This window comes from Oncorhynchus mykiss, chromosome 15 (assembly GCF_013265735.2).
Source record: "Oncorhynchus mykiss isolate Arlee chromosome 15, USDA_OmykA_1.1, whole genome shotgun sequence".
Classification (NCBI taxonomy): domain Eukaryota; kingdom Metazoa; phylum Chordata; class Actinopteri; order Salmoniformes; family Salmonidae; genus Oncorhynchus; species Oncorhynchus mykiss.
Genome location: NC_048579.1, coordinates 60,724,747 through 60,796,835, shown reverse-complemented (window position 1 = coordinate 60,796,835; position 72,089 = coordinate 60,724,747).

The window sequence follows — 72,089 nt, the reverse complement described above, 5'->3', positions numbered from 1 at the left end:
ACAGCCCATGTTAGTTCCAAGTCTACATGTTGTATAAGCCTCTGGCATGGCTTTGTTGAGTGTGGATACTATGGAGGGTCAGTCCCAGTTTCCCTCATACTTTGTTTACCAAGTTGGCTGGCTATCACTCTCATACATTGCAAGTAAATGTGCAGTTTGTTCATGGGAATAACAGAATGCATTGCAAAATGATAGTCTTTCCAGTCATAATTTTTGCATAGGTTTCCACCAGGTATCTATGATGTAGTAATTCACCACAGCTATGATGGATTTGTGTTATGTGCCATCCATGTGTGTGTGTGTGCGTGTGTGTGTGTGCGCGTGTGTGTGTGTGTGTGGAGCCTGGGCAGAGATGAATAAATAGCATTGCCATAATGACTCAGAGCATGTGTTCAGACAGCTGTGGACCTTCTTGATGGGAAGTTAATGATATAGAATGTGTATGGTGTTGTAATAAAGTATGCAGGTGTTTTCATTGTCATTCAGGGAAAAGGAAGACCTTGATCTCGTGACTTGATCATGTGTGAAACAGGAAACAAAACATATATAAACCCTTTAAAATCCTATGTTTAGTAGAATTATATAATACACAACTACTTTATTGTGCATCATTAAAGCTTGATTATTAACATAGCTTCATGAACATTCATTTGACATAAGGCATCAACAGACATGTTGTAAATTGCCTATATGCTTGCATATACTGTATCTTACTGGATGTTGCTCATCATAAAATGCTTTAGCACTTCAAGGTCAACCCGCATTCACACAAGCCAAGTGGTTACACATGTTTATTATGCATTTATTATTATTACTTTGTCATGGTTATGGTTTCAGGTGTGCTGCGGATATACTGCACAGTAAAGTTAAACGGTCAACCTGTGGCGGGGGTCTGACTGAACATAAAAAATAATGTTACTCATTATTGTTGAAGTGTTTCTCCAAGAGATGCAAATACTGTATATCTCCACCCTAGGCAGCTAACAGTATATCAGAGCCTGCTGAGGAGAGGGGAGAGGAACTCATTAAATTGTTATGTGTGAGTTGTTTGTCAACTGAATTATTCATAATGATTTTGATTGCTATGGATGAAGGAATTAGAGATACATGGAGGGAGGAAGCTCTTGTTTGTTTGGCTGCCGAATTTCAGAGCTGCTCAATCTCACGAAGTCTGACATTTTAGAGGACAAATGTTTTGTTTATCTGCTCTGGACTATGAATTATCAACCGGCAAATATTGTTTGCACTTTTGTGGTGTTTCCACGTGTTTAACTAACTCCCTATCTGTTGTTTAGTTTCCCTCTCTTTGTTCCTTATACTCTCTCTCAATCTCTCTCTCTCGCTCTCTCTATATATCTCTCTCGCTCCCTCTCTCTCTGGTCACACTACTGTATGAAACACATCCCTCAAAACAGCAAAAGGTGCATTATCTCTGAAACCCTTTAATCAATCCATTATTTTAAATGAAGCATTTTCTGTCCTGAAGAGCATATTCACCACAAGCTTGAATGTTATAAGCCATTAAGTCCTTAGCGTCTTGTCCCTCGTGCTCTATGATTTGTCACTGAAGTAGAATAAATGAATCAGTACAATTTCTTCACCAACAGCCTTATACAAGGGCATCAGTGAACTCAGCTCAACTCAGCTCTCTTCTCCTCCGCCTCTCCAGCAGGTCTGAGAAAAGGATAGGTCCATTTCACCTGTCAGGGGGTCATCAGATGGCTGCAATTAAGCTAGAGGAGTGGAAGGCTGGCAGCACATTATCTGGTGTGTGTTCTCAGCCTGGCTCCATACAAGGGTCTGTTGGCCGGGCAGAGAGACACCGTCTCTTGGACTCATCTGTAGAAGGACACTTATAAAAGAAACAACAGGAAGTGGTCTACTGTGTGTTATATGTGTGGCTATTTATCTTCATATCCACATGAAAGCAGGGAGGCTGAGATGGCAAGACGATAATGTCACATGCACATCTATTCACAGAGGGGTGCCTATGCGTCTGTCTGTCTGTCTGTCTGTCGGTCTGTCTTTTAACCTAAATCCAATGACATGGTGACATTTTTTGTTAATTTCATATTTAATTCACTCACTAAAATGTATTTATAAAGCTTATACAGAAACCCAGCCAAAAACCCCATGGAGCAAGCAATGCAGATTGAGAAGCACAGTGGCTAGGAAAAACTCCCTAGTAAGACAGGAACCTAGGAAGAAACCTAGAGAGGAACCAGACTCTGAGAATCAACCAAGCTCTGAGAATCAACATTAAGTCCAGATCATTCTTCAAGATGTTCAAACATTCATAGATGACCAGTGGGGTCAAATAATAATATCAGTTTTTATAGCGGGTGCAACAGGTCAGCGTCTCAGGAACAAATGCCAGTTGGCTTTTCCCGTTAGTTGACATATCAACCAAATGTAAATCAAAACAAGACGAACTCCTGACTGCTATCCACCATAACCAGGGGCAAGAGCTCATTCCACTTCTCTGATAACTGCATTGCAACCTCTAACTTGCTCAACTTCTCTGCTATTTCAACTTCTAGCATTTCTGCCTCCTGACATAACTGATCCCTCAATTGCTTGAGAAAACCCCAACTATCCTTTTCCTCTGCTCAAAACACTGCTGGCTCAAACAGCCGCGTAGTCAAAATCAGTACACCAAACCGAACCAATAAATCGACTGATGAAAGTCAGTTAGTCACTAGCTCACCGCTAACTAATCAAAACTGCACATGCACACACTCAAAGCCCCAGAGACAACCACTCCTACCAGGCGAAAACCAAACCAGCATGCCATGCACGAAAGCAACACACCATAGCCACAGTTAGCCACTAGCCTAGCACTAACACTACCTGATATACCAAAGCTACAAACCATAGCAAACGTTAGCCACTCGCCTAGCCCTAACACAAACACATGTGCCACATAGTCCTTGAGACTCCAAACTGGGAAATCTAATCCTGCACACAGCACTAACAAAAGCTACCAAAATCATAGTCAAAACAGTCAAAACAAAATCTTCTGGCCCATGAGAAAAATACCTCATCAGCTCTACGGTAGCTAACAACTACCAGCTGCAAACAATTGACTACCTTTGCAGGCGTGGCCACACCAAACATCAGCTATCTTAGCCAACAACCTGAAACTGACTTTAGCCCTACTGATTACCTCACCTAGGATGCTAGCTTGACACAAATACCTACTTTAAACTTTCTCAACAAATGCTCAACCACACTACCAAACCACACCGGTTCATAACCACCCGGTCTACAACCACAAATGTTAAAGTGTTAATATTTATGCCGGACGAGCTCCCTTATGTAGCTAAATCAATGATTAGTCTACTGATTCTTCTGCACTTGTTAAGTCTAGGGTTCTTAGGCCTAGTTACGTAGTCTGTAACCTGAATAAATGTGTGCCATTTATGTGAGAAACCTGCATTTGAGGACTGTGTCGGATGCACATGTGCCCAGGAGACAGCAACATAAAGAGACCTCTTAGTCGGCCAGTCCAAGTGGATTAATTTAGTGTGCTATCTAAACTGCCTAACCTATTCCATAACAATAGAACATGAGTTATATTGAATCTAACAGGTCACACGTCCAGATACCAAAGAATATGTTCATATACTCTTTAAACCTTAGTGCTTAGAATAGGCAATTGTAATTCCACTAACCATTTCAGTTGTTTTACTTATTTTTGAAATCCTCTGGGTAGAATTGCGGGTTAAACAAATGCATTTTGGGATATTTAGTATTTTCCCCATACTGAACTAAATAGAAATATAATAACATAGAATATTCACGTGCAGGTTTTGTTTGCAAATCAACTCAAATCCAAATAAAATAAAATGTTATTGGTCACATACGCATTTTATTTTTTATTTTTATTGAATAGCCGAAACAGACAATATACTTGCAGTGAAGCCGCTCAACATGCCAGTCATACAACAGACTGTCACGATCTTGGAAATGAGCGGACCAAGGCGCAGCATGAGTATAGTTCCACATATTTATTTAAGTGAAACTAACAAAACCAATATAACAAAACGTACAAAGGCCGTGAGGACGTAGTGCCCAAACACACTAACAAACAATCCAGAGATAGCCTGCAAAGTTCTGTCATACTATCCAGGTCTATACCCAAACAGTTTGAACTTCTAATTTTAGAAATTAACCTCTCCAGAAGTAAGCCTCTCACTGTTTCCACCTGCTATCGACCCCCCTCCGCTCCCAGCTGTAACCTGGATACCATTTGTGAATTGATCACCCCCCATCTAGCTTCAGAGTTGGTTCTGTTAGGTGACCTAAACTGGGATATGCTTAACACCCCTGCAGTCCTACAATCTAAGCTAGATGTCCTCAATCTCACACAAATCATCAAGGAACCCACCAGGAACAACCCTAAATCTGTAAACATGGGCACCCTCCTGACCAACTTGCCCTCCAAATATACCTCCGCTGTTTTCAATCAGGATCTCAGCGATCACTGCCTCATTACCTGTATCCGTTATGGGTCGGCGGTCAAATGACCACACCTCATCTCTGTCAAACGCTCCCTAAAACACTGCTGAAGGCAGGCTTTTCTAATCGACCTGGCCCGGGTATCCTGGAAGGATATTGACCTCATCCCGTGAGTCGAGGATGCCTGGTCATTCTTTAACAGTTATTTCCTCACCATTTTAGATAAGCATGCCCCGTTCAAAAAATGCAGAACTAAGAACAGATATAACCCTGGGTTCACTCCAGACCTGACTGCCCTTGACCAGCACAAAAACATCCTGTGGCGGACTGCAATAGCATCGAATAGTCCCCACGATATGCAACTGTTCAGGGAAGTCAGGAACCAACACACTCAGTCAGTCAGGAAAGCAAAGGCTAGCTTTTTCAAGCAGAAATTTGCATCTTGTAGCTATAATTCCAAAATGTTTTGGGACACTGTAAAGTCCATGGAGAACAAGAGCACCTCCTCCCAGCTGCCCACTGCACTGAGGCTAGGTAACACGGTCACCACTGATAAATCAATGATAATTGAACATTTCAATAAGGATTTCTCAACGGCTGGCCATGCCTTCCTCCTGGCTACTCCAACCGCGGCCAACAGCCCTGCCTCCCCCGCAGCTACTCGCCCAAGCCTCCCCAGCTTCTCCTTCACCCAAATCCAGACAGCAGATGTTCTGAAAGAGCTGCAAAACCTGGACCCGTAAAAATCAGCTGGGCAAGACAATCTGGACCCTCTCTTTCTAAAACTATCCGCCCCATTGTTGCAACCCCTATTACCAGCCTGTTCAACCTCTCTTTCGAATCGTCCGAGATCCCTAAAGATTGGAAAGCTGCCACGGTCAACCCCCTCTTCAAAGGGGGTGACACACTAGACCCAAACTGTTACAGACCTAAATCCATCCTGCCCTGCCTATCTAAAGTCTTCGAAAGCCAAGTTAATAAACAGATCACTGACCATTTCGAATCCCACCGTACCTTCTCCGCTCTGCAATCCGGCTTCTTAGCCAGGCACGGGTGCACCTCAGCCACGCTCAAGGTACTAAACGATATCATATCCGCCATCGATAAAAGACAGTACTGTGCAGCCATCTTAATCGACCTGGCCAAGGCATTCGACTCTGTTAATCACCGTATTCTTATCGGCAGACTCAATAGGCTTGGTTTTTCTAATGACTGCCTCGCCTGGTTCACCAACTACTTTGCAGACAGAGATCAGTGTGTCAAATCGGAGGGCATGTTGTCCGGACCTCTAACAGTCTCTATGGGGGTACCACAGGGTTCAATTCTCAGGCCGACTCTTTTCTCTGTATATATCAATGATGTCGCTCTTGCTGATGGCGATTCCCTGATCCACCTCTGTTCAGACGACTCCATTCTGTATACTTCTGGCCCTTCTTTGGACACTGTGTTAACTAACCTCCAAACAAGCTTCAATACCATACAACACTCCTTCCGTGGCCTCCAACTGCTCTTAAACGCTAGTAAAACCAAATGCTTGCTTTTCAACCGTTCACTGCCCACACCCACCCCCCCGTCTAGCATCACCACCTGGACGGTTCCGACCTAGAATATGTGGACAACTAAAAATACCTAGGTGTCTGGCTAGACTGTAAACTCTCCTTCCAGACTCATATTAAACATATCCAATCCAAAATCAAATCTAGAATCGGCTTTCTATTTCGCAACAAAGACTCCTTCAGTCACGCCGCCAAACTTAGTAAAACTGACCATCCTACTGATCCTCGACTTCGGCGATGTCATCTATAAAATAGCTTCCAACACTCTACTCAGCAAACTGGATGCAGTCTATCACAGTGCCATCCGTTTTGTTACCAAATCACCTTATACCACCCACCACTGCGACCTGTATGCTCTAGTGAGCTGGCCCTCGCTACATATTTGTCGCCAGACCCACTGGCTCCAGGTCATTTATAAGTCTATGCTAGGTAAAGCTCCGCCTTATCTCAGTTCAATGGACACGATAACACCCACCCGTAGCACACGTTCCAGCAGATATATCTCACTGATCATCCCTAAAGCCAACACCTCATTTGGCCGCCTTTCCTTCCAGTTCTCTGCTGCCAGTGACTGGAACGAATTGCAAAAATCGCTGAAGTTGGAGACTTTTATTTCCCTCACCAACTTTAAACATCAACTATCTGAGCAGCTAACCGATCGCTGCAGCTGTACATAGTCCATCTGTAAATAGCCCACCCAATCTATCTACCTCACCCCATACTGTTTATGTTTTATTAACTTTTCTGCTGTTTTGCACACCAGTATATCTACTTGCACATCATCATCTGCTCATTTGTCACTCCAGTGTTAATTTGCTAAATTGTAATTATTCGCTCCTATGGCCTATTTATTGCCTACCTCCTCATGCCTTTTGCACACACTGTGTATAGACTTTCTTTTTTTCTACTGTGTCATTCACTTGTGTATTGTGTTATTGGCTTGTGTATTGTTTACTCCATGTGTAACTCTGTGTTGTTGTCTGTTTCACACTGCTTTGCTTTATCTTGGCCAGGTCGCAGTTGCAAATGAGAACTTGTTCTCAACTAGCCTACCTGGTTCAATAAAGGTGAAAAAAAAATATCCAACAAAAACAGTTGGGGGAAAAGCCTACCTAAATATGATCCCCAATTAGAGGCAACGATTACCAGCTGCCTCTAATTGGGAACCACACAAACCACCAACATAGAAATCTAAATACTAGATAACCCCCCAGTCATGCTCTGACCTAAACTCCCGCCAAGGAAGGGTCTGGTGTCCTCTCATGTCCTCCCAAGTCCAAAACTTCCTTACCTCATTTTCACTCTGCTTGGTCCTTTGTTGGTGGGATATTCTGTCACGATCTTGGAAATGAGCAGACCAAGGCGCAGCGTGAGTATAGTTCCATATATTTATTTAAGTGAAACTAACAAAACCACAATAACAAAACTTACAAAGACCACGAGGACGTAGTGCCCAAACACCCTAACAAACAATCAATATCCCACAAAAACAGGTGGGGGAAAAGCCTACCTAAATATGATCCCCAATTAGAGGCAATGATTACCAGCTGCCTCTAATTGGGAACCACAACAAACCACCAATCTAGAAATCTAAACACTAGATAAACCCCCCAGTCACGCTCTGACCTAAACACCATAGAGAACCGAGGGCTTTTTATGGTCAGAGCGTGAAACAGACTCCCATTCAGAGCGACACAGAAGCATCCAGGGTCAATGCCCTGCTCAAGGGCACTTTGATAGATCTCCCTCCAGGCCATAAAACGTGAACCATTCGAGACCCCTCCCACAGTCCCCCCCAAGAATAAATACATTTTAAAAATACAATTAATTAATGAATACATTAATTCCATTCCCCACCCCCAAGAACCCCCCAATGCACCAACAACCAAGAGAATTAACTAAAGAGAAAAAAGAAAAAGACAGGAGAAAACAGCACACAACAAAGCAAAACATTTATAAATATATACATATTTTTTAAATGTATAAAAACTAAGGACATCAAGGACAACTAAAATCATAACAGCGATGCCAACTGTATATGTTCGTGTGCATTTCTGGCACTATTACATGTATGTGTGTGTTCTTGTATGCGTTTATTTGAATGAGAGTGTGTGTATATGCATGTGTACAAACACCTGCACGGCATCAGCCTCAGGCAAACCGGCGATAGCTGTAAAAAAAAATTTGCCTACAATTTCAATCTATCTAATCGAATAGAATCCACAGATTGCGAGTTGAAGATAAATATTTTGCTAAGAGTGTTAGTGTATTAGTAATTGACTGACCCAGTCTCTCCAGATCTCCTAACTGTACTATTCCTAGGGTCAATTTTTTTGAACCTGAGACCAGAAAGAGGCTACCTGAGGGCAATACCAAAATAAATGGTCTATTGATTCTGTATCCTCACAACAAAATCTGCAGAGAATCAGTGATTTTACGCCCCAAATATTCAACATTTTGTTGGTGGCAATAATTCTATATAATAATTTTAGCTGAAAAGCACGAAGTCTTGAATCTTGCGTTGTTTTATATATCAACTCATACTCATACTCGTACATCAAAAATCTCTTCCCAACTCTTTTGCAATCTGTATGGCACAGCAGTCAACATCTTGGTCCTCAAATGAAACTGGTATACTTTCCTATTTATGCTAAGAGTTTTATTCCTCCGCCAGTTTTGATCATTTATATTGGGCAGATAGACCAGTTCCCTACCTCCTCCCACTGCCACCTGCCTCTTCCATTTTTGGGGTAATGCTGTAATCAATTGGTTGTACGCTTGGACTGAGCAGACCTTCCCATACAATTCTGATAACTCCATGAAGGACATAACTCTACCATTCCAATTTACAATATAATTTAAGAACGAGATACCCTTTTCAAACATCTTTCCCAAAAATACAGGTATTTTATCAACCAGCACATTTGAGTTCAGTCATAATATTTGTTGTAATATTTGTTTTATCTTTTCATGGGGATGAAATTGAAATTGTAACCAGCTCTGCAATGCTTGTTTGAAAAAGAGAGATACTTTGAAAAAAAGTATCATTGCCCCCTAGACTGTTTCAATATTATGGTACCTCATTTTGTTTACCTGTCGGCCCCAGCCAAGAAACACATGGTCCTGTATTTACCTAACTGACCCGCTCTGCCCATTCATCACCATTTACCCGTTGTTGTCTTAGCTCTCCTGATCAACACCTGTGATTGCATTTCACCTCTCTCTAATGTCAATATGCCTTGTCTACTGCTGGCTTGGCTAGTTTTTATTGTTTTATTTCACTGTAGAGCCCTCAGTCCCGCTAAACATGCCTTAGATAGCTCTTTTGTCCCACCCCACACACATGCGGAGACCTCACCTGGCTTAACTGGTGCCTCCAGAGACAAAACCTCTCTCATCGTCACTCAACGCCTAGGTTTACCTCCACTGTACTCACATCCTATCAAACCATTGTCTGTACATTATACCCAGAATCTATTCTACCATTCCCAGAAATCTGCTCCTTTTATTCTCTGTCCCAAAAGCACTAGACGACCAGTCCTTATAACATTTAGACGTACCCTTATCCTACTCCTCCTCTGTTCCTCTCGTGATATCGAGGTTAACCCAGGCCCTGTAGCCCCCAGTTCCACTCCTATTCCACAGGCACTATCATTTGTTGACTTCTGTAACCGTAAAAGCCTTGGTTTCATGCATGTTAACATCAGAAGCCTCCTCCCTAAGTTTGTTTTATTCACTGCTGTAGCACACTCCGCCAACCCTGATGTCCTAGCTGTGTCTGAATCCTGGTTTAGGAAGACCAGCAAAAATTCTGAAATTTCCACCCCCAATTTTTATTTTTTATTTTACCTTTATTTAACTAGGCAAGTCAGTTAAGAACAAATTCCTATTTTCAACTGTTCCCAGGTATCCTGGAAGGATAATGACACCATTCCGTCAGTAATGTCTGGTTATTCTTTAAAAGTGCTTTCCTCACTATCTTAAATAAGCATGCCCCATTCAAAAAAATTAGAACTAGGAACAGATGTGGCCCTTGATTCACTCCAGACCTGACTGCCCTTGACCAGCACAAAAACATCCTGTGGCGTACTGCATTGGCTTCGAATAGCCCCCGCGAAATGCAACTTTTCAGGGACATTAGAAACCAATATACACAGGCAGTTAGGAAAGCAAAGGCTAGCTTTAAAAACAGACATTTTCATCCTGTAGCACAAACTCCAAAAAGTTCTGGGACACTGTAAAGTCCATGGAGAATAAGAGTACCTCCTCCCAGCTGTCCACTGCACTGAGGCTAGGAAACACTGTCACCACCGATGAATCTACGATAATCAAGAATTTCAATAAGAATTTTTCTAAGGCTGGCCATGCTTTCCACCTGGCTACCCCTACCCCGGTCAACACCTCTGTACCCCCCACAGCAACTTGCCCGAAGCCTCCCCCATTTCTCCTTCACCCAAATCCAGATAGCTGATGTTCTGAAAGAGCTGCAAAATCTGGACCCCTACAAATGAGCTGGGCTAGACACTCTGGACCCTCTCTTTCTGCCCGTCTAGCATCACTACTAAACACGGTTCTACAAATACCTAGGTGTCTGGTTAGACTGTAAACTCTCTTTCCAGACTCATATTAAGCATCTCCAATCCAAAATGAAATCTAGAATCGGCTTCCTGTTTCACAACAAAGCATCCTTCCACTCATGCTGCCAAACATACCCTTGTAAAAATGACTATCCTACTGAATCTTGACTTCGGCAATGTCATTTACAAAATAGCTTCCAACACTCTACTCAACAAATTGGACGTAGTCTATCACAGTGCCATCCGTTTTGTCACCAAAGCCCCATATACTACCCACCACTGCGACCTGTATGCTCTCGTTGGTTGGCCCTCGCTTCATAATTGTCGCCAAACCCACTTGCTCCAGGTAATCTATAAGTCTTTGCTAGGTATAGCCCCACCTTATCTCAGCTCACTGGTCAACACAGCAGCACCCACCCGTAGCACGCGCTCCAGCAGGTATATTTCACTGGTCATCCCCAAAGCCAACTCCTCTTTGGCCGCCTTTCCTTCCAGTTCTCTGCTGCCAATGACTGGAACGAATTGCAAAAATTACTGAGTCTTATATCTCACTCACTAACTTTAAGCATCAGCTGTCAGAGCAGCTTACCGGTCATTGCACCTGTACACAGCCCATCTGTAAATAGCCCACCGAACTACCTCATCCCCATATTGTTAAAAAATGTTTTGCTCCTTTGCACCTGGTATCTATACTTGCACATTCATCTTCTTCACATCTATCACTCCAGTGTTAACTGCTAAATTGTAATTCTTTCACCACTATGGCCTAGTTATTGCCTTACCTCCCTAATCTTACTACATTTGCACACACTGTATATAGATTTTTCTACTTTATTATTTACCGTACGTTTGTTTATCCCATGTGTAACTCTGTGTTGTTGTTTGTGTCGCACTGCTTTGCTTTATCTTCGCAAGGTCACAGTTGTAAATGAGAACTTGTTCTCAACTGGCCTACCTGGTTAATTAAAGGTTAAATTTAAAAAATACATAAAAATGAACGAATCAAAAATGAGACATGGCAATCTGCACAAAGGCAAAAAGGCCATTTTAAAACAATGGATGATCTTATCTACTTGAGAACCATTTAGGGTTTAAGTAAAACTTTTGAGTAAGTGAAGATTTTAGAGAGAGGTTTAGTGCTTTTATGTTTAATAATCTCATCCTACCCAATTCATTTTTATTATTTACAGTTGAAGTCAGAAGTTTACATACACTTAGGTTGGAATCATTAAAACTTGTTTTTCAACCACTCCACAAATTTATTGTTAACAAAATATAGTTTGGCAAGTCAGTTAGGAAATCTACTTTGTGCATGACACAAGTCATTTTTCCAACAATTGTTTACGGACAGATTATTTAACTTATAATTCACTGTATCACAATCCCAGTGGATCAGAAGTTCACTAAATTGACTGTGCCTTTAAATAGCTTGGAAAATTCCAGAAAATGATGTCATGGCTTTACAAGCTTCTGATAGGCTAATTGACATCATTTGAGTAGATTTGAGGTGTACCTGTGGATGTATTTAAAGGTATACCTTCAAACTCAGTGCCTCTTTGCTTGACATCATGGGAAAATCTAAAGAAATCAGCCAAGACCTCAGAAAATAAAATCGGAGACCTCCACAAGTCTGGGTCACCCTTGGGAGCAATTTACAAACACCTGAAGGTACCACGTTCATCTGTACAAACAATAGTACGCAAGTATAAACACTATGGGACCACGCAGCTGTCATAACGCACAGTAAAACAAGTCCTATATCGACATAACCTGAAAGGCCACTCAGCAAGGAAGAAGCCACTGCTCCAAAACCGCCATAAAAAAGCCTAAAAAGACAGCGGTTTGCAACTGCACATGGGGACAAATATCATACTTTTTTGAATAAATGTCCTCTGGTCTGATGAAACAAAAATAGAACTCCTGTTAAGGAAAGGTTGATTTCAAAGTTTTACTGCTAACCTACAAAGTATTACATGGGCTTGCTCCTACCTATCTTTCTGATTTGGTCCTGCCGTACATACCTACACGTACGCTACGGTCACAAGACGCAGGCCTCCTAATTGTCCCTAGAATTTCTAAGCAAACAGCTGGAGGCAGGGCTTTCTCCTATAGAGCTCCATTTTTATGGAATGGTCTGCCTACCCATGTGAGAGACGCAGACTCGGTCTCAACCTTTAAGTCTTTACTGAAGACTCATCTCTTCAGTGGGTCATATGATTGAGTGTAGTCTGTCCCAGGAGTGTGAAGGTGAATGGAAAGGCTCTGGAGCAACGAACCGCCCTCGCTGTCTCTGCCTGGCCGGTTACCCTCTCTCCACTGGGATTCTCTGCCTCTAACCCTATTACAGGGGCTGAGTAACTGGCTTACTGGTGCTCTATCATGCCATCCCTCGGAGGGGTGCGTCACTTGAGTGGGTTGAGTCACTGACGTGCTCTTCCTGTCTGGGTTGGCGCCCCCCCTTGGGTTGTGCCGACGCGGAGATATTTGTGGGCTATACTTGGTCTTGTCTCAGGATGGTGAGTTGGTGGTTGAAGATATCCCTCTAGTGGTGTGGGGGCTGTGCTTTTGCAAAGTGAGTGGAGTTATATCCTTCCTGTTTGGCCCTGTCCGGGGTATCATAGGATGGGGCCACAGTGTCTCTTGACCCCTCCTTTCTCAGCCTCCAGTATTTATGCTGCAGTAGTTTACGTGTCGGGGGGCTAAGGTCAGTTTGTTATATCTGGAGTACTTCTCCTGTCTTATCCGGTGTCCTGTATGAATTTAAGTATGCTCTCTCTAATTCTCCCTTTCTCTCGGAGGACCTGAGCCCTAGGACCATGCCTCAGGACTACCTGGCATGATGACACCTTGCTGTCCCCAGTCCACCTGGCCGTGCTGCTGCTCCAGTTTCAACTGTTCTGCCTGCGACTATGGAATCCTGACCTGTTCACCGGACGTGCTACCTGTCCCAGACCTGCTGTTTTCAACTCTCTAGAGACAGCAGGAGTGGTAGAGATACTCTTAATGATCGGCTATGAAAAGCCGACTGACATTTACTCCTGAGGTGCTGACTTGCTGCACCCTCAACAACTACTGTGATTATTATTATTTGACCATGCTGGTCATTTATGAACATTTGAACATCTTGGCCATGTTCTGTTATAATCTCCATCCGGCACAGCCAGAAGAGGACTGGTCACCCCTCATAGCCTGGTTCCTCTCTCGGTTTCTTCCTAGGTTTTGGCCTTTCCAGGGAGTTTTTCCTAGCCACCGTGCTTCAACACCTGCATTGCTTGCTGTTTGGGGTTTTAGGCTGAGTTTCTGTACAGCACTTTGAGAAATCAGCTGATGTACGAAGGGCTTTATAAATAAATTTGATTTGATTTAAACTGTTTGGCCATAATGACCATCATTATGTTTGGAGGAAAAAGGGGGAGGCTTGCAAGCCGAAGAACATCATCCCAACCGTGAAGCACATGGGTGGCAGGATCATGTTGTGGGGGTGCATTGCTGCAGGAGGGACTGGTGCACTTCACAAAATAGATGCCATCATGAGGGAGGAAAATGATGTGTATATATTAAAGCAACATCTCAAGAATTCAGTCAGGAAGTTAAAGCTTGGTTGCAAATGGGTCATCCAAATGGACAATGACCCCAAGCATACTTCCAAAGTTGTGGCAAAATGGCTTAAGTACAACAAAGTCAAGGTATTGGAGTGGCCATCACAATGCCCTGACCTCAATCCCATAGAACATTTGTGGGCAGAACTGAAAAAGCGTGTGCGAGCAAGGAGGCCTTCAGTCCTGACTCAGTCACACCAGCTCTGTCAGGAGGAATGGGCCATTATTAACCCAACTTAATGTGCGAAGCTGGTGGAAGGCTATCCAAAATGTTAGACCCAAGTTAAACAATTTAAAGGCAATGCTACTTTATTAATTGAGTCTATGTAAACTTCTGACCCACTGGGAATGTGATGAAATAAAAACTGAGATAAATCATTCTCTTTTTATTCTGACATTTCACATTCTTAAAATATAGTGGTGATCCTAACTGACCTAAGACAGGGAATTCTTACTCTGATTAAATGTCAGGAATTGTCAAAAACTGAGTTTAAATGTTTTTTATGGTATATGTAAACTTCCGACTTCAACTGTAGATAGGGACGCTTTATTTTGTCTGTTTTAGCATCCCGGATAAAGCAAAATATTTCATGATTTGAAAAACGAATCATCAGGAGTAGGCAGTGCCATAGGTAATTTAGTATACTGAGATATGACTAAGGAGCTAATCAGGGCAATTTTTCCATATATAGACAGGTATTGATCTCCCCATGGTTGCAGGATCTTGTCTATTTTTACAAGTTTTCTATTGAAATTCATTGCGGAGAGCTTATTTATATATTTTGTGATATGAATACCAAGTATGTCTACATCACCATCAGCCCATTTTATAGGTAAACTGCAGAGTAATGTAAAAGTTGTATATATCTTTTTAAATCCAATGCGTGATATTGTACACTTGACATTTCTCTGGTTTTAGTCCAGAGAGTACAGAATAGTTATCTAGATCTTCAATGAGACATTGCAGGGATCTACAGTGCCTTGCGAAAGTATTCGGCCCCCTTGAACTTTGCGACCTTTTGCCACATTTCAGGCTTCAAACATAAAGATATAAAACTGTATTTTTTTGTGAAGAATCAACAACAAGTGGGACACAATCATGAGGTGGAACGACATTTATTGGATATTTCAAACTTTTTTAACAAATCAAAAACTGAAAAATTGGGCGTGCAAAATTATTCAGCCCCCTTAAGTTAATACTTTGTAGCGCCACCTTTTGCTGCGATTACAGCTGTAAGTCGCTTGGGGTATGTCTCTATCAGTTTTGCACATCGAGAGACTGAAATCTTTTCCCATTCCTCCTTGCAAAACAGCTCGAGCTCAGTGAGGTTGGATGGAGAGCATTTGTGAACAGCAGTCTTCAGTTCTTTCCACAGATTCTCGATTGGATTCAGGTCTGGACTTTGACTTGGACATTCTAACACCTGGATATGTTTATTTTTGAACCATTCCATTGTAGATTTTGCTTTATGTTTTGGATCATTGTCTTGTTGGAAGACAAATCTCCGTCCCAGTCTCAGGTCTTTTGCAGACTCCATCAGGTTTTCTTCCAGAATGGTCCTGTATTTGGCTCCATCCAAATCCAAACCAATTTTAACCATCTTCCCTGTCCCTGCTGAAGAAAAGCAGGCCCAAACCATGATGCTGCCACCACCATGTTTGACAGTGGGGATGGTGTGTTCAGCTGTGTTGCTTTTACGCCAAACATAACGTTTTGCATTGTTGCCAAAAAGTTCAATTTTGGTTTCATCTGACCAGAGCACCTTCTTCCACATGTTTGGTGTGTCTCCCAGGTGGCTTGTGGCAAACTTTAAACTACACTTTTTATGGATATCTTTAAGAAATGGCTTTCTTCTTGCCACTCTTCCATAAAGGCCAGATTTGTGCAATATACGACTGATTGTTGTCCTATGGGCAGAGTCTCCCACCTCAGCTGTAGATCTCTGCAGTTCATCCAGAGTGATCATGGGCCTCTTGGCTGCATCTCTGATCAGTCTTCTCCTTGTATGAGCTGAAAGTTTAGAGGGACGGCCAGGTCTTGGTAGATTTGCAGTGGTCTGATACTCCTTCCATTTCAATATTATCGCTTGCACAGTGCTCCTTGGGATGTTTAAAGCTTGGGAAATCTTTTTGTATCCAAATCCGGCTTTAAACTTCTTCACAACAGTATCTCGGACCTGCCTGGTGTGTTCCTTGTTCTTCATGATGCTCTCTGCGCTTTTAACGGACCTCTGAGACTATCACAGTGCAGGTGCATTTATACGGAGACTTGATTACACACAGGTGGATTGTATTTATCATCATTAGTCATTTAGGTCAACATTGGATCATTCAGAGATCCTCACTGAACTTCTGGAGAGAGTTTGCTGCACTGAAAGTAAAGGGGCTGAATAATTTTGCACGCCCAATTTTTCAGTTTTTGATTTGTTAAAAAAGTTTGAAATATCCAATAAATGTCGTTCCACTTTATGATTGTGTCCCACTTGTTGTTGATTCTTCACAAAAAAATACAGTTTTATATCTTTATGTTTGAAGCCTGAAATGTGGCAAAAGGTTGCAAAGTTCAAGGGGGCCGAATACTTTCGCAAGGCACTGTACCTTGCGGACGTAATATAAATCTTGAGTCATCGGACATACATGGACACCTTTGTTTTTAAGCCTTGGATTTCTAATCCTCTAATGTTGTTATTGGATCTGATTTTAATTGCTAGCATTTTGATAGCCATAATGAATAGATGTGATGACAGCGGACACCCTTCTTTAACTCCTCTTGACAATTCAAAACTCTCTGAGAAGTAGCCATTATTTACTATTTTACACGGGTTTGCTATAAATTATTTTTTACCCAAATGTTATCACTAAAATTGTCACGCCCTGACCTTAGAGATCCTTTTTATGTGTCTATTTGGATTGGTCAGGGTGTGATTTGGGGTGGGTATTATTATTTGTATTTCAATGTTTTGGCCGGGTAGGGTTCTCAATCAGGGACTATCATTATCAATCAGGGTCTATTGTTGTCTCTGATTGAGAACCATACTTAGGTAGCTCGTTTTCCCACCTGTCGTTGTGGGCAGTTGACTTTGTTTAGGGCATATAGCCTTTAGCTTCACAGTTTGTTTTTGTAGTGTTTATTGTTTTGTTTTGTTCAGGAGGACTGGACATGGGAGGACATCCTAAATGGCAAAGGATCCTGGACATGGGAGGAGATCCTGGCGGGAAAGGATCGCCTGCCGTGGGAGCAGTTGGAAGCAGAGAGGAAGGTGGAGGCAGCGAGAAAGAGGGCCCAGGTTTACACAGGGTCATGGCTGACAGTAAAAACCGGGAGGCCATTCCAAAAACCTTTTGGGGGTTGCACACGGGGAGTGTGGCAGAGTCAGGATTCAGACCTGTGCCAACTCCCCGTGCTTACCGTGGCGAGTATGTGACTGGTCAGGACCATGCTATGGGGTGATGCGCACGGTGTCTCGGTTGAGCACCGAGACCGCCAGTTCACCACCACGGCCCAGTGTATCCGGTGCCTCTGCCAAGGACAAAGCCTGCGCCTAGAACTAAGCCTCCTGTATGTCTCCCCAGCCTGGTGAGTCCTGTGCCTGCTCCCAGAGCCCGGTCTCTTGTGTGTCTCTCCACTCCAGTGATGATCCATGGCAAGAAGCCTCCAGTGATGATCCATGGCAAGAAGCCTCCAGTGATGGTCCGTGGCACAACACCTCCAGTGATGATCCATGGCAAGAAGCCTCCAGTGATGATCCATGGCATGAAGCCTCCAGTGATGATCCATGGCACGAAGCCTCCAGTGATGATCTATGGCACGAAGCCTCCAGTGATGATCCATGGCACAAAGCCTCCAGTGATGGTCCTTGGCACGAAGCTTCCAATGATGATCTATGACAAGAAGCCTCCAGTGATGATCCATGGCACAAAGCCACCAGTGAGGAGTCTCCAGCGACGGTCCCCAGTCCCCAGCGACGAGAACCATACTTAGGTATCCCTTTTTCCCACCTGTCTTTGTGGGAAGTTGACTTTGTTTAGGGCACATAGCCTTTAGCTTCACGGATTGTTTTTGTAGTGTTTATTATTTTGTTCGGCGTCATTTTCCAAATAAAGAGAAAATGTACATTCACCACACTGCACCTTGGTCCTTTTCTTTTAACGGCCATGACAGAACTTCCCACCACAAACGGACCAAGCCGCGTGATAAGGGGGACCAGCGTGTTCAGGAGGACTGGACATGTGAGGACATCCTAAATGGCAAAGGATCCTGAACATGGGAGGAGATCCTGGCGGGGAAGGATCGCCTGCCGTGGGTGCAGCTGGAAGCCGAGAGGAAGGTGGAGGCAGCAAGAAAGAGGGCCCAGGTTTACACAGGGTCACGGCTGGCACTAAAGACCGGGAGGCCACTCCAAAAAAGTCAGTGAAGCCTCCAGTGAGGAGTCATGGCACGAAGCCTACAACGACGGTCTCCAGTCCGGAGCCCCTAGCGACGGTCTCCAGTCCGGAGCCCCTAGCGACGGTCTCCAGTCCGGAGTCCCCAGCAACAGTCTCCAGACCGGAGCCCCCAGCGACGTTCTCCAGTCCGGAGAAAATGTATGCTCACCACGCTGCACCTTGGTCCTCTTCTTTAAACGGCCGTGACAAAATTCCAGTCTTACTTTACCAAATGCCTTTTCAAAATCTGCTATAAATACCAGGGCCTGGCTTCTTAGATGTTTCATGATGTTCTATTATTTCTAGTAGTTGTCGTTTATTATCTCCAATGTATCGTCCATGTAAAAAACCTACGGATCAGGATGAACAATATCTGGTAAAACCTTTTTTAATTCTATGCATTTCGCTAGTATTTTTGCATCACAACGTTGATGTGTAAGGGGCCTCCATTTTTTTTAGATAGACTGGGTCTTTATATTTGCCATCTGGGTCTTCTTTTAATAATTGAGAAATCAGACCTTCCTGCTGAGTAACTGACCGACGACCATTTCTATAGGAGTAGTTAAAACAATCTAACAATGGAGCTTTTAGTATATCAAAAAATACTTAATATACCTCTACTGGTATGCCGTCAAGCCCTGGGGTTTTTCCAGACTGAAAGGATTTAATAGCTTCTTCCTCTGTAATTTGGCCTTCGCACTGATCTTTCTGTACATTTGTTAATTTTCCATGTTTTATGTTGTTCTGGAAAGAATCCCTTACTGTAATCTTCATTCAGTGGGAGAGGATGGGACCGAAAGGAGAACATAACTAGCTTCCTCTTTTAAAATATAATTCGGAGACTCATAGATGACTCCGTCTTAAAGTAACGAGTTTCTGCAAATTATTTTTGTTTTGTTCGGAAAATCTATAAGAGTTATGTGAAGGCCAATTAGATGATGATCCGATCTCATTCTGTCTCCTATTAAAACGTTTTTAACCTTTGATGCAAGAGAGAAAGAGACAAGAAAGTAGTCAAGACGACTAGCTTGATTAAGTCTCCTCCATGTACATCTCACTAGGTCGGGTTTTTTTTGTCTCCAAATATCCACTGTTTCTAATGTGTCCTTAATATATGTGATTTCCTTAAGTGGTGATAGTTTGTAGAGTGATTACCTTTACGGTCCATTGAGGTACTTAACACTGTGTTATAGTCTCCATAATGGTGGCATACACATAGTTAGCAGATGCTATTACGATCGTAGCGAAATGCTTGTGCGTTTAGTTCCGCAGGGCAGCAATATCTAACAAGTAATATCTAACAATTCCACAACAAATAACTAATACACACAAATCTAAGTAAGGAATGGAATAGGAAAATATAAATATAAATATATGGATGAGCAATGTCAGAACAGCATAGGCTAAGATGCAATAGATAGTATAGAATACAGTACATACACATGAGATGAGTAAGGCAAGATATGTAAACATTAAAGTGGCATTATTAAAATGACTAATGTTCTTTTTTATTAAAGTGGCCAATGCTTTCAAGTCTGTGCTAGTGATGGCTGTTTAACAGTCTGATGGCCTTGAGATTGAAGCTGTTTTTCAGTCTCTCGGTCCCAGCTTTCTTGGATGCATCTGTACTGACCTCGCCTTCTGGATGATAGCGGGGTGAACAGGCAGTGGCTTGGGTGGTTGTTGTCCTTGAGGATCTTTTTGGCCTTCCTGTGACATTGGGTGCTGTAGGTGTCCTGGAGGACAGGTAGTTTGCCCCCAGTGATGCGTTGGGCAGACCCCACCACTCTCTGGAGAGCTCTGCGGTTGTGGGAGGTGCAGTTGCCGTACCAGGCGATGATACAGCCCGGCAGGACGCTCTCAATTGTGCATCTGTAAAAGTTTGTGAGGGTTTTAAGTGACACATTTCTTCAGTCCCCTGAGGTTGAAGAGACACCGTTGCTCCTTGTTTTCCTTGATCATTCTTAGTTTGTCCTGAAAATAAATAGTTTCAACAATATTTGATATTCATGTATATGTTTTATAAACAAGATTTCTATTTGTATAGACTACACCTAATGTAGATTTTCACTGAATTAAATTGTATTTACGTTAATTAAAATTTGAATTGCAATTATGTATCCTGTTTACTACTTCAATTCAAGAATTTAATAAAAGCAACGTTACCTTTGAAACCTTTTAAAGGTAGACTCAGGAAAATGACTGAGATATTGAAGATATGACCGGTCCCCAGTCCGGAGTCTGACCGGGGATATTGAAATACGTGAGATGCAACACATCGCTCACACACAGTATCTTTGCATGTGCATGGGTTCACTTCACACTGTGTACAGAGTGGTAGCCATAGGACCAAACAGCGGAGAAGTTAAGCCTTGCGCTTCAACGCTCTAGGCTTTTGACTTTCTGCATCTACATTATATTGCTGAGTCTACCTTTAATCAAGTCCATTCTTTTAAATTAAGCATTTTCTGCCCCAAAGAGCCTATTCACCACACATATGAATGTGTTGAATGTAAAGTCCTTCGTGTCTTGTCCCTCGGGCCCTATGATTTGTCACTGAAGTAGAAGAAAATAATCAGTACAATGTCTGCACCAACAGAGAAAATATCCATTTGTCTTCGTCTAGGTCTTTGCAATTGCTTTAATACAACTGCACTCAGTTCTCTTCTCTTCCGCCTCTCCACCAGGTCTGTGAAAAGGATAAGTCCAGGGGGTCATCAGATGGATGCACTTAAGCGAGAGGCGAGAGGAGTGGAAGGCTGGCAGACTATTATCTTTATTTCACCACATCTGGTGTGTGTTCTCAGCCTGGCTCCATTAAAGAGGCTGTTGGCCTGGCAGAGAGACACCGTCTCCTAGACTCATCCATTAGTCTGTCAACAGGGAACCCATTATAAAATAAACAACAGGAAGTGACCAACTGTTTTATATGTGTGGCTCTTCATATCTTCATATCTTCATATTCACAGGAAGGCAGGGAGGCTGAGATGGCGGGACGATAATACCACATGCTCATCTATTCATAGTGTGATGCCTATCCATATAGTCCACACACACACACGCACGCACGCACGCGAGCAGGCAGGTGCAAGCACACACACACACACACACACACACACACACACACACACACACACACACACACACACACACACACACACACACACACACACAGATGTCTCAATTTGTATGTATATTGTGTTGAGAGAGGAGAAAATGGACTCAGAACAGAGGTATTTCCATCTTTGAAAAGCAAATTCATCTAAGATTCTAAATGTACACAGTTTGTTTACATTTCCGTGCTGTCTGTAAATTGATCTGGCAAATCTTCTGTGTAGGTAATTTATGTTGAGATCTTAGGTGTATGGTAAACTCCCCATCAATGCTTCAGTTCTATATGCCTGCTGTTAATAGAGGAAGGCCCGTTAGGATCTACATGTCCTCCAGACCGCTCTGAGCTACTTCAAGATACCTTCCATCTTATTCTGCAGCAGAAATGGAAAGATGCCGTCTTTATCTCCCCTAAGGCTCTTCCACTTTTCAAATTTAGTTTGTTTTGTGAGCCATCAGATAATGGAATGACATGGTATTTAAAAATGGAGAGGACGCAACCATAGAAACCAAACCCCTGTGACACAGCTCCTATTTGGGAACACAGTTTAGTGTAGGATTATTTCTCAGATTCCCTGGTGTGCTCCATTAAAAACAGAACAAAAACACATGCGAGCATAAACCTCCACGATGTATTCCTCAAATCTGAACATTCTTTCCCGCTCCCTCTGTTTCCACCCCTCCCCATTGCTCTCCGATTCTCATATCAGCTCAGCTCTCCAGGAGCTGTATTAGGTTCTGTGAAGCACTTTTACCTCACTCCCTGCACTCGGTGGGAGCTCCAAACAGGAACACAAGAGGACCACAGGGTGTTTTATTCCCACTCCCGGTTGGGAGCTGAGGTGAGTGACAGGCACAGAGGCAGAGACACAGGGAGACAGAAGGGGGGGAAGGATCCTGAATAAGTACAGTGCTGTATCTATTTAAGTGCGTTGGTCAAAAGGGTCCCACCTTTACGCCCCCCCCTCCCACTCCCCCCCGGAGTGGGAGATATGCGCTGTTTGATCGACAGCCGTGCCTCTGGTGCCTAGGAACATATTCTCCCTGTGCAGCACCAGAGTGGACCTACAGAGATGGAAGAAGAAATTAATATGTGGAGAAGAGGGCAGGATTCACTGACAGTGTAGCAGGGGCCTTGTAGAGCCCTATAGAGCCCTAGTTCTCCTCAATGTGTCTTTTATAGGGCCCTAGACTAGTTCTCCTCAATGTGTCTTTTATAGGGCCCTAGACTAGTTCTCCTCAATGTGTCTTTTATAGGGCCCTAGACTAGTTCTCCTCAATGTGTCTTTTATAGGGCCCTAGACTAGTTCTCCTCAATGCGTATTTTATAGGGTCCTAGACTAGTTCTCCTCTAGCTCCACAATGAAATAGGGTGCAGGCCAGGCAGCAGGCTGTTAGCCAGCCTGCCAGCTTAGTGGAGTCTGCCACTAGCACAGTCAGTGTAGACAGCTCAGCTATCCCCATTGAGACCGTTTCTGTGCCTCGACCTAGGTTGGGCAAAACTAAACATGGCCGTGTTCGCCTTAGCAATCTCACTAGGATAAAGATCTCCTCCATTCCTGTCATTATTGAAAGAGATCGTGATACCTCACATCTCAAAATAGGGCTACTTAATGTTAGATCCCTTACTTCAAAGGCAATTATAGTCAATTAACTAATCACTGATCATAATCTTGATGTGATTGGCCTGACTGAAACATGGCTTAAGCCTGATGAATTTACTGTGTTAAATGAGGCCCCACCTCCTGGTTACACTCCTGGTTACACCATATCCCCTGTGCATCTCGCAAAGGCGGAGGTGTTGCTAACATTTACGATAGCAAATTTCAATTTACAAAACAAAAATAACGTTTTCGTCTTTTGAGCTTCTAGTCATGAAATCTATGCAGCCTACTCAATCACTTTTTATAGCTACTGTTTACAAGCCTCCTGGGCCATATACAGCGTTCCTCATTGAGTTCCCTGAATTCCTTGTAGTCATAGCAGATAATATTATAATTTTTGGTGACTTTAATATTCACAATGAAAAGTCCACAGAACCACTCCAAAAGGCTTTCGGAGCCATCATCGACTCAGTGGGTTTTGTCCAACATGTTTCTGGACCTACTCACTGTCACAGTCATACTCTGGACCTAGTTTTGTCCCATGGAATAAATGTTGTGGATCTTAATGTTTTTCCTCATAATCCTGGACTATCAGACCACCATTTTATTACGTTTGCAATTGCAACAAATAATCTGCTCAGACCCCAACCAAGGAACATCAAAAGTCGTGCTATAAATTCACAGACAACACAAAGATTCCTTGATGTCCTTCCAGACTCCCTCTGTCTACCCAAGGACGTCAGAGGACAAAAATCAGTTAACCACCTAACTGAGGAACTCAATTTAACCTTGCACAATACCCTAGATGCAGTTGCACCCCTAAAAACTAAAAACATTTCTCATAAGAAACTAGCTCCCTGGTATACAGAAAATACCTGAGCTCTGAAGCAAGCTTCCAGAAAATTCCAACTTAATTGAGGAAAATAAGAACAATCCGAAATTTCTTTTTTGATACTGTCGCAAAGCTAACTAAAAAGCAGCATTCCTCAAGAGAGGATGGCTTTCACTTCAGCAGTAATACATTCATGAACTTCTTTGAGGAAAAGATCATGATAATTAAAAAGCAAATGACGGACTCCTCTTTAAATCTGCGTATTCCTTCAAAGCTCAGTTGTCCTGAGTCTGCACAACTCTGCCAGGACCTAGGATCAAGAGAGACACTCAAGTGTTTTAGTACTATATCTCTTGACACAATGATGAAAATAATCATGGCCTCTAAACCTTCAAGCTGCATACTGGACCCTATTCCAACTAAACTACTGAAAGAGATGCTTCCTGTGCTTGGCCCTCCTATGTTGAACATAATAAATGGCTCTCTATCCACCGGATGTGTACCAAACTCACTAAAAGTGGCAGTAATAAAGCCTCTCTTGAAAAAGCCAAACCTTGACCCAGAAAATATAAAAAACTATCGGCCTATATCAAATCTTCCATTCCTCTCAATTTTTTGGAAAAGGCTGTTGCACAGCAACTGCCTTCCTGAAGACAAACAATGTATACGAAATGCTTCAGTCTGGTTTAAGACCCCATCATAGCACTGAGACTGCACTTGTGAAGGTGGTAATTTACCTTTTAAAACCTCTTAGAGCAAGGCGAGACGCTAGCGTCTCACCTGGCCAACAGGAAATGGAAATGCGTAACGCCAAATGCTAATAGTACTCGATAAAACTCAAACTTTCATGAATGTATTAACATGCAGGGTACTGAATTAAAGCTACACTCGTTGTGAATCTAGCCAACATGTCAGATTTTTAAAATGCTTTTCGGCGAAAGCATGAGAAGCTATTATCTGATAGCATGCAACCCCCCGAAATACCTGAAGGGGACGTAAACAAAAGAATTAGCGTAGCCGGCGCTACACAAAACGCAGAAATAAAATATAAAACATTCATTACCTTTGACGAGCTTCTTTGTTGGCACTCCTATATGTCCCATAAACATCACAATTGGGGTTTTTTTTCGATTAAATCCGTCCATGTTTACCCAAAATGTCCATTTATATAGCCCGTCTGATCCAGGAAAAAACAGCTTTCCAAAAAGCAACGTCATTTTTTAAAATTAAAAAAGTTGCCTATAAACTTTGACAAAACACTTCAAACTACTTTTGTAACCCAACTTTAGGTATTAGTAAACGTTAATAATCGATCAAATTGATCACGGGGCGATCTGTATTCAATAGCAGCTACTCTTGAAATCATGGTCCACATTCTCTCTTCCATAAACTTCCTGTTGTGTACTCGACGAGAGGAAGTGCCTATTTCTCATACAACCAAGGATTAACTTCAATCTAATTGCCAGTACTGGCGACATCGTGTGGAAGCTGTAGGAACTGTAAACTGACCGCTATCTATTTTCCCTTGCCATAGACAATTCAGAGACTGGCGGATGGATACTTTTTAATTTTTTTTGTGAACAGGTTTTTCTTGGGATTTCGCTTGCTATTCACGTTCTGTTATAGTCACAGACATGATTAAACTTCAGAGTGTTTTCTATCCACACATACTAATCATATGCATATACTATATTCCTGGCATGAGTAGCAGGAGGTTGAAATTTTGCGCGATTTTTAACAAAATGTTGAAAAAATTCAAGAGAGCCTTAAGAGCAGACCGAGGCTTTGCATCTGTCCTCGTGCTCCTAGACCTTAGTGCTGCTTTTGATACCATCGATCACCACATTCTTTTGGAGAGATTGGAAACCCAAAATGGTCTACACGGACAAGTTGTAGCCTGGTTTAGATCTTATCTGTCAGAAAGATATCAGTTTGTCTCTGTGAATGGTTTGTCCTCTGACAAATCAACTGTAAATTTCGGCGTTCCTCAAGGTTCCGTTTTAGGACCACTATTATTTTCACTATATATTTTACCTCTTGGGGATGTCATTCGAAAAAATAATGTTAACTTTCACTGCTATGCGGATGACACACAGCTGTACATTTCAATGAAACATGGTGAAGCCCCAAAATTGCCCTCGCTAGAAGCCTGTGTTTCAGACATAAGGAAGTGGATGGCTGCAAACGTTCTACTTTTAAACTCGGACAAAACAGAGATGCTTGTTCTAGGTCCCAAGAAACAAAAGAGATCTTCTGTTGAATCTGACAATTGACCTTAATGGTTGTACAGTCGTCTCAAATAAAACTCTGAAGGACCTTGGCGTTACTCTGGACCCTGATCTCTCTTTTGACGAACATATCAAGACTGTTTCAAGGACAGTTCTTTTCCATCTACATAACATTGCAAAAATCAGAAACGTTCTGCCCAAAAATTATGCAGAAAAATGAATCCATTATTTTGTTACTTCTAGGTTAGACTACTGCAATGCTCTACTTTCCGACTACCCGGATAAAGCACTAAATAAACTCCAGTTAGTGCTAAATACGGCTGCTAGAATCCTGACTAGAACCAAAATATTTGATCATATTACTCCAGTGCTAGCCTCCCTACACTGGCTTCCTGTCAAGGCAAGGGCTGATTTCAAGGTTTTACTGCTAACCTATAAAGCATTACATGGGCTTGCTCCTACCTATCTCTCTGATTTGGTCATACCTACACTTACGCTATCGTCACAAGACGCAGGCCTCCGAATTGTCCCTAGAATTTCTAAGCAAACAGCTGGAGGCAGGGCTTTCTCCTATAGTGCTCCATTTTTATGGAATGGTCTGCCTATCCATGTGAGAGACGCAAACTCCGTCTCAAACTTTAAGTCTTTACTGAAGACTCATCTCTTCAGTGGGTCATATGATTGAGTGTAGTCTGTCCCAGGAGTGTGAAGGTGAACGGAAAGGCTCTGGAGCAATGAACCATCCTTGCTGTCTCTGCCTGGCCGGTTCCCCTCTTTCCACTGGGATTCTCTGCCTCTAACCCTATTACAGGGGCTGAGTAACTGGCTTACTGGTGCTCGTCCCTAGGAGGGGTGCGTCACTTGAGTGGGTTGAGTCACTGATGTGATCTTCCTGTCTGGGTTGGCGCCCCCCCCCCCTTGGGTTGTGCCGTGGCGGAGATCTTTGTGGGCTACACTCGGCCTTGTCTCAGGATGGTAAGTTGGTGGTTGAAGATATCCCTCTAGTGGTGTGGGGGCTGTGCTTTGGCAAAGTTGGTGGGGTTATATCCTTCCTGTTTGGCCTTGTCCGGGGGTATCATTGGATGGGGCCACAATGTCTCCTGACCCCTCCTTTCTCAGCCTCCAGTATTTATGCTGCAGTAGTTTACGTGTCGGGGGGCTAGGGTCAGTTTGTTATATCTGGAGAACTTCTCCTGTCTTATCCGGTGTCCTGTGTGAATTTAAGTATGCTCTCTTTAATTCTCTCTCTCTCTTTCTTTCTCTCTCTCAGAGGACCTGAGCCCTAGGACCATGCCTCAGGACTACCTGGCATGATGACTCCTTACTGTCCCTAGTCCACCTGGCCGTGCTGCTTCTCCAGTTTCAACTGTTCTGCCTGTGATTATTATTATTTGACCATGCTGGTCATTTATGAACATTTGAACATCTTGGCCATGTTCTGTTATAATCTCCACCCGGCACAGCCAGAAGAGGACTGGCCACCCCTCATAGCCTGGTTCCTCTCTAGGTTTCTTCCTAGGTGTTGGCCTTTCTAGGGAGTTTTACCTAGCCACCTTGCTTCTACACCTGCATAGTCCTCCTCAATGTGTATTTTATAGGGCCCTAGACTAGTCCTCCTCAATGTGTATTTTATTGGGCCATAGACTAGTCCTCAGCAGGACTGTACTTATTTCTCTATGTGGGTGAGACTGTACTCTTATTTCACACAGACAACTCTCCAACCAGGACCCGAATGGTATATATCGACCCAACCCAAACAGCCGGCAGAAGAGCGTATCCATGGCTCAGACCGACTCAGACTGCCTGCTGTGGGGAAGCCAAGTGGTGGTGAAGCTTCCAGGAAGCTGGTGCTGAGTTTCCTTGTCATGGTCTTTGACTTCTCATGGGGGGCTGAGAGACGGGCTCTCTTCTGTATGCCTTCAGACTGCAGACTCCAGTCATAGCACTGAGGTCCAGGTTAACACAGGAGAACAGCAGGATTAATTGCAATATCTGGCTGTTGGAGATTATATTATCTGTAGAAAGCATGGGGCTAGCACAGCATAGCACACAACTGGATAAGAAAATGAACATGATGTGTTCAGGCCTCCATTTCATATAGCTTGTATTAACACTGCAGATTAAAAGTGAATATAGATTGTTGATTATTTTTTAAGCAGACAGTCAAACTGTACTTAAACCACATGTGAATAAGTCAAAACTGTGCATTGAATAATGATGCAGTTTCCTCTGTTACAGTTGTTTATCCAATATACATTTTGTTAAGGAATGTATCAAGTTCTTCTCTCGCATAGTTAAAATGGAAAGGTGCACAGAGGGTTTAAATATAGAGAAGTTCAACTGAATACGTGCCCTTCCTGTCCCAGGGGCTCTATGTTAGAAGCAATAACCAGAAACATAAGTGAGCTGTTGAATCATTGATAGCAGGAGGCTACCTCGTCTACCTCTAGTCGTCTACCTCTGGGTTCAGGGACCTGGGGTAGAGAGGAAAGAGAGGGAAGAGAGGGAAGCTTGAAAGTGAGACGTCCGTTCTGATGATATCCTCAGCGAGAAGGTAGAAAGTAGTGAAACCCTGTTTGTTGGCCACCCACTGTGTTTTCATCCTTTTGGCACCACATAAGCTCATCTCAACCCTCCTCTCCACTCTTCTAGTCATTTTATTTCTCTCTCTCTCTCTCTCTCTGTCACTCGTTCTTTCTCTCGCTCTCTCTCTGTCTCTCGTTCTTTCTCTCGCTCTCTCTCTGTCTCTCGTTCATTCTCTCGCTCTCTCTCTCGCACTCTTTCTGTCTCTCGTTCTTTCTCTCGCTCTCTCTCTGTCTCTCGTTCTTTCTCTCGCTCTCTCTCTCTCTCGCTCTCTCTCTGTCTCTCGTTCTTTCTCTCGCTCTCTCTCTGTCTCTCGTTCTTTCTCTCGCTCTCTTTCTGTCTCTCGTTCTTTCTCTCGCTCTCTCTCTGTCTCTCGTTCTTTCTCTCGCTCTCTCTCTGTCTCTCGTTCTTTCTCTCGCTCTCTCTCTGTCTCTCGTTCATTCTCTCGCTCTCTCTTTCGCTCTCTTTCTGTCTCTCGTTCTTTCTCTCGCTCTCTCTCTCGCTCTCTCTCTGTCTCTCGTTCATTCTCTCGCTCTCTCTCTCGCACTCTTTCTGTCTCTCGTTCTTTCTCTCGCTCTCTCTCTGTCTCTCGTTCTTTCTCTCTCTCTCTCTCTCTCTCTCTCCGCTCTCTCTCTGTCTCTCGTTCTTTCTCTCGCTCTCTCTCTGTCTCTCGTTCTTTCTCTCGCTCTCTTTCTGTCTCTCGTTCTTTCTCTCGCTCTCTCTCTGTCTCTCGTTCTTTCTCTCGCTCTCTCTCTCTCTCGCTCTCTCTCTGTCTCTCGTTCTTTCTCTCCCTCTCTCTCTCGCTCTGTCTCTCGTTCTTTCTCTCACTCATCTTTCTAGCTCTCGGTGGGGGGGGGGGGGGGGGGGGGGGGGGGGTAAAACTTAATGATTTAAAGTTCCTTTTTTTTCTCTTTACAAAGATACAAAGATAATTTCTTATTGGAAAATAAAGAAGTGTAAAATAAGATACTTAGACTTCTAGTAGAGCCTATATTAATCAAATTTTCCGACAGTTCCACTTCACCAGTGACCAACTTTTTGAATTACGAAAAAGTTATTTAGCGTCTCCATAAAGCAAGGAGAGCTGCCATTGTGGAGCTGGAGGAGAAGTATAAATTGGGTAACGAGTTTGTGGGGTGGAGCTTAGAGGCTGATGTTCTCATGAACTTACATGTGTAAAGGAACGTGGACAGCCATACTAATAAAGTAGGATCAACTCGCACACACACACTCGCACGCACACACACACACACTGCTGTCATGTGAGAGAATATGAGATATCAGTCTTGCGGCACACAAACATATTCCTCTCCCAGCCAGTCTCTTTCCCTCCAGCATCATCAGTCTCTAGTCTCCAGCTCTCCTACAGGCTGCTGATTTTCCTCAAAGTATTCGCAGCAGGGAAAGCCTGGGGCTCATCTCAAAAACACTCCCCCGCCCATAATAATGGCTGCTCACCCCACAACAGTCTCGCCATTTCTCAGCCCTCCTCTCCTCTCCTAGTTATTTGATTTCTCTCTCTCTCTCTCTCTCTCTCTCTCTCTCTCTCTCATTGGTACCTCTCTCTTCATCTCACTTCCTCTCTCCCTCTCACAAACTATTTTGCTTCCTTTCACTCTCTCCCCCCATCCTCATCTTTCCCTCTGTCTCTTTCTCTCTCCCTTCTTTTCTCTCTCTATCTGCAAAATGCTAATAATGAGTGAGAAACTTGGTTTAAGCTCAAAGGTTTACCAGACACTCTACTTCCACCCTCTGTCCCCTGTGGCAATCATCTTGCCATCAATACATTTCCACCATTAATAATCTTAGCGGTCTTCCACGATTGCTGTGTCAATATGCAGTTACATAGGCCTACAGCACATTAGGTACTGAATCATATGCATGTTGCTGCCGGCAGGCGGCCAATGAATTCAGGCTGGTGGATGAATAATGATTATGGATGGTGTTGTTAACACAGCATGAGCACTGACATTTTCTTAGCTGCGTGTCTTTTCCCTGTCAGAGCCATGTGAAAATAAATCAACTCAACTTAGTTTACAAGATTAGGCTTCTAAGAGGAAGGCTGCAGACTGGACTGCTGGATGTGTCATTAACAGACTAACAACAGACAACACGTGGATGTGACATGCATGGCGTAGTTTAACTGACCCGGGAGGCATGCTTTACGGGGAGTTCTCTTTGAATTGGACCTGACTCACCCTGCCACTGGCCAGCAGCACGCCGGCCGAGCCACACACAGCCACTGTCGGACGTAGGCGACAGTGTTCCTGGGAGCAGAAGATGCTGCTGGGCTGAACTTTGACCTTGCTTGGTATCAATGGGCCAGTTGGTGGGCAGCCAGAGGGCCAGAGGATTAATGACAACAGAGCAGACACTCAGGCCCAGGAACAACACAGTTATAATTAGATGCATGGGAGAGGAAAGAGGCAAAGTGTCCTTGTCTGACTGGGTATAGACAGTGTACTGTATACAGGCAGGGAGTGGACAGCCTAGCGTGGTTGGCTGGGGCCTTGCTGGTTTGTGTATGTAGAGAGTGTGTGTACGCACAGGCATGCTTGTGTTCTTCTTGGTGTGTATGTGTTTGTGTGTGTGCTCAGCTTGTCTGATTACCTCACCATGATGTCGTCCAAGTCTTATAATGAAGTAGGGGAGAGGGGTGGGCAGCAATCAGGTTCAATTTTCCTTGTTACCAAAAATAAGAACGATTGTTTTCCTGTGCCAAAGTGTGAAATTGCCTTTGATATCGGTGTGTGCCGAGCAAGAGGGCAAGCTGCCGACCTCATTGTGTTTCTGCACTGTGGGCAGGGAGCCATGGAGAGTCTATAGAGGTCGCCACGCTCCTTCAGGGGGTTGACTTTATACATAGGATTCCAGCATGCGTGTTCCCTTCCATCTACCTCACAAGTAATGCACTGTGACATTCCACCTCTTTCATGTTCAAATAAGTCTTTTTTACGCTTCCTGCTATTGGAGGAAGCATGCCCACCATTTTAATCTTTATTTCCATCTCTTCTTGTTCTAATTTCTTCTCTCCAATATACAGGTAACTGTCAAAATAAAGGAAACATCAACATAAAGTTTCTTAATTAAAGGGCGCTGGGCCACCACGTGCTACATGCCAAGTGTCTGGAATGCTATTGGAGGGATGCGACACCATTCTTCCACAAAAATAATTTGTTGTTTTATTGATAGTGGTGGATAACGGTGTCTCAGCCACTACTCCAGAATCTCCCATAAGAGTTCAATTGGTTGAAATCTGGTGACTGAGACGGCCATGGCATATATTTTACATATTTTTCATGCTCATCAAACCATTCAGTGACCATTAGTGCGCTGTGGATGGGGGCATTGTCATCGTATGGGGGCATAGCCATGGTAGCCAAAATAATGGTCAAAAATGTGTTCTTTCCATCCTTTTTATACATGACCCTAAACATGATGGGATGTTAATTGCTTAATTAATTAAACCACACCTGTGTGGAATAACCTGCTTTCTATATATTTTGTATCCCTCATTTACTAAAGTGTTTCCATTATTTTGTCAGTTACCTGTATGTCAGGACAGATGAGGCGCTGATAAAATAATATAATATGAGTATTCATCTCCTCTCCTTGTCATGCTCTGATCTGGTTCACCTGTCGTTGTGCTTGACTCCACCCCCCAGGTGTCGCTTATTATCCCCGGTGTATTTATCCCTGTGTTTCCTGTCTCTATGTGCCAATTCGTCTTGTTTTCCAAGTCAACCAGCAGTTTTCCTAGCTCCTTTTCCCAGTCTCTGTTTTCCCCTAGCCCTCCTGGTTTTGACCCTTGCCTGTCCTGACGCCAGAACCGCTTGCCTGACCACTCTGCCTGTTCTGACCTCGAGCCTGCCTATCGCCTGGTACTGTTTGGACTCTGACCTGGTTTATGAACTCTCGCCTGTCCCCGACCTGCCTTTTGCCTATCCCTTTTATTCTAATAAATATCAGAGCTCAACCATCTGCCTCCTGTGTTTGCATTTGGGTCTCACCTTGTGCCCTTATACTCCTCTCCTCTCCTCCCCTCTCCAGTGTAGTGAGAGTGCTGGTCACTGGGCTGTGGCTTGCTGTTAGTTTAAGACTACAGTCTCCACTCTGTCCAGCTGTCTCTCCTGACTCCCCTGTGTGTGACCGTCACAGGCCACTGACCAACAGCACCTCACACCAGGCCAGATATTTCTCAGTGGAGGAAAACCTTGCAGCATGCACTTATCCTCTCCTCTGTCTCCACCCTAATACTCTCTCTCTCTCTCTCTGATTCTCTGTCTCTCTCGCTCGCCCTCCCCTGCAGCATACAGTGTCTGAAATCCTCTCCCGGGCTGTCATTATGTTGACACACCGTTGTCACCATCATGCTGTCTGGAGTCAAACAGCATGGAAAGTCTACATTATATTCACACAGATGTAAAAATTTTGACATGTGGTCCATGGCATACTGTGTTTTGTATTTTGAATGTCCAATACACAATACTTTCAGCAAACACACACACACAAAGAACAGAATAATGCACATGTGTAACAGCTGTACATCACGTCTACTAGTGAACAGTGTTAAATCCCTCATTGAGACTGACTAATTTTATAGCACGTGAAGGTGTCCGAGGCATTTGTGGGACAGTAAAAAGAAAGGGGAGTCCCTTTACAGACCCACGCTGCATTTAATGGATCACTTGCCTTAGAGAGTGGGGATCATGATATTCATTCTGCAGTGCTGCTTACAGCACTACTGTAAAGCGCTGGAGGTTTTCAGCCAGGTGTGAACAAAGTAATTTAATGACAAATGCATATTCATACTGTATGGGACACATGTTGAGAATGCGAAAACCTGTAGTTGCCTATTGCATGTATTTGTTGCTGAATTTATTCCAAAAGCTGTCATTTATTCAACCTCCATACAAGGGCGGTGATAATCCATGCAGGTGTCATTTAAGTATAGTATTCAGAAGCTATGTTTGAACTTATGGAATAGACATCGGCTGGAATGTAGTTTTAACCTATCAGCATTCAGAATTAGACCCACCCATGGAACAATTTGGAGTACACGCCACTCTGAGTTTGTGAAATAGTACACATCGGTGTAAAGTACTTAAGTAAAAATACTACTTAAGTCATTTTTGAGGGTATCTGTACTTTACTATTAATATTTTGCATAAACACCATGGGACCACGCATCCGTCATACCGCTCAGGAAGGAGACGCCTATAGATGAACGTACTTTGGTGCAAAAAGTGCAAATCAATCCCAGAACAACAGCAAAGGACCTTGTGAAAATGCTGGAGGAAGCAGATACAAAATTATGTATATCCACAGTAAAATTAGTCCTATATCGACATAACCTGAAAGGCTGCTCAGCAGGGAAGAAGCCACTGCTCCAAAACCGCCATAAAAAAGCCAGACTACGGTTTGCAACTGCACATGGGGACAAAGATCGTACTTTTTGGAGAAATGTCCTCTGGTCTGATGAAACAAAAATAAAACTGTTTGGCCATATTGCCCATCGTTATGTTTGTAAGAAAAAGGGGGAGGCCTGCAAGCCGAAGAACACCATCCCAACCGTGAGGCATGGATGGCAGCATCATGTTGTGGGGGTGCATTGCTGCAGGAGGGACTGGTGCACTTCACAAAATAGATGATATCATGAGGTAGGAAAATGATGTGGATATATTGAAGCAACATCTCAAGACATCAGTCAGGAAGTTAAAGCTTGATCGCAAATGGGTCTTCCAAATGGACAATGACCCCAAGCATACTTCCAAAGTTGTGGCAAAATGGCTTAAGGACAACAAAGTCAAGGTATTGGAGTGGCCATCACAAAGCCCTGACCTCAATCCTATAGAAAATGTGTGGGCAGAACTGAAAAAGTGTGTGCGAGCAAGGAGGCCCACAAACCTGACTCAGTTACACCAGGTCTGTCAGGAGGAATGGGCCAAAATTCACCCAACTTATTGTGGAACGCTTGTGGAAGGCTACCCAAAACATTTGACCCAAGTTAAACTATTTAAAGGCAATGCTACCAAATACTAATTGAGTGTATGTAAACTTCTGACCCACTGGGAATGTGATGAAAGAAATAAAAGCTGAAATAAATCATTCTCTCTACTATTATTCTGACTTTTCACATTCTTAAAATAAAGTGGTGATCCTAACTGACCTAAGACAGGGAATTTTTACTCTGATTAAATGTCAGGAATTGTGAAAAACTGAGTTTGAATGTATTCTGCTAAGGTGTATGTAAACTTCCAACTTCAACTGTAGATTTAAAACCAAACACGTTTAGACTTTTACCAAAGTAGTATTTTACTGGGTGATTTTCACTTTTAGTTTCTTTCTAGTAATCTAAACTCTTACTAAAGTATGACAATAGGGTACTTTTTCCACCTCTGGTATTACCAGTGGTGGAAAAGTACCCAATTGTCAAACTTGACTAAAATTAGAGATTCCTTAATAGAAAGCTGTAATGGGCTCAACTTTTATAGTACCATCAAAAACATCACCCTATGTGAGTGCAGTAACCTACGCTGTGTGGAACAAGGACTAAACTTCCATTGATCAGAAGTAATGGCTTCTTCCAGCTAAATGAAAGCATGGAAATGATCTGTCCACGGAGCGTAAATGTCACCACAGATGTCCTGAGGGAGGGCACTCCCCCGGTCTCCCTGTGCTATTGTTCTTAACGGAAGCCTTGTGCCCTCCACGGCTTGATCAATCGCAAGCTCACAGAAGCCTGACATAGGGCATCATCCATCAGCGAAGGACCCAAAGCCCCTACTCAATCACTCACCCTCCCAACCATCCTCCACTACCAACACCACCCTCAACCACCTGCTCCCTTTACTGGCAGCCCTGCAGGCATGAGGCAGCTAGCTGGCTGGCTATCCTCTGTGTGGTATCCTCTGTGAGGATGGGGGGAAGGGGAGGAGCGGCAGAGGCAGGGGAAGTCAAGCGGGAGATTGACTTTAGCAGGGAGCAGAAGGCAGTCAGCTGAACGCCTGAGATGTTTCCTTCGTAGCAGGCAGCTTTCACAGCAGATTAGACACTCACCAACTGTCTGTCTTTCAGTTCAGCGTACAAAGCCTACCTGCACAGAATACTGATGGTCACTGTAGTGTAGAGTTCTTCAGGCCTTTATCTTCAGAAGCACTCTCTCAGAATGTGTGTGTGTGTGTGTGTGTGTGTGTGTGTGTGTGTGTGTGTGTGTGTGTGTGTGTGTGTGTGTGTGTGTGTTTGTTTGTGTGTGTGTGTGTGTTACCCACAGAAGTGCGACAGAGGATCAGTGATGATCACGCTTACTCTTAGTCACCACCATTCATGCTGTAGCATCTAACCTAGTGTATATGTTGTTTATGGCTTAGAATAAATGCTCAAACTCCAGTGAAAAGGAAGGGAGTGACGGCCCACAACAACTCCATATCAGCATCACTGTGTTCCACGTGTGAGTCGTTGGTCTTTTTTTATCTACTGAAAACCAACTCCGAAGCAATAAGCCCTCTTTGGCCCTGGCAGAAAGTAGCCCCTCCATGGTAAGGGGCCTCTTTCCTTGTCATGAGGAGGGATTTCCTTCTGTCAACTCACAGGCAGACCTCTTCCTCATCCCTCCCTTTTATCTTCTCCTCTTCTCCTCTCTTCCCCTCTCATCTCCTCTTTCCAACCTGACAGATTCACTCTCTCTTCCCTCCCCTGCCCTCCTCCAGCCCCAAAACAAGCCTCTCTTTCCCTTCAGGGAGTTTCATTCCAACCAGGCACCAGGGGGCTCAGATCAGAAGTGATTGTCTGCAACAACAGAGCCGAGAGAGAAAAAAAAGACTGCTGCTGTCCTTGTACTGTGATCACACGAGCAGGCATCCATCTTCTGATCTGACATTCATAAGCTCTTATGAGCTCTTATATAAAAGTCAGACATGCATTATGAGAATAATGCGTCCTCACTACGCCCACTCTTTTAAAGTGTGGATCTCGGCAGATAAGGAGATGAGAGTGAAATGTGAAATCGTCTTCCCAGTCGTTAGGATATCTCACCACCCACATACCTCATTTACGGTTCTGTCCTGGTCTCCCGAGGAGTCGCACCTCTTGTGTTCGTCAGCTCTGTGCATCGACGTGTCAACAGCTCTTGTTTAGTAATTAGAGCTCATGATAATAGACTGAATCCCACAATACCAGATACTCATCTCATCTCCATCCTCCTTCTTGCCCTTATACGATCCCTCCCTTTGAATCAAAAACATCAGAACATGGGGAAAGTATTCAAGTTAGCCAACTTCGGCCACTTCTGCTTGCAGTTATGCTTACAAAAATGGGAGCATTTGAGGACAGCGTCATGTTTTTTCATGCAACACTAGAAATGGACAACTCCTCTGAACAGAACGTTGATTTGTACTCAGCGAGGATCGGAGACAAAGTGAAGGGGTTTACATGGTGATACAAGGTCACGGAGGGGGACTGACGTTGCCTGGCCACAAGGTCACGGAGGGGAACTAACGTTGCCTGGCCACAAGGTCACAGAGTGGGACTGACGTTGCCTGGCCACAAGGTCACGGATGGGGACTAACGTTGCCTGGCCACAAGGTCACAGAGTGGGACTGACGTTGCCTGGCCACAAGGTCACGGAGGGGGACTGACGTTGCCTGGCCACAAGGTCACAGAGTGGGACTGACGTTGCCTGGCCACAAGGTCACAGAGTGGGACTGACGTTGCCTGGCCACAAGGTCACAGAGTGGGACTGACTATGTCTGGCCACAAGGTCACAGAGTGGGACTGACGTTGCCTGGCCACAAGGTCACAGAGTGGGACTGACGTTGCCTGGCCACAATGTCACAGAGTGGGACTGACTATGTCTGGCCACAAGGTCACAGAGGGGGACTGACTATGTCTGGCCACAAGGTCACAGAGTGGGACTGACTATGTCTGGCCACAAGGTCACAGAGTGGGACTGACTATGTCTGGCCACAATGTCACAGAGTGGGACTGACTATGTCTGGCCACAAGGTCACAGAGTGGGACTGACTATGTCTGGCCACAAGGTCACAGAGTGGGACTGACTATGTCTGGCCACTGTGAACAGAGTGGGACTGACTATGTCTGGCCACTGAGAACAGAGTTGGACTGACTATGTCTGGCCACTGAGAACAGAGTGGGACTGACGTTGTCTGGCCACAAGGTCACAGAGTGGGACTGACTATGTCTGGCCACAAGGTCACGGAGGGGGACTGACTGTCTGGCCACTGAGAACAGAGATAAAATGTCAGTACCACTGTAAATAAGAATAGAAATGATAAAGACTGTCAGAGTCTGCTTACATTGACTGGTAAAGTGACCGTTTTCTTTCCGCGCCTTTTAATCTCCCTCGCTAAATCTTCCACCTCCTCTCCTTTGTCTTGAACGAGGTTATATGCACATGAATATTGTTTTTGAACTTTAGTTAACCATTTAGTCTCTGTAGATCAGTTGTAATATGTGTGCACATTTCCATGAATGAGTCGTATATCAGTTATGGTATAATATCAGTTATGGGGTTATTAAAGTGATGTGTGAAAAGGGGTGATTTGGTTCTTTTAAAAAACTGGCTACCCTCCCCAACAGTAGGATGTACCAGATGCATATTGGTGGTCAACTGTCCTCTTATCAATAGGCAGTTTATATAAAGAACACATGATCCATACCCTCCATCCACCTCTAATGCCCCTGCCGCAGCACTAACATTCAGCAGAGGGAACACATAATCCAGACCCTCAGTCCACCTCTAATGCCCCTGCCGCAGCACTAACATTCAGCAGAGGGAACACATAATCCAGACCCTCAGTCCACCTCTAATGCCCCTGCCGCAGCACTAACATTCAGCAGAGGGAACACATAATCCAGACCCTCAGTCCACCTCTAATGCCCCTGCCGCAGCACTAACATTCAGCAGAGGGAACACATAATCCAGACCCTCAGTCCACCTCTAATGCCCCTGCCGTAGCACTAACATTCAGCAGAGGGAACACATAATCCAGACCTTCCGTCCACCTCTAATGCCCCTGCCGTAGCACTAACATTCAGCAGAGGGAACACATAATCCAGACCCTCCGTCCACCTCTAATGCCCCTGCCGCAGCACTAACATTCAGTGCAGGGAACACATAATCCAGACCCTCCATCCACCTCTAATGCCCCTGCCGTAGCACTAACATTCAGCAGAGGGAACACATAATCCAGACCCTCAGTCCACCTCTAATGCCCCTGCCGCAGCACTAACATTCAGTGCAGGGAACACATAATCCAGACCCTCCATCCACCTCTAATGCCACTGCCGCAGCACTAACATCCAGTGCAGGGAACACATAATCCAGACCCTCAGTCCACCTCTAATGCCCCTGCCGCAGCACTAACATCCAGTGCAGGAAACACATAATCCAGACCCTCAGTCCACCTCTAATGCCCCTGCCGTAGCACTAACATCCAGTGCAGGGAACACATAATCCAGAGTTGGAAGTATCAGTCACATAAGGGGCACATATTAGAAACAAGTTATCAACAATAGAGCGGTCAGGTACACAGTAAGACTGGTCCTTGTGGACCAACAGCCCCAGATATTCTTTCAACCAGTTTGAGAGACACTTAGATATTATTTTATATTCTGCACACAGCAATGCAACAGGTTGGCAGTTTTTTCAAAAGAGCCAAATCCTCCTTTTTTGGCAACAATGGAAACACAGCACGTTGACAGGATACAGGCAGAGAACCATTATGAAAAGATTCACACACCACTTCATAACAATCCCCCGCAATAGAAATCAGATGGTAAACCATCGATGCTCGGCCTGATGAGAACTGCCTGACTGCCGTGGACAGCTCCTGAAGAGTAATGCCAGAGTCCAAAGCAGCTCCTTGCTCATGGCCCAATTGAGGAAGTCCATGTAACAACTATTCAGCACACAGAGGATCACAATCCTCCACCTTATAGAGGGCAAGGTAGATCTCACCGTCATCCGTGGTCACCTTGCCATCAGGGAAACGAAGGCAGACCATCTGTTTGCGTTGCAATGTCGACTGCCCTAGGTTAAAAAAACGCTAGGAGCATCCATATCCTTGAGGGTAGCAAAGCGAGACCTAATCAAGGCACCCTTCTATCTTTTATATAAAAACGACCTCAATTCATGTCTCTTGTCCTATAAATTCATGGCTAACCCGGGGTCATTTTGAGTGAGATTTGATGTCCTGTTCAAGGGCCCTGATAGTCTCTTTAACTTCAATACTAGACAGAGCAGTATACCTTTGACAAAACACACGTATTTGGGCCTTCCCAACCTCCCACCCTTGTCTCAAGGACTCAAATGTTCAATTTAATAACCCTCCATTTTTATGCAAAACAACAAAAACTTTTCACAAAACATGGCGTCATGTAATAACTTCACATTCAAATACCAATACGGTGATGACCTTCGAGGACAGGACAAGTGAACATCAACAGCAATGATATGGTGATCAGAGAAACCCACAGGAGTAATGGCACACCTTCCAACCCTACTACAGTATTGCTCAGATACATACAACCTGTCTAACCTTGCTGCACTGACACGACCTTCATTAACTTTTAGCCATGTGTACTGCCTAACTTTTGCATTCCTTACTCTCCACACATCAGAAAGCTCAAACTCAGTTAATAGACCAGACAGGCAAGTAGCTGACAGCAGGTGAGGTTCTTCAGCAGTGCGACCAACAGTAAAATCCACTGTACAGTTCCAGTCCCTCCCTAAAACCATACACCCCTCTTGGTCACACTGTCTTAAGGTTTCCTTTATTTGATCAAATACAGCAATACGCTCTGTACCTTTATGAGTAGCATTAACATACAAATAATACAAATTAAAAACACAACCCTTGACAATCTCTGTTGTAGATACCACAGTCACCCCTAAACCTGAGGAAAACAAGATTGCCACCCCAGCACTGAAATTAGTACCATGACTGATATGCTGTCCCTCCCACCACATACCCCAGTCAACCTCATTTTCCTGTCTCCTGTAGAAAAACTACATTCAATTTCTGTTTTATTACTTCTAATACCCAAGCCCTCTTATTCCTGTCCCTTCCCCCATTAATATTGAGAGAGCCTACCCTTAGTACCTCCATATAGAAAAGAGAAAGGAAAAACAGAAGAAACCACAAAGATACCAGACAAAGAGAAAAAAGCAACCTGTGAGGCATGATAAACATCAATGTTTTAATTTAATATGTTGCTTATGGCCAACATCCCTACACTCAAAACACTGTTGACTACCCGTACTAGCATTAGCCATACAGTCTGTTAACATACTTGACTTTAAACGATAACTCCAAAGTCTGCTCCGGTGAGTCCACAAACATAAACACCTGTCGCTGAAACGACATGACCTGTTTCAGAGCCGGGGGTTTGCAACCCAGAGAGAGAATTTTATTTGAACTTGCAAACTTCCCAAACTGCAATAACTCGCGCTCCAATAGCACATTGGGAATAAACGGCGGTACATTCGAAATCGTTACCCTTGTTGATGGAGAACAAAGTGGTGAAACTTGAATAAACATTCCTTTAAGAAGTACACCATGCTCAACCATTCAATCAACAAGACACTCTTCTTTAAGAAGTACACCATGCTCAACCATTCTATCAACAAGACACTCTTCTTTAAGAAGTACACCATGCTCAACCATTCTATCAACAAGACACTCTTCTTTAAGAACTACACCATGCTCAACCATTCGATCAACAAGACACTCTTCTTTAAGAAGTACACCATGCTTAACCATACGATCAACAAGACACTCTTCTTTAAGAATTACACCATGCTCAACCATTCTATCAACAAGACACTCTTTAAGAAGTACACCATGCTCAACCATTCGATCAACAAGACACTCTTCTTTAAGAAGTACACCATGCTCAACCATTCTATCAACAAGACACTCTTTAAGAAGTACACCATGCTCAACCATTCTATCAACAAAACACTCTTTAAGAAGTACACCATGCTCAACCATTCGATCAACAAGACACTCTTCTTTAAGAAGTACACCATGCTCAACCATTCTATCAACAAGACACTCTTTAAGAAGTACACCATGCTTAACCATTCTATCAACAAGACACTCTTCTTTAAGAAGTACACCATGCTTAACCATTCGATCAACAAGACACTCTTCTTTAAGAAGTACACCATGCTTAACCATACGATCAACAAGACACTCTTCTTTAAGAACTACATGCTCAACCATCCCATCTACAAGACACTCTTCTTTAAGAAGTACGCCATGCTCAACCATTCGATCAACAAGACACTGTTCTTTAAGAAGTACACCATGCTCAACCATTTGATCAACAAGACACTCTTCTTTAAGAACTACATGCTCAACCATTCGATCAACAAGACACTCTTCTTTAAGAAGTACACCATGCTTAACCATTCTATCAACAAGACACTCTTCTTTAAGAAGTACACCATGCTCAACCATTCGATCAACAAGACACTCTTTAAGAAGTACACCATGCTCAACCATTCGATCAACAAGACACTCTTTAAGAAGTACACCATGCTCAACCATTCTATCAACAAGACACTCTTCTTTAAGAACTACATGCTCAACCATACGATCAACAAGACACTGTTCTTTAAGAAGTACACCATGCTCAACCATTCTATCAACAAGACACTCTTCTTTAAGAAGTACACCATGGTCAACCATACGATCAACAAGACACTCTTCTTTAAGAACTACATGCTTAACCATACGATCAACAAGACACTGTTCTTTAAGAAGTACACCATGCTCAACCATACGATCAACAAGACACTCTTCTTTAAGAACTACATGCTTAACCATACGATCAACAAGACACTCTTCTTTAAGAAGTACACCATGCTCAACCATTCTATCAACAAGACACTCTTCTTTAAGAACTACATGCTTAACCATACGATCAACAAGACACTCTTCTTTAAGAAGTACACCATGCTTAACCATTCGATCAACAAGACACTCTTCTTTAAGAAGTACACCATGCTTAACCATTCGATCAACAAGACACTCTTCTTTAAGAAGTACACCATGCTTAACCATTCGATCAACAAGACACTCTTCTTTAAGAAGTACACCATGCTTAACTATTCGATCAACAAGACACTCTTCTTTAAGAAGTACACCATGCTCAACCATTCTATCAACAAGACACTCTTCTTTAAGAAGTACACCATGCTCAACCATTCTATCAACAAGACACTCTTCTTTAAGAACTACATGCTTAACCATACGATCAACAAGACGCTCTTCTTTAAGAAAAGCCACCACCGCTTTGTTCATCCACGACGTATAAGTAACATTTCCATAGCCTACCTTCGCTCCTACGGTGACCAGAAACTCCTCCACAGTGACAGTAGCATCCCCAAACAATAAATACAATACACCTAATTATACCACTGAAAAAAAACAATCATGCATAGAAAAGCTAAACCACCAAGAAAAGAAAACAAAACGATAACACAGGCGATCTAACTCCAGACAACACTTGCACTCGCTCATACAATTCCCAGCATGCACCAACACTCCCAGCATGCAGAGAGAGAGAGAGAGAGAGAGAGAGAGAGAGAGCTCAGTGAACAGCTGTAGCCCAGGGAAGAAGTTACAACATTCTCTCTCATCAACAGCATCTGAACTACCTGCAACGGCAGGCTGCCCCGCGGCTCATTAGCTATGCAAATGTGCACACCTTACATTCATACATTCTTGATGGAAGCCAACCAACACCCCACAGTGAGGCGGCCATCAGTCATCCGTATTGGATTACGCCAGACAATGGAATTGGATATGCTAATGTACGCATATTATTGGAGGTAAGGTGCATCAGAGCGAGTTAAGGGAGGGGCTCTCGCCATAGCAACACGTAGGGAGGGGCCCCTTAAGTGCTCTGGGTGTTACGCAACACTACAGCAGGGTGGACACAAAACAATGTCATCGTTTAAACACAGCTGCTATCGTACTCATAACACGGCCAACAATCCTGCATATTCAACGCTGTAGATGTAGTTACGTAAGGGGTCACTTTGATTTCTCTCTCTCTTTTCTCACCTCTATTTCTATTTTCTATCCCTTCCTTCCTCTCCTCCTACTTTCTTTCCCTCCCTTTTTTCCACCTCTCCTCTCTCTCCCCCGCTCCACCCGTCACCCCTCGCTGTGTCTCTGGCCGTGCTTAGTGGGCGCGGGCCGCTGTGATCCTCTGTGAGCGCTCTCAGGGTTGGCCCTGATGATGCATCACCAGCTGGAAGGCACAGAAGAAGAGAGAGAAGAGAAGCGATCTAGCTATCTCTTCCAACAGTTCACTGAGGATCAGTGGTGTTCTCCTGCTTTCGTCTCAGCAGCTCTCAACGAGCTGCCACCTGCATGCCCTTTATCTGAGCCCACACTCTCTCCATCCATCTATTCCTCCAATCATCCATCCAGTCTGGCTCTGCACATACAGCGTTGTTGGCGACAAAAAACACTTGTTAAGGATTTTGCCCTGTGAGAAATGTTGCTGTGGATTGCAACCCACAGCACTTTCATCACTATTTCCATTTCCTCCATTTCTCTGTTTGTGACGGAGACATCCCTCACACATGTATGTCTGAATGCCACTCTTCATGACCGCAGCACTGGTCCCCCCTCTCCTTAATGTGTGGGTGGAACGTTCCCAGCCATCGGGAGGCACCTCGGAACACTGCAGCGTTCAGTATTCCATCCATGATTTCCCTGGGCACCCATAAAGCATTGCACCAAACCTGGGAGCCAGTTCCCTGGTGACCCGGCCGTACCGCGAATCCCCAAGGTTCCTTGCTGACGTCACGCCATGAATATCAGCCTTCCTATTCCGAAGCCTCGTGGAGGTAATCGTTTCCCCGGCCGACTCCTGGGAGAAGAAATCCCCCTTTCTCTCACAGGTTTTCAATAATGGCCCATTAAGCTGATGCATGTAGAGTTGACGTCATACTAACATGGCTTCTTTTAAACTGCAGTTTGGATCATTGACTCCTCCAGGCAGGTGGCTTTTGTTGCGCCACCGATTAATCTTTACATATGAAACACAATCCACTCTGAAGAGATTGATACTGAATGGACGAACGATGTGGACGTCCGGGTTGGCATTATTCCCCACTGACGGTGAAGCACATCTTTATCTCCCATTTCTCAATGATCTCCTCTAGTTGTTAAAAGCAGGTCACGCACCAAACTTTCCAAGTTCCTGCGAGAGACACAAATGTACATTCATATCCCTGGTCGCTGAAAATGATTCTTAACTCTCTCCCCCTCTCCCTCGTTCCCTTATTCCTCTCTCACAATTTATCTTTCTCTTCAATCCCTCTTGCCCTCTCTTTCTCTCCCCCTCTATCTCCCCCCCCCCTCTCCTGCCATGAAACATTAAGAGGTGCCCTGAGCCTTGGTATCTACCGGTCAACCTGCTCCAATGGTCTCTCTACCATCTTTTTATTTCTCCCAGTATTTCTCTGTTCTCTCACACCAGCTCAGTTGTGAAGAAGGCGCTACAGCCTTCTCCTTTTCGCTCAGGAGGCTTAAGAGATTTGGCATGGCCCATCGATAGCATTCTGACTGTCCGGGGGTGTCATCGGATGGGGCCACAGTGTCTCCTGACCCCTCCTGTCTCAGCCTCCAGTATTTATGCTGCAGTAGTTTATGTGTCGGGGGGCTAGGGTCAGTTTGTTATATCTGGAGAACTTTTCCTGTCCTATCCGGTGTCCTGTGTGAATTTAAGTATGCTCTCTCTAATTCTCTTTTTCTCTCTTTCTCTCTTTCTTTCTTTCTCTCTCTTGGGGGACCTGAGCCCTAGGACCATGCCTCAGGACTACCTGACATGATGACTCCTTGCTGTCCCCAGTCCACCTGGCCGTGCTGCTGCTCCAGTTTCAACTGTGCCACCGTGCTTCTACACCTGCATTGCTTGCTGTTTGGGGTTTTAGGCTGGGTTTCTGTACTGCACTTTGAGATATCAGCTGATGTACGAAGGGCTATATAAATACATTTGATTTGATTTGATTTGACTGGTTGTATCACCGCCTGGTATGACAACTGCACCACGCTCGACCGCAATGCCCTATAGCGGGTGGTACGGACGGCCCAGCGCCTCACTGGTGGCAAGCGAGCTCCCAGCCATCCAGGACATTTGTGCCAGTCCCGAAAAATTGCCAGAGACGCCATGGACTGTTCTCTCTGTTTCCCTCCGGCAGGCGGTACCGGAGCATCGGGTCTCGGACCAACCGGCTCTGAGACAGCTTCTTTCCCCAAGCCATAAGACTGCTGAACAGCTAACAACAACTTCCCACCTCCTCCCACGGACTATCTGCACTGACTCTATGATCACCCACAGGTCTTTATACACACAGTCACACACGCATTCACCCCCCCCCCCCCCCCCCCACCCAACACACACACACACACACACACAGGGAAGTAAGGAGTTCTGTCTGCATTACACTACCCTCTCCCAAACAAATACGTTCACTAGCCCTTCTGTTTCCTCTGTGTTAACGTGTCAGCAGTGACTCGTGGCTATGACAGCCTCCTCTGATGTCTTGGAAGGCTGTACTGACTCCTGCAGGATGTTGAGGAGGAACTGTGGGAGCATATGGTGAGAGGAAGCACTGCTACGGAACCCTCCTCTTCAAAGCAGCCATGCAGCAGCATCTGCATTTCTCCCACTGCGCTCACATATCCTCAGCAAATCTGACAGTAGTATCACTTGATCATTTTATATGATATCTTTATTGCAGATATACGTTTAAAACACAGGAGTTTGGTAGCACCTGAATTGGGGAGGATGGGCTCGTGGTAATGGCTGGAGAGGAATTAGTGGAATGGTATCAAATACATCAAACACATGGTTTGAGTCCCTTACATTCGCTCCGTTCCAGCCATTATTATGAGCTGTCCTCCAAGACAAAATGCACCAAACACACCATATATTTTTTGCCAAATGCCATGGGAGTGGTTCTGCAGACATTTGAGAAACAATATTAATAATAATAATAATAATTCATTTAATTTGTAAAGTGCTTTTCTCACACTCAAGGAAAAAAAATATATAATAAAAAGATAAATCTTAAACACAGAACATTGTAAGCAGATCTGGTGGACAGGAAGACAGAATTAACATACAGTAGGTCCTTGAAAGCTTTTCTGAACAACTCAATCTTTAGCTGTGCCTTAAACGTTGCCAGACTGCAGCCCTGACAGTGACTGGAAGTGCGTTAAGATAACGTGTTGTTTGCAGCGGACTCTCCATGCAAATAGGGCTGGTAGTGAGAAGAGTTTGGTGTGAAGACAGCTTGTTGTGTGTGGGGGGGAATTCAGTATCTTCACTGAGGAAAACACTGACTGAGGAGTTGGGGATTGTCGATTAGTGTGTGATGTTTGTATTGTAACCACTTGTGGTCTTGTGTATTTTATTGAACAGTTTGCAGGTTTTAGTCCCTCAAATGTATTGACACCCACAAACCTAAACACCTGTTGCAAGCATGCAAAACTTCGTGCTGACATCTGCTATCATCTCATCACATACTAGCACTGCATGGTGCTGAAGAGGCATTTTCAAAGAGATCCTTGGTATGATGATGATGAATAGGAGAAGAGAATGGAAGTCAGTGATTCACTCACAGTATTAAGTCCAGGATGTGGGAGTTACAGATATTGGATCTTAATTTGGTAACTCTTTTGTTGCTCCGAATTTTCCTGCACAGCATGAAATGTAAGCTTGTAGTGTATTTTTGTTGTTGTAATTTTCACTTTGAAATGTCAGACTTGATTTGCCTTAACGAAAAATGTTTACAAATATGTAAATTCATTATAATCCACATAATAATTCACATTTCCTGTTGCTGCAGAAATATTTTCCTGCTGAAGCAAACTGGTTCGAATTAAGATCCTACATCTGTAGACTCCCAACCCTCATTAGCGATCTGTCCTCTGTAGAGTGAGTTTCCTGTATCCCTTCACTGTTGGTAAACAGGCTTGTGCCAGTAGAGAAGAGACAGTGGAGGTCTGTTTGATGTGTGCCCATGGAGACTAGTCTGATCCCTGGCTAGGAGGAGTGGCTGTCTGTCTAGAGTCAGAGGGGAGTCTGGGAATGGAGTCCTGCCAGGCACAGACACATGCCTGTCCAGGCCCGACCAAGCCAGACCCCTTCTGCGGCACCGGGCACCAGCATCCAATCAGTCCTTGGTCCACCTGTCTGGGCACACTGCCGGCAAAGCTGGGGAGGCTAGGACCACGGCCAGCCAATCCAGAGTCTGGAGGCTTGTGAGAGCAAAATAACAAGATTATGTTATAATGTTATTGCATCAAATGGTTGTTTTATGGAATAGAATAGTGTTCTTAGAACTCTATTGTGTCTGTGTGAACTGAGAGGAGTTTCTGAGATTGAACTCTAACAACTGACTTAGGATGGTCTTGTCCTTTTTTGGAGCCCGCATTCCATAGAAAGAGTTGGTGTTTGTGTGCCGGAGGTACCTTGGATAATAATGAGAGGAACCTTGTTTTGGGGGCCAGACCCTGTTTTTCACACAATGAGAATAGTCTTTACAGCAGATATTGCCTGCTGTGAATGACTAATATATTTCATAGGAAGTCTCACCTTGTGATCCATTCCACACATCTGTTGTTTGTCATGTAGATTAAGGGGGTGTATCTTCGCTATGAAATATCTTTGTATGCTTTGTGTCGGGGCTCTCAACCCAACAATCACCTTTTGGGGTCGACCAGCCATCGTTATTTCTCTATGCTCCCTTTCACTAAGTTTTGAATAAAGCAATATCCTGATTGGTAATTGACCTTGTCTCTCCTCATTATTAATAAGAATTTCCATGACAGGCTTTAGTGAGAGAATATGACAATCCTTAATCAAAAGCCATTGAATTCTAAAAATCCTACGATATCTACTTGTTCGTGGTCATTTGTTGCAGTGCTGGTCGGTTTGACTGTTACCAATTCTTTTTTAATCTAGGGTGTATCTTTTGCTTGACAGACAGACATGCATGCACGTACGTACACGCACACTCACACACTTACGCCCACACACGCTCACACATACATTCCATAGTGTGTCAGATGCTGTCTGTGGCCCCAGGTCATCTGTCTGTTCAGGTGTAGGTCATTAGCACATATAGGGCTAGACACAGGGTTGGTAACAGAGTAACAGACAAAAAGATGTCTGACTATGTATCCATCTGATGACCAACAAACTGACCACACCAGCATCATGGCAAAACACACTCTGGTGTCCAAGACAAGGAACGGTGCCACATTTGCTCTCCTCCTCCTCCTCCCACCTTCCCTCCAGCTGGCTCTCCCAGCGCTGCATCTGTGAGCCCTAGTGCTGTGCAATGATGAGTCAGTATTTGTTTTCGTGGCATTTTGCTAATGCTAACGTGGACCTGGGTGAAGAGAGAAAAAACAAGCAGCAACTGTCTCTCCATATGGACAGATCACAGATGACAGATGACAGAGGGCCTGGCATGGCATGTTGCTGGCTCACACTGCCCTTTTTATTGCTCTCTTTACATTTCTGCTGGGTCTCCTACTGTGTGTGTGTGTGTGTGTGTGTGTGTGTGTGTGTGTGTGTGTGTGTGTGTGTGTGTGTGTGTGTGTGTGTGTGTGTGTGTGTGGCAATCCTCTGATAAATCACACACTGGGTTAAAGAGATACTACTTTCTATCTTGTCTCTTAACGAGAACATCGTGATTCAGAACAGAGAGTCAACAATGACTCCTCTATCCCACCAGAGTGACCTGCTGTGTCATTTTGATTCCCTGATCCTGACAGCCAAAACCACGAGATTCCGCCGCCACTGAAAAGGGAACATTTTCCTCACCTCCTTATTTCCCCTTACCTAGGCGGTCCCTGCCAGCCGTCGTGTCACCGTCAGTCTCGAAGGGAGAAAGAAAGACAGCATGGGCGTTTGCATGAGACCCCCCCCCCCCTCCCCCCGTTCCCTTCACTCACACATTAACTGGGATTTCATACATGTGCTAAGCCTTGTTAATGGGTTTGCCCGCCCTCTCTCCTCCTCAGAGAAGGACAGCATCCCAAATGGCACCCTACTCCTGTGATAGTTCACTACTTTTGACTAGGGGGCAATGTAGTGCACTATATAAGGAATAGGGGGGCATTTGAGACACACTACATAGGAAGTGGAGCAGTTGCCTGAAGGGGAGGAGCTGTCAGTCAGACAGTCACTTCCTTTCAAAGGGCCGTTTCAATCACCAAACACACATTACCTACAGCCCAGGGAGAGGGAGAAAAGGTTGTTTGTGATTCAAGGGGTATTTTTGATTCAGTGGATAATAATGGATGCATGGTGTGTGTACTTCATGTCAAGATTCTCTCATTACATGACATTATTGGTACCTTTGAATGTCTTGTATGTGTTTTGTTGTGAGTGTGTGTTTGTGTGTGTGTATTATTGCGTCTGTCTGTGTAGGTGAGGGTCTGGGTGTGTGTGCATGCATGCCTGTATTTGTATGTGTGTGTGTGTGTGTGTGTGTGTGTTTGTGTTTATGTGTGTGTGTTTGTGTTTATGTGTGCACACATGTTTCCCCATGTGTGTGATTGTCTAGTGTGCCTCCGGTAGCTGTGATGACCTCTTTGCTTGACTGTTGCGTGGGCTGCCATTAGTGCTGTCCTCCTGGGAGGTTGGTGATGTGTATTCCATGGTGATGACTGGGATAGTTATGTTTACTACTACCACTGCTGTTTACACCCACACATCTTAATCAATAGTCCTGGACCAGGGTGGGAGGGAGGGAGGGAGGGAGGGAGGGAGGGAGGGAGAGAGAGAGAGAGAGAGAGCGAGAGAGAGAGGTAGAAAGAGAGAGAGAGAGAAAGAGGTGGAAAAAGAGAGAGGTGGAACAAGAGATAGAAGTGGAAAGAGAGAGAGAGGTGGAAAGAGAGAAAGGTGGAATGAGAGAGGGAAAGAGAGGAGGGGGGAAAAGAGAGAGAAAGAAAGTGAAGAAAGGGAGGAAAGAAGGAAGGAAGGAGAGGTGGAAATAGAGCGAAAAGAGAGAGAGAGTGAGAGAGGGAGGGAGAGAGAGAGAGGGGGAGGGAGAGAGGGAGAGAGAGAGAGATAGGTGGATATGGAAAGAGTAATAAGGAGAGATTGTACTCAGCATCTTCTTCTCTCCTGGTGACCTTCTTTCACCTCCTCTCACAGCAGAAACCCCATTGAGGGCCCCCAGTAATGAAACAGATGTCATCTCACATTGGCTCTCTCCATTTATCATGGGGTTATTTGCTGTGAGGCTGCTGTGCGACGTAAGACGCCTGTTACTGGAGACACTCTACAGCTGAACTAGCTGCTTCAACAGGCTGGCACATCCTGGATAGAACTGGGTCATTTGGACCTTTCCCATTTGGATGTGGCAGCAATGGACTGGTACTGGAGGAGAGGCACTTCAAGCATTTGAATAATAAAGAAGCTTAAATCTACTTCCATTGTTCTCCATGAGTGGTTGAATATCTTCCTTTGGTCTGAGATTTAAGAAGGAACCCTCGTTGCTAGTTGGTTTGCTATGACGACTGTGGTCTGTCTGGACATGATCAGAATACTATTTCAAAAAAGCAATGTTCTTTTAGATGTGTTTGCTGTTCTGTAAGCCATGACCTGTGTGACCACTGGGAGTATAGTCATCTATATATTGCCATTTGCCATTACATTTCTGGACCAATGACCTTAAATCACTGTTATGTGAACTCTGTATGGACGATTGGCGAGCAATGTTAAATCAAAGTCACTCAAGCTAACTCTCACAAATGCATAGCAGAGCCCTGCAGTACTGTTTCTGTTGTTGATGGCTCTAGTGCACAAGGCTTGACCTTCGGTCTAACATAACATTGACTTTAGTCATGCTGACCAGCCAGCCTGTGTTTTATAACGTGGTACTAGAGCCTTAGCACAGACAAACGCATGCTGGTGTCATAGCCAGTTCTACTGTCTGCATAGTGGGTATGATGCAGTGACCTAATACACAGTATGTTCAGTATAGGTTCAGTCCTCATCAGCAGTGGGAGAAGGGGTTCACTGAAATAGACTGCTGACTGTCACTGGAGGTTGGAAGGACTTAACAAACCTGGCATCTCACAACACAAACATGCACCATCTCTGAGCCCCAGCTAATGATGCTAGGCAGTGTCTCAGCTGCATTGGAGCGGTGTGTGGGTCTCTCTTCCTCGCTGAGCGGTATGCCATGTGACCGCTTAATGCTGATTCCCCTCACCGCTCTGAAAAGATGTGTTGGTAAAATGAATTCTCTCTCTCTTCAATCTCCGTCTCATTGCATTAGGGCTGCCATATAAAAGCCATGTAGACCTTAAATTAGCCACAGACAGAGGTCTTAAGAAGTGGTCATCCATAGTTTCCATGGGTCCTCATCTGTCCCTGTCCATCCCCCATTATGGTGAAGAAGATGCTCTTTGGCTCTATGGCTGAACACACATGCAACACTGTATCCTGATATCTGTAACAGCCAAGTGTCTGTGGTGGATATACTGCTATGTATAGCTTCTCCTTTGTATCACCTCTCCTTCGTCTTCCATCAAGTGTTAGCGCTGCGGTTGGTCCCGGCTGGAAAATATAAGGGCCCATAAGGAATATGGAGGATAAAAAACTGATGCTTTATAAGTCAAATTAGAGTGTTAATGGCGTCAAGGTCAGAGTGGGATCGCTTAGAGAGAGAGAGAGAGAGAGAGACCGTGGCGGTGGCCAACTCTGAGACCTGCCATCTCCCGATCCAGACTCCTACCCTTCCCTCTCCTCATTACTAGCCCGGCCACCTTCATCCACGTCGCCATATTTTTCAACACATATTTTAGTGCGCTTTTATGAATGTGTAGCTGGTAATGGAAGTACTGAGGTTAACACAACGCACACACCTTCCCCTGGTTGGGAATTCCAATTACAGCCCTCTGCTGCCCATGTTGTGGATGGAATGCTAGTGTGAAGGAAATTATGCCTGCCGAGCACATATGAACAACAGAAGCCAGAGAGGAACAATGTTAACTGTGTAATTAAATGGTGACAGGAGAAAATGGCATTGAGCTCTACCATGGTGCTTCTGTCTCTGTGTGGAGGAGAGCGAGGGACTGCCGGTGGTGGGAGGAGAGCGATGGACTGTCACTGTGCTAGCCCTGCTGCTGTAACTACTCTCTCTCTCTCTCTCTCTCTCTCTCTCTCTCTCTCTCTCTCTCTCTCTCTCTCTCTCTCTCTCTCTCTCTCTCTCTCTCTCTCTCTCTCTCTCTCTCTCTCTCTCTCTCTCTCTCTCTCTCTCTCTCTCTCTCTCTCTCTCTCTCTCTCTCTCTCTCTCTCTCTCTCTCTCTCTCTCTCTCTCTCTCTCTCTCTCTCTCTCTCTCTCTCTCTCTCTCACAACAAACATGTCTCATTGGAGCAGATGTCTGTTTCTCCAGCCGTAACCCTGACATGTTCCCATGATCAGAACAATGTCAGTTTCCCATTAAATTCCCATTCAATTTCTGCATGAAATCATCAGCGCTGGCACACAGAGGATTATTAAACAAGATTTTGTTGGCTTTTTCTTGTGCTCGCTTACACTCTGTATCTCTCTCTCCCCCTCTCTCTCTTTTATCTGATTCAATCTCACCTCGGCCTGATAAAAGAGTGACAAATGTTCCTTTTTCTTCAAAACATCCTACTCCTCTTCCATACTAAAACTCTCTTTCTCTCCGTCTTCTATAAGGATAAGTTACATACTGTATTGATCCCTCAATGTTACTTTTCTCCCCCTCAGTCAGGCCTCAGTCAATTGGTTCCTGTCCAACTGCCTTCATTCTCCCTTCATCTCTCTCTCTATTCCAATCTCTCTCTCTTTCCTCTCTCTATTGTCCAATCTATCTCTCTCTCTCTCCTCTCTCACTCCCTGCTTTTTACTTCCTATTAAACAATCAAATCAAATCAAAGGGTATTTGTCACGTGCGCCGAACACAACAGGTGTGGACCTTACAGTGAAATGCTTACTTATAGGCTCTAACCAACAGTGCAATTTTTAAGTAAAAAAAAGGGGACACAATGCAGACAGTCCGGGTAGCCAATGTGCGGGGGCAGCGGTTAGTCGGGCGATTTGAGGTAGTATGTGTATGAATGTATAGTTAAAGTGGCTATTCATATACTGTATGATAGACCGAGAGTAGCAGCAGTGTAAAAGAGGGGTGGGGAGGCACACAATGCAAATAGTCCTGGTGGCCATTTGATTACCTGTTCAGGAGTCTTATGGCTTGGGGTAAAAACTGTTAAGAAGCCTTTTGGTCCTAGACTTGGCACTTCGGTACCGCTTGCCATGCAGTAGTAGAGAGAACAGTCTATGACTGAGGTGGCTGGGGTCTTTGACAATTTTTAGGGCCTTCCTCTGACACCGCCTGGTGTAGCGGTCCTTGATGGCAGGCAGCTTAGCCCCAGTAATCTATTGGTAGATAGATAGTTCCTTGCGGTCGGAGGCCGAGCAGTTTCCGTACCAGGCAGTGATGCAACCATCATGCTCTCGATGTTGCCGCTGTAGAACCTTTTGAGGATCTGAGGACCCATGCCAAATCTTTTTAGTTTCCTGAGGGGGAAGAGGGTTTGTCATGCCCTCTTCATGACTGTCTTGGTGTGTTTGGACCATTTTAGTTTGTTGGTGATGTGGACACCAAGGAACTTTAAGTTCTCAACCTGCTCCACTACAGCCCCGTCGATGAGAATGGAGGCGTGCTCGGTCCTCCTTTTACTTTTGTCCATAATCATCTTCTTAGTCTTGGTTACGTTGTTATTCTGGCACCACCCGGCCAGGTCTCTGACCTTCTCCCTATAGGCTGTCTCGTCGTTGTCAGTGTTCAGGCCTGCCACTGTTGTGTCGTGTGCAAACTTAATGATGGTGTTGGAGTCGTGCCTTGCCACGCAGTCGTGGGTGAACAGGGAGTACAGGAGTGTTGATCCTGTACTCTGATCCAGTGTTGAGGATCAGTGTGGCAAAAGTGTTGCTACCTACCCTCACCACCTGGGAGCAGCCCGTCAGGAAGTCCCAGATCCAGTTGCAGAGGTAGGTGTTTAGTCCAAAGATCCTTAGCTTAGTGATGAACTTTGAGGGCACTATGGTGTTCGCTGATCGCAGAGTCAATGAAAAGCATTCCTTTTGTCCAGGTGGGAAAGGGCAGTGTGGAGTGCAATAGAGATTGCATCATCTGTGGATCTGTTTGGGTGGTATGAAAATTAAAGTGGGTCTAGGGTTTCTGGGATAATGGTGTCGATGTGAGTCATTACCAGCCTTTCAAAGCACTTCATGGCTACGGACGTGAGTGCTACAGGTCTGTAGTTGTTTAGGCAGGTTGCCTTAGTGTTCTTGGGCACAGGGACTACTGTGGTCTGCTTGAAACATGTTGGTATTACAGACTCAATCAGGGAAATGTTGAAAATGTCAATGAAGACACCTGCCAGTTGCTCAACACATGCCCTGGTAATCCGTCTGGCCCCGCAGCCTTGTGAATGTTGACCTGTTTTAAGTTCTTACTGATGTCGGCTACGGAGTGTGTGATCACACAGTTATCCAGAGCGGCTGATGCTCTCATGCATGCCTCAGTGTTGCTTGCCTCAAAGCAAGTATAGAAGTGATTTAGCTCGTCTGGCAGGCTCTTGTCACTGGGCAGCTCACGGCTGTGCTTCCCTTTGTAGTCTGTAATAGTTTCCAAGCCCTGCCACATAAGACGAGTGTCGGAGCCGTTGTAGTATGATTCAATCTTAGCTCTGTATTGACGCTTTGCCTGTTTGATGGTTCGTCACAGGGCATATCTGTATTTCTTATAAGCTTCCGGGTTAGAGTTCCGCACCTTGAAAGTGGCAGCTCTACCCTTTAGCTCAGTGCAAATGTTGCCTGTAATCCATGACTTCTGGTTGGGGTGTGTACGTACAGTCACTGTGGGGACGACATCCTCCATGCACCTATTGATAAAGCCAGTGACTGATGTGGTGTACTCCTCAATGCCATCAGAAGAATCCCAGAACATGTTCCAGTCTGTGATAGCAAACCAGTCCTGTAGTTTAGTATCTGCTTCATCTGACCACTTTTGTATAGACCGAGTCACTGGTTCTTCCTGCTTTCATTTTTGCTTGTAAGCAGGAATCAGGATACCAGGGTTTTCATAGCAGTAAGGCTGAAGGGGATTCTCTTCCATCCAAATAACATGAAAGGTGGTTTAATTTTTCAAAACAATTAACACAAAGCCCCGAACTGAAACCCATTGGCCACAATGACACATTTCATTTGCAAAATGCATTAAGAATTTCAAAACATTAAATACATGACACAAAATCAACTACCTCCATCAAACATACAAAAAAAATGATTTCCGTCAATTGTTACAAAATGTCCCAATAAATACTAACTACAACTGTCAATATATACGATAACATGGTTAACCCTCTTTCATATGTCTGGACCATTTACTGATACTATAATTATATAATGCACTATGAAAGGCAAGTAAACATGTTATCACAGTATGTGTCACGATCGTCGTAGTGAGGAGACCAAAGCGCAGCGGGATGTGAATACATACTTTTAATGTTAGACGAATGAACACGAAGTACACTAAACAAACAAAATAACGTGACCGCATTCAACACTGAGTGCAAACATGCAACATGCAACACAATCAGAGACAACGATAAACAGCTACCTCTAATTGAGAACCAATCTAGGCAACCATAGACATACAAAACACCTAGACTAGAAAACAACCCCATAAACATACAAAAACCCTAGACAGGACCAAAACACAACAAACCACCCCTTGTCACACCCTGACCTAACCAAAATAATAAAGAAAACAAAGATAACTAAGGTCAGGGCGTGACAGTATGGGCTGTATTCTTTTGTCCTAAAATGATTTGACCAACGATAACCAATGCAGTCAAGAGCATGAATATCCAGAAACAAAAGGCTTTATTTGACCTTTCTCCATTTGAACTGGGAGCTGAACTATCTTCCTCTGTGGGCAGCTCTACCTCTACCTCTACCTCTCCCTTGTCCTTGTCCTTGTCCTTGTCCTTGTCCTTGTCCTTGTCCTTGTCCTTGCCCTCTGCCTCTTAATTGGTCCATTCTTGCAAACAGCAACTCAGAGGTGACCTCTTTTATGCATGAATAAGGACTGATTGCTGATTGAACAATTGCACAAAGAAATGTTGCACACATTGCAGAAGAGGTTCACATTCATGAGAGTAATTTGTACCAGCTGTGATTTATTCAACTGAGTTTTGCATATTTTGTAGAGAGTTGTGTTTACTGCTTTGCACAAATGTGCTTATTGTTTGCAATGTGTGTGAAAGCAATGAGAAATGACTTTTTTTTTGCAAAAAGTAATTATGTTGTGCTAATTAGGTTATGGTGGAGATCCAGCGGACAACAAGTTTCATTAAAAGTGTCTTAGCAATTGAGAAAAACTGTAAAACATAATGGGGTGGCTAAAAGACTTGAAGTACTTGAATAAGTTAAAAAGGGTGAGATGTGAAACCTACATCAAAGCTCTCTCTCCTCAGTATGCCAGAAACTCCCAATCCCACCAGTTTTTCCTTCTTCTTATCAGTGAATTTCCCCCTACTCTTCATCCCTCTTTCTTTTTCCCTCCCCTTCCTTCCCATGTACACTTTGAAGGGCATTCCCTTTCCTGGCTGTCACTGCAGGGCATCCATCCATGTGCAGCTAAACACAATGTGTAATGATGTAAACAGATAAGAGTCCCACTACGACAACCCACCCGCCCGCCTGGGCGTTCCTCTGATCTACCTGGGATATTGGAGTGGAGAGGGGAAACACCAGGCAGCAGTTTTTACTCTGGCGGCCCCTCCTCTCACCCTGCCACTCTCCATTTTCTACAACCCCATCTGCAGCCATCTCTCTCCCAGGTAGAAGGAGATGAGATGCAGACAGAGCACTCCCACGGACTCTCTCTTTCTCTCCTGGACCCTGTGTGTTTGGAGTGGAAAGGCGACTTGAAAGGCCTCCATCACCGGCACACATTAAGAGAAGGAGAACTGAGGCATTAAGGTAATTTGGGTTACAACAGCCATTTGTGTCAAGCACTCAAAGCCGAGGGCAGCAGTCATTTGAATGCGACGTCTTCGGAGACGTTTCCTCTTCATATACATTTTTTGTGGCAGATTATGCGTGATAATAGGCATATTGGTGATTAGGTACACCCTGTATTCTCTAGCAGGTCTGCTAAAGTAATGCATTTGGATTGGAGTGCGGGACGTCACCTAGGGGCGGCAGGTAGCCTAGCGGTTAGAGCGTTGGGCCAGCAACCAGAAATCTGTGATTCTGCCCCTGAACAAGGCAGTTAACCTACTGTTCCTAGGCCATCATTGTAAATTAGAAATTGTTCTTAACTGACTTGCCTAGTTAAATAAATGTTAAAATAAACATTGTTTAATTTGCAGAACACTTCCTTTGAGCCTCCGAGCTCTCTCTAGACCTTGGGTGGCATACAGAGAAGAGCAAACTGAAAGGTTTAAACAATTCATTTGAATGGGTTTTGCTTTTGGAGAAATCTACAGAATTCATTAAATAACATCACGAAAACAACCCCTTCATTTTGTTTATTATATTTCATACGTGTTATTTAATAACTGTATCAGTGTATGTCTGTTATTCAAAGAAAGGAGCCGTAACCCTTGAAATAATCATTGTTATTAAAGAAAGTCATTTACAGCTGAAAAGTCTGATGACACAAAGCTGATGTTGTATTGAACCTTGCACCGGGCCCCTTCGAGCAAACATTTCCTTTAAACAAACATTTCCCCTGCAGCATGATGTACTTGTATCCATACAAAGAAGCTCTGAGCTACCCCCTGTAATTATATTTCAATGTGTTTTATTCCCTTTGAAATCTTTATGGTCAAAAAGGCAGGCTCAGCACGGCCCCCATTGCAACATAAGTTCGGTCCACTTGCTCCACTTGTTAAGGCGGCAGGTAGCCAGCAGGTATCTAGTGCTTAGAGCGTTGGGCCAGTAACTGTAAAGGTTGTTGGATCGAATCCACAAGCTGGTAAAAACCTGTTGTTCTGCCCCTGAACAAGGCAGTTCCCTGGTTGGCCATTGTAAATAAGAATTTGTTCTTAACTGACTTGCCTAGTTAAAATAAAATATATATTTAGCTCCCGTCTAAGATTTGTGCTCCACGCCTAAAAAACCTTGCTCCCTCAGCATGCTACTCTCGATAATGGATATTAAAGGGCCAGTGGAGCCAAAAAAATGAATTTCCCTTTTAATGTATATTTCCACACTACGGGGTTGGAATAATACTGAAAATAATGGTAATGCTCTATTAGTGTAAGAGCTGTTTGAAAAGACAGCCTGAAATTTCTGCCTGTTTTGGTGGGATGGAGTTTTGGCCTGCCTGGTGACATCTCCAGTTGGTAAATGAGTTAGACCAATGAGAAAGAGAGTTTCCAACCTCTCTGCCAGTAACAGCTCATTTCCAGTTTTACTCTCTTTGTAAGAAGCTATTTGTTTCTTATTGACCATTTTAATTGAAAACAATCACAGTAAGGTACTTAATTGTTACCCAGAAATGATTGGATATTGCAATGGACTTTAAAAAGCCGTGATTATCAGTGAGTTCACAAGTACAAGGATATAGTCAGACCCAGCTTAGATAAAGCAGTGTATCTGTCTCGGCTGGTTGAAGGACCAAGGTGCAGCATGGTAAGCGTACATTTTCTTTTTATTAAAAATGACGCCGACAAAACAAAGAACAAAACCAAACTGTGAAGCTTTGGGCTATGTGCCCTGAACAAAGTCAAAGTTAACTTCCCACAAAACAGGTGGGGGAAAAGGGTACCCAAGTATGGTTCTCAATCAGAGACAACGATAGACAGTTGTCCCTGATTGAGAACCATACCAGGCCAAGACATAGAAATACAAAACATAGAAAAAAGGACATAGAATGCCCACCCTAGTCACACCCTGGCCTAACCAAAATAGAGAATAAAAAGCCAGGGCGTGACAGTATCATTACATTTCTGTATAGAGCTGAAGCTCTTTGTTTAGATGATATGAGTCACAATCTCTTCTTTATTTAGATTATTCTCTCTCCCTTAACAACCTAATATCTAATCAGACTATTTGTTTGTTGGATTCTAGCTAGATAATTCAGTTTTCAACAGATTCATCTGTTGGGAATTGCTTGCTGGAGTTAGTTTAATAGAATGAAATTATGCTTGAATTGGAGAGCATGGGCACTGTATTCTAAGGAAAAACCTGAATCATTTTAGACAGTCAGTACTGTAGTTCCCTAGTGGAGGCTCTGGTTGGAGGTATGATAGCAGCGATAATGGTCTGCTTTATCCTAGTCAGAAGCGGTCAGTCAGGTAGAGGGTACAGGCTATCCCAGGGCAGCATAATGTCCACACTGAAAGAGTTGTCTTTCTCCTCTCCTGGAGTATTTTGTCTCTCTGTGGTTCTTTCTGAACCTGCAGCTCCCTTAGCTACCACAGCTCTGCAGCCACTCTAGCCTCTAGCTCTCATCTCCTGTGCCATCCACAGCCTTGTCTCTAGTTCACTCTCTGTTCCCAGGCACACCAGCCCATTTTGTCCCCCAGCATGTCTAAGCCTCCCTACTCCCATAGCCTATTAGGGGCTAGAACACCTCCCTGGTTTCATAGCCCCTTGCTTTAGCTCTATGGTCCTTTTAGCCCTCAGCTCCCTATCCCCTGAGCTTCCTACTGCCAGCCTCAGCTCCCTATCCCCTGAGCTTCCTACTGCCAGCCTCAGCTACCTATCCCCTGAGCTTCCTTCTGCCAGCCTCAGCTCTCTATCCCCTGAGCTTCCTACTGCCAGCCTCAGCTCCCTATCCCCCGAGCTTCCTACTGCCAGCCTCAGCTCCCTATCCCCCGAGCTTCCTACTGCCAGCCTCAGCTCCCTATCCCCTGAGCTTCCTACTACCAGCCTCAGCTCCCTATCCCCTGAGGTTCCTACTGCCAGCCTCAGCTACCTATCCCATGAGGTTCCTACTGCCAGCCTCAACTCCCTATCCCCTGAGCTTCCTACTGCCAGCCTCAGCTCTCTATCCCCTGAGCTTCCTATTGCCAGCCTCAGCTCTCTATCCCCTGAGCTTCCTATTGCCAGCCTCAGCTCTCTATCCCCTGAGCTTCCTATTGCCAGCCTCAGCTACCTATCCCCTGAGCTTCCTACTGCCAGCCTCAACTCTCTATCCCCTGAGCTTCCTACTGCCAGCCTCAGCTCTATATCCCCTGAGCTTCCTACTGCCAGCCTAAGCTCTCTATCCCCTGAGCTTCCTACTGCCAGCCTTCAGTCCCACGTGACCAATTGCCTCCTCAGCACAAATGTTTGGCTCCCAGCTATCCTCCTCAGCCTTCTGCCTCCTGCTCAGACAGAGGAGAGAAGAGGTGTCTGTCTATCCAGAGAGTCCTGCTGCAATTACCCTGATTAGAAAAGAGGCCATGTCGCTGTAGCTGGAAGTCAACCTGAATATGTGGTGTCCACTCTCTAATGAGGTCGGAGACGTTGCCTGTCCTTCAGAGAAGACAAAACGCATTCACACATGTTGGCGGTTCGGCACAGGGCTGCAAACTATCAAGAAATTGCTCAGCCAAAGTCTCTAATCTATACTGAACCAGAGAGGGAACACGCTAATATTTTTGGCAAATGAATAATCCCTTACAGAAAACAAATGGACGAAATGTCATAAATCTGGAGCTAATTTCCGAACAAAATTGTTCCTCTCTCTCAGCCAGGTTTCAATGAAAGTCCATCCTCTTCCAGGTGCCATTTAGTTGAATTTGCACTGATGTGCCAGTCACTCCTCTTTAACTCCCCAGACTCTGGGTTGAAATGTGGTCTCTAAATGATTACCTGCAGTGCTCCACAGCCTCATTAATTATACATGTAGCGGAGCCAGAGTGTGATTATAAACTGCAATAGGTGCTGAGCGATATGCCTGTCACTCAAAGCTCAGACAGTCGGGGAGCGATCACGTTGGCAGCACCAGTCAGCCTCCTCTCTGCCAGCCCCTCAGTGCTAAACATGAGAGTGACGGTATGACGGTGACGCTGTGAAAAATAACATTTGTTTAACCCTTGTACATCATCCTGAAGATTAGTGACTGGGCAGGCATTCATCTTATCAGTCAGGATCATGGAAGATGGGAAGGCAGGGAGGAGAGAGAGCCGTGGGAGAAAAATGGGTCCTTGCTATCCGGGGTTTCCTTGGGACGTTTCCTTGGGACGTCACTCAACTCTGACTTTACCCCATTGAAGTTGGCATTTAAAATGGTTAAGGTAAGGAATGTTAGGGTTAGGGTTAGGGTAGGGGTTAAGTTTAGGGTATGGATGTCCTAAGGATCCCGGATAGCACAAACTGTGTGGTAATCTTTCATTTGAAACAGCATTAATTAAATACAGTAAATCTGTGGTCATTAAGAAAATACAAAAACTAAGAAAATTCTATATGGAATACATAGCAGTTAGTTTTTCTCCTCATACATCAGCCCTTTTCATAAACCTATGTGTAGTTGTGTGCTTATGTATGAAAGTCATGCCATTTACGATGATGACAATAGCATGAAAGAGTTTGAATAATTGGTTTGTGGTTCCTGCAACAGTAAACACAGTCATCTAATAAACTGCACATATGAACACTGTAAATAAGCTTAAGTTCCTAACCCTTTGGTGAGCTCAAGTTGTTTGTATTCATTAGTCAGATTCCAGAAGGTTCTGTCTGTCTTTTGTACTTTTCTTCGCTCCTCTCGTTCTGGTGAGCAGAAGCAACAGTTCAGAGACAGCATCGCACCAAGAACGCAAATGATGATTGGTGAAAGATCCATTCTCATTAGACTCTGCCTGACTTTTCTTGAGTTATGAGTGATGTTGTGGATTGTGAGTTGCATGGTGGGCTCCCCTCAGAAACAGAGCTCCCACCTCTCGCTCTGCAGCCCCAGAATCGTGCATTACTCTCCCCACCTCTCCTTCCCTCCCACACCTAGTGGAGTCCTGCTACTGTGAATACAGATGTAATCTATCTGTCTGTCCAGACACTTCATTATGATGACAGACACCAGGTCGACAAGCAGAATTGGAGGAGGGACCAGGGAACACACGCTGCATTCTTTCCTCTCCTCTTAAGTGGTCAAGGACATTGGCCTGGTGTTCTGTTCTGTTTCATAGCCGGCAGGTTGTACTAGCTCTTTTGTTGACATTCAGATGAGGATCATCCCTTAGGCCTGTACAGCTCTCCTCTTTCTACCCTCCCAATAAGAGCAGATATGAATTCAAAATGACCAGGCCCATCAGTACCTTAACTGCAAAACCTGTCAGAATCCTTAGGATATGGCAACTGTATTTTACCGGTACTGCATGCTGATTTTAAATGCTATTGGACATACGCATAACATTAGTTGCTTGAACTGCAGCTCTTTATTGAAAAAAATGTGCCAGTCTTTGGAGTTACACGTCTGTAAAACAAGTTCAATCCCCTAGATGTCAGTTACTCATCCCACTGTCTGTCGGAGGGGGGGTTATTCCCTATTTTCCTATTTTTTCCTATTTTCCTATTGGTTTTTATCCCGCTGTCTGTCTGGCCACCATCGGGGGAGGGGGGGGGGGGCTTTTTATTCCCTAATTGCCCCCATGTTCTCATCCCACTGTCTGTCTGGCCAACATCGGAGGGGGGGATTGTTATTCTCTAATTGCCCCCATGTCCTCAGCCCTAATCACTTAATTAGGAAGCTAGTCTCTGCAATTCAATTAAAGCTGTGTGATGGTGTTCAGAGCATCGAGCTGACCCCAAAGGCGAGGCAGAGTCCCCAGACAATTAGACTACACTACTGAGTCACCGTGTGAGGCTAAATGGAATTGTTTTATAAGCCTGGTGTGGAACAACTGGATTGGGTGGTCTAATGAAGTACACAATGCAGTGTTCAGTTGAAATATCCTGAGAACATGATCGTGTTGTCATATTGATGGAGTTAAGACCATCTGCAAGGATCTGAGTTTGGGTTGTTGAGCTGTCATGATTTTCAGAATTTGATTTATCAAGGTTGACTACATGTTGAAGTCAAATTCAGAGTTGATCGTGAAATATCAGCCTGCACAGAGAAGCACGAGATTGAACTTCACTCGACTTTCTACAGTTTTCCCGTTAATTAACACTATCAATGTTTCCCTTTACTGTGGAAATTGTGATCAAATCAACGCAATATTAGAAACTTTCAATGCAACATAACGAAACAAAACAAACGATGCAAGAGTTAGTATGCAAAACGAACTATACAATATATTATGTTGTAGGCAGAATGCATCGGAATAGGATTCTATTGTGTTGACAGGAATGACTCAGGCCTGTACTCTACACAGACCACTGCACCAAAACAAATCAGAGCTGCAGTATGCCTATATGCAAAGAGACCATTGCCATATATGGATCTGTGCCATTCACTTTGAACTGCTGTTTTTACAGCAGAAGCAGTCGTGAGTAGAGATCAAAGTGAGAGCTGCATTTAGCCACCTGTGCACATTTGTTCATATTCATTGCTAGTGAGTGAGTTATTAGCCCAGTGATAGATAATTTGTAGTCAACAATATGGGTGAATGCTTCCTACAAGAGCACAAAATGTGTACATTTCTAGACACTTTTGAAAAATGTGTCAGGTAAATAACTTTTTTTGTCTTAAAGGGGCAGTGTTGTATTTTGAGACCGGCTTGAATAAGCTAAGTAGCCAATAGGCAGAGGGTAGCATCATTTGTCTGATTCTCTGTAATAATGGTATGGGAATAATTATGCATTTTATTTTGTTGAAGTGGTTTCTTGCATCAAACAACAAACCAACATTTTCAGTCACCTCCTTTTCTGAAGGACAAGTGGATAAACAGGTTAATGTCAAGCCCTGCATGTTTTTATCAAAAGTCACATGGAATGTAGGCCTACATTGAACACCATACATTGGCTGCTACTGTGGGCTAAATGACAGAACAGCTATTTCCATGTTAAAATGTTATGGTATGCATTTTCTCCATACTTGTTGATGGTAGGCCACTCTGGTATGCCTACATTATGATCAAATAGCCACAGCAGTCTAATTGATCACTCTTAAAACTAACTTAAAGTGGGTACAGACTCAGTGTTCACAGTACAATTGTGTAATAACTGATAGCTATCAGCTCTACACCCTTATTACCACATAATGACATAGTAACACATAACTACTATGTTGTTACTACAGTTATTGCTGTGTAGATATATAGTCATAGGGGCAACTTAATGTAAAGTGCTCCCCAAATTCATTAAAACCACCAGATTTTACGTGTTAAGACTTTGAATGCCCTCATCCTAATCCTTTTGGTATTCAGGCAGCACATAATGCAGCCCATAATGGAAGCAACCAGATTTGGGGAGGGCAATCAATGAGTCTAAATTGAGAAATGGAGGGGCCGTGCCTTCAACTTCCTGGTGCATTGTTTACATGCCACCTAATTTAAAGGGAAATTGAATGCATAATTGCCTGTACATCTGGGGCATCACCTTGATAATTGAGAGGAGGGAGAGATGGTGTGATGTTGGGAGAGGAGGAAAGGGGGAGGGCAGACTTCTCCTCTTATTTTGTGTGGAGATCAATCAGACCGTTTCCCAGCAGCGAAGGAGAATAGAAACAGCCAATTTTTCTCCAGTGTCTTTGTGCTCAATTTGACTGTTCACCCTCTGTTTCTCTCACCCCTTTTTACTGTTCACCCTCTGTTTCTCTCACCTCTTTTTACTGTTCACCCTCTGTTTCTCTCACCCCTTTTGACTGTTCACCCTCTGTTTCTCTCACTCCTTTTTCGGTTCCCGTCGTCCAAGTGTCGAAGCAACAAGTTGAATCCTTTGCCATTGTGGCTGTTAGGGAGATAATGAACAGGCTTTTTAGGCAAAGTCGTTAGTGTGGGTTGTAATTCTCATACTCCATCTGCTCATTAGCCATCAATATTGTTAATTAGTGGCGTTAGGAGTAACAAACATCTGAGGTGGAGCAGCGTTGAATCTCAGATTTTCTGCTGTGGTCTGCCTCTTTCCTGTACTGTGGCCGTGGCTCCATTCATTGTTGCCTGAGAATGGCCAAAGGCTTAGCGTTCAGAACGTGCGTGTGGTAGCGATGGAACTGTGGTGTACTTATAACTGACTTGCCTAGTTAAATAAAGGTTAAATAAATAAATAAGCCACTGAGTTCAGCTTGGGTCACATTACTTCCTGTGAAACTGACCGCTAACATCCCCATATTTCACACAGGGAGTAAGTGTAAGAGAATTTCCAGTCATCTGGTGATTTTCAGTACGTATACTGTTCTCTTTGAAGTAGAAAGAAGAATCGATATAAGTTTAAATATTAGACATGTGTAAGCAGAATGAAGGCTGAGCCCATGTGAGTGTACAAAGCTGGATCAACATCGAGTCAAAATTTAGACAAGTCCTAGAACAGAACATAGATCAACAAGATCAACAAGACCTGACTGGTCTGGGCCATATCTGATCTTGTGAAGGCTACTGGACATGCACGTGGGTGAGAACATTTACAACATCGGCCTGAACTTGTGAAGACCTTTGGACAGGAACATTAGCTAATCAGTTATAGGCACCAGTAGGAGTGTGCATGTCACGCCACCAATTGAATCTTTGCCCCAATGTCTGAGCCAATAAGAGAATGGAAACTAAGCCAGACAACAAGATTCATAAAGTGGAGTGACGATGTTATGTAAGGGTAAGACTGTATAAAAGTCAAGTACTAAGAATGGAGAGTCGGCTCTTCCATGGAATTGCTCAGCTTTGCTGCTGTTTGTAATAACGTCTATTTGAATACACAAGCTCTGCTATCTGAGAAGTATTTGATTCAATATTTCCATGACATAAGTAGCCCAGGTTCTCTTAGCTACGGTACAGGACGGGTCTCAGGTTACATTGAACTCTGTTCTATCCTCCTGGGATGCCAGGCTCACAGTCATTAGATAGCTATTGTTGAGACGTACACTCCACACACCTTGAGTGTGTCTCGTTAATTTCCACAGAGCCTTTTCACTTCCTCCTGAAAACCACGTGTCCGCCAGTTAAGTTGAGAACAATGGCCTTTTATTTTGTGCCATTTTGCAAGACGCTGATGATCTCGTATTTCAAGCCTGTTTGAAACCCCCTGAAAAAGAAATGAGTCCCAGGCAAAATGCAGAAGAGTTTATTTATTTATTTTGTCATTAATCATGCTGAACTAAATGATAAGGCGGCGTGCGGCAATGAATCAATGACAACAAGGGCAGCAACATTTTTTCAGTTGTTTATTGTGCACTATTGGCACTATTTTTGTATTCTTTAATTAGGAATGGGTTGGTTTCGGAGTCAAAACTAAGAGGCTTGTTGTGTGTGTGCGTAAGAGTGTGTGTGTGCGTGTGGCTGTGGAATATAGGATGAGTGTTTTAATTACGATGCAGAAGCCTGCGTGTCTTCCGTCTGATTTATGACGGCAACGGAGAGGAGACACTAGATTGTTTTCATCTTGTTTCCTCCGACCAGGGAGGATGGAGAGTCGGTTGCTCTTTTGATTAATTTCTTCTTCTGAATTTCCTACATGTGGGGAGAGAAGACTGTGAAGGACATGCACCAGTGAGTCTGGAGAGAAGAGAGAGAGAAAGCGAGAGAGATATGTATTTTATAATGGAGAGAAGAGAGAAAAAATTGGGAATGAGAGAGAGAGAGAGAGAGAGAGAGAGAGAAAGAGAGAGGACATTGAGTTTGGTGGAATCAGCTAAATTAAAAAAAAAATTGATTTCAACTCGTCCTTGGCCCATGTTTATTTAGCGTCAGAGGGCTCGATAGATATGCTGTTGTTATAGCTAATTTAATTGATTTGATTGACAGCTGTGTTTTTTTTTCAAGTGGAATAGACAGAAGAATGAACATGCACATTACAGTATAGACTATTTCTTTTTTACTAGTCTCTTTGCACTTAATATATTCAGGGAGAAGCAGAGATGTCTCTACTACTCTCTGCTGAGCCAAATACTGAGCTGAGATTACAGGACCAATGGCAGACAGGAATGATTACGGAGGTTAAATGACCTCATATTATCCCAAAGACTCTTTCTCCACTTCCCTTTCTGAGGAGAACCATCACCTCTACTTAGTTTATCCTTGGGGTAGAGCATTGTGTGGGCTAGCTGCCACTTGCCTGGTCTTAATCAGTGGGCCTCTGCCTGCAGTGGCTGTGAAAAATGATTGTGCCTCTGCAGGTATTGTGATTGGAAAAAGGCAGCCATTTTGTGCTCCTGGGGAAGGAGGACCTGAGGTCATAGGTTGCTCCTCTCTCTATGAGGAAATTAATAAAACACTCCTCTGTATTTAAAGATGTGGAGAAAATAGTTTTTCCTTTTTTTATGAAACCAAGTTCAAGCAAGATTTACGAAGACTCAACGGTTAACAAATTATTTCTGACTGACTGTGGAGGAACACAATGTAATTCAAGTGGCAGTACCATGATATTGGAATGTCTCCGTATTTCTCTGCTAGATATTTCAGCAGTACCACAGCTGCTACACCAGCCATGAAATGAAATGGTTGATTCAGAAAGTAATTCTGGCCTCTTGGTTTATTTCTTTTTTCTTCAATGAATTTCCTCTGCCTCTGTAGACGGAGAGAGTGCCCTTTCACTCATCGGAGGAGTGCAGATGACCCTCATCAATTATTACCCCGGCGACGCGGCCAGCTGCTGAAGTCTGTAGCTCGTCTCAACTCCCCCCTAACTCTCCCTTTGTTTGTTGCTATTTTATTCATGTCCCCTTTGCTTATCCCTCCAGTGACAAAGCCATGTCTTTTATACAAAGCAATTTGGTGTTTTATTGCAGTGTGTTTGTGGCACAGTGAGGTGCTGTCGGAGCACCGATAAATGTAGAGGACGCCGACAGCCGGTACTCCCACCCATCCTGCCAGCCACCCACCCACAGGCAGGGTAGTCCAGACACCAGCTTACCCCTCCCTCCCTTATGGCCTTCCTGTGTTCTGTAATGTACACAGAGAATTTGAACTGTCAAATATGGCCTTCCTGTGTTATGTAATGTACACAGAGAATTTGAACTGTCAAATATGGCCTTCCTGTGTTATGTAATGTACACAGAGAATTTGAACTGTCAAATATGGCCTTCCTGTGTTATGTAATGTACACAGAGAATTTGAACTGTCAAATATGGCCTTCCTGTGTTATGTAATGTACACAGAGAATTTGAACTGTCAAATATGGCCTTCCTGTGTTATGTAATGTACACAGAGAATTTGAACTGTCAAATAAATACAACAAACACAATGCAAACATTCTAACAGGAAATGATGAGGAAAATAGAGTCCATTGCATTCATTGCATGTGTCCTGTTCCCGACGCAGAGGAGTTCTTGCAGTGTAAGCATTTGAGTGTTATATTCTCTTCAGTGGCACAATTCACTCTTTTTCTCTCTAGCTTTTCCTCTTTTCTAAAATATAGGGCTCTTTTCCTCTCGTAAGGAGGAGATTGCAGCCATCCATATTGATTTCGCTCAGCTCAATTGCAGATGATTGCGTACATTTCCATTTTAGATGTGCATAGATAATGATCTCTGCCAGTTAATCGAACGTTATCACCCACCCCCAGAAAATGTTAACGGTTGGTTCCTGACAGAGGCTTTAAGTAGATCAGTAGACATATTAATGAAAACGCCTGGGTCTCCTTAAAAAGTTTCGAGCCTCTTAAAACATTGATGGGCTAATGTCTGTTGAGGGAAGAAAATTAAATATGAATTGAAATCTTAATTTCACTGTTGATGTGTCACAGCCAGTGTTGGGGAGTTACAGTAATAATATTACTTTTTGCGGTAACGAGTAATATAATGGAGTACTGTTCTGATTTGAGTAATAATATTACTTTTGGCGGTAACGAGTAATATGACGGAGTAGTGTTCTAATTTTAGTAATAATATTACAGTTACTGATCAGATAGGTCTCCGTTACTTCTTTACTGTTATTATCATTACCTTCCTATTACAGTTATAGATCCAAATAAATATTTGTGATGGTTATTATTCCCTCTGTTGACGCAATATTAAATCCCCCCGCCCCAGATTCTAATTGTTTTTGTCCTTAGTCCTTTCACCAAGTTCCTGTTTACATACACGCTATTACTACGAACAGTTTTAGTGAAAAATGTCAGAAGTGTCTAAAACATTGAGTTTCTCAGAAGTTCTTCCATTACTTTGATTTGGTAGAAGGACAACATTACAAGAATATAACTGTAGAATGTAAACTGTGTCCAGGAGAGAAACATCTCTCCACTGCTAGAAATACAACTTCCAATCTCTTGAAGAACCTGCAAAAGCAACACGCCAAGGCAAAACTCATAGTGAAAGACCCCGGAGGCCTGACCACTGCTGCTGTAGGCCTACCTCAACCAAACAACCAAGGCTTGATTTAATCTTTCAGGAGGACAGGCTGGAGCCCAGGGAGAGCTGAACAAACTTGTAGCTGGTAATTAGGCTACTTGTATAGGCCTACATACTGTAACGCGTAGCTGAAAGTACAATATCCAGTAGTGTAACTAATTATTTTTACCAGGGAGTGACACGTAATTTGTTACTTTTGAATGAAGTAACAATTCATTGATAATGTATTACTTTTTTGAGTAGCAACCCCAACACTGGTCACAGCTACTGTAATGTTGATGACCAATACAGATCCCTCAAAAACAATATTAGCCTTCTCAAACGTCATGTTTCTATCTACCTATTGCTCAATAATAAGTAGTGACCATTCGCTCACAGAGTTGCATCAGAATCTCTAACTTTAACTTTCAACTCAATCTTAACTTTCAAGATATGTTGGTGCAACCGGCATACTATACATTCAAGCAGAACCAGTATGAGATCTCCTTATAGTAAGGATCTGTGGGTCCTCATCACACTTCCTCATATGCACGTTCTATGCACAGCTTTAACAGGGTCAGAAGACATTATTTCTGGGGTGACTGGAGTTTGCCTGATGAAATGTTGACTCAGCCTTACTGGTAGAAATGTGTTATTTATGATCCGCAATATAATATAAAGTCATTTGAGACCAAATCAGAGCGATTATGTTTAAGGAAATCATAACCATAATCATTCTTCAGCAAAATCATTGTCAGTGTTGTTGTCATTTATTTAGTGATCGTTGTCGTCTTTAACATCATCATTATCATGCTCGTCGTCATTATCATCATCATCATCATTATCATGCTCGTCGTCATCGTCATTATCATCATCATCATCATCATCGCTGTCATCACCAAGGCATTAGCATAATGTAATTATGAGATGATACCCTGGTAAAATACCAGTCCCCTTTTCCCCAACCTAATACAATTGTGGTCACAGACATATAGGACGCCCCCACCTCGAAAACAACACACAGATTACACATAAATACAACATGGATACCACTGTGGCCCATCTACAGCTCATAGACCCAAGTACATTGAAGTCGGAAGTTTACATACACTTAGGTTGGAGTCATTAAAATTAGTTTTTAAACCACTCCACAAATTTCTTGTTAACAAACTATAGTTTTGGCAATTCGGTTAGGACATCTACTTTGTGCATGACACAAGTAATTTTTCAACAATTGTTTAGACAGATTATTTCACTTATAATTCATGGTATCACAATTCCAGTGGGTCAGAAGTTTACATACACTAGCTTGACTGTGCCTTCATACAGCTTGGAAAATTCCAGAAAATTATGTCATGGCTTTAGAAGCTTCTGATTGGCTAATTGTCATAATTTGAGTCAATTGGAGGTATACCTGTGGATGTATTTCAAGCCTACTTTTAAACTAAGTGCCTCTCCTTGACACCATGGGAAAAACTAAAGAAATTAGCCAAGACCTCAGAAAAAAACTGTAGACCTCCACAAGTCTGGTTCATCCTTGGGAGCAATTTCCAAAAGCCTGAAGGCACCATGTTCATCTGTATATACAATAGTACGCAAGTATAAACACCATGGGACCACGCAGCCGTCATGCCGCTCAGGAAGAAGACGC